Source organism: Mobula hypostoma, chromosome 7 (genome assembly GCF_963921235.1).
Source record: "Mobula hypostoma chromosome 7, sMobHyp1.1, whole genome shotgun sequence".
In the NCBI taxonomy this organism is placed as follows: Eukaryota; Metazoa; Chordata; class Chondrichthyes; order Myliobatiformes; family Myliobatidae; genus Mobula; species Mobula hypostoma.
This window is the reverse complement of record NC_086103.1, coordinates 154,464,539-154,536,627: the sequence shown is the minus strand read 5'-3', so window position 1 is coordinate 154,536,627 and position 72,089 is coordinate 154,464,539. Positions and strand designations below refer to the sequence as shown.

The 72,089-nt window shown below is 41.8% G+C and overlaps 1 long non-coding RNA gene across 1 annotated transcript; it reads left to right on the top strand.

Annotated features, from left to right (window-relative positions):
• Positions 1-26,990: 26,990 nt before the first annotated feature.
• Positions 26,991-57,028, top strand: LOC134349051 (uncharacterized). Its single transcript, XR_010018573.1, has 3 exons — positions 26,991-27,051; positions 41,953-42,045; positions 56,925-57,028. It is a non-coding gene; the product is annotated as an uncharacterized LOC134349051 (long non-coding RNA).
• Positions 57,029-72,089: the final 15,061 nt, after the last annotated feature.

The following is a 72,089-nucleotide window of genomic DNA, read 5'->3' as shown; positions in this document are numbered from 1 at the left end:
ACGGGTCTTGTTTTTCGTCCTGCAGGGTGTCTAGCCACCCTCCTCGCCAGGCAAGCCTGGTGGGGGGAGCCGGTTTAGTCGCCGACTACCTGACCATGCGACAGGTAGTACTGGGTTACATGGTACCACTAGCACTCACCGACGAGTGCCGTACAGTTTGCCTATTGCCACGATAGGTCTACAGCAGACGTGATCACAAGGCCTTGGATTACCTGGACAGTAAAAATACCTATGTCAGGATGCTGTTTATTGACTACAGCTCAGCTTTTAACACAATCATTCAGACAGTTCTGATTGAAGAGCTCCAGAACAATGGGCCTCTGTACCTGCCTCTGCAACTGGATCCTCAACTTCCTTATCAGAAGACCACAATCAGCACAGATCAGAAACAACATCTCCACCTTGCTAAAAATCAATACTGGCGCACCTCAGGGATGTGCGCTTAACCCACTGCTCTACTCTCTCTACACCCATGACTGTGTGGCTAGACACAGATCAAATGTCATCTGTACACTTGCTGATGATACAACCATTGTCAGCAGAATTTCAGGTGGTGTCGAGAGGGCGTACAGGAGTGAGGTATACCAGAGCGGTACGGCAGCAACAACCTCGTGCACAATGTCAGTAAGACCAAAGAGCTGATTGTGGACATCAGAAAGAGTAAGATAAGGGAACACACACCAGTCCTCATAGGGGGATCAGAAGTGGAAAGAGTGAGCAATTTCAAATTCCTGGGCGTCAATATCTCTGAGGATCGAATCTAGATTCAGCATATCGATGCAGCTACAAAGAAGGCATGACAGCGGCTAAATTTCATTTAGAGTTTGAGAAGATTTGCTATGTCACCAAAAACTCTCACAAATTTCTACAGGTATATCATGGAGAGCATTCTAACTGGCTGCATTACTGGCTAGTATTGGGGTCTACTGCACAGGATCGAAGTAAGCTGTGAAGAGTTGTAAACTTAGTCGGCTCCATCACGAACATTAGCCTCCGTAGTATCCAGGACATGTTCAACGAGTGATGCCTCATCAAGGACCCACATCATCCAGGTCATGCCTTGTTCTCATTGCTAGCATCAGGAAGGAGGGGCAGAGTATGAAAGCACACACTCGGCAATTCAGGAAGAGCATCTTCCCCTCTGCCATCAGATTTCTGAATGGACATTGAACACATGAACACTACCTCACTACATCTGCATTTCTATTTTTGCACTTATTTAATTTAACCATATAAAATATACTATATACACTTACGGTAGTTCAGTTTTTTTTCTGTTTTAGTATGTATTGCATTTTACTGCTGCTGCAAAATCAATAAACTTCACAACATATGCCAGTGATAATTAAACTGATTCTGACAATCTAAGGTAGTGCCTTGGTGAGGAACATGTTTTATTGTATTCCTGCTGCTATGCTGTGAGGTATTTTATTTTTTGCAGCTTTTCTGCAAAGCACAGTGTGTTCTGTTAGCTTCATTGACTTCTGCTAAGATAAGGAACCATTTGCTCAGCTTCGAAATATGTGTCAGCCTATCGGGTTCTGTAACATCCTGTCCAGTGGGATTGCATGGAACATTCAAGAAAGAGGTGGCGGGATCGAATTTCTGACAGACCGTGGAGTGGTTTTGGTTATTGTTGGCAGGAGGTACGGAGAAGAGCACATGGGAAAATGCTTGCAGAACCCTGCTTTAAGGAGAGATCCCATTGTAAGAAGGGCTTTATGCAGTCGAATGGTTCCAAGGAGAAAATGTCAATACTCCTGAGTTAGCTTGTTCATTTGAAATGGTCTTCCAGGGAAGTTCAAACTGTGACTGTTTTCTTTCACACAGAACGTGGATTCAGCATGTGAGTAATTAACATGAAGCATCCCGCGTACTCTAGTATGAGCTCCAATGGTTATATGCACATTTAGACTGGTTTAACTATACTGGGCACTTTTTTCTTTTTTTCTGTTATCTGTTTGTTAAAGTTGAAATATCTGTAAACATAGTTCCACTTTAATTTCATGCCAGCGTAAGGTCAGTTATTTCCTGGTGAATGATAACTTTGCAATGGGCAGTATTTGCACAGCCTTCACCCCAATTTCCGTTCCCTCATCGGAACTTTCCAGCTTTCCTGTTTGGTTGAAGTCGAAACAGACTGACCCTAGATGTGTGTTGCCTATTGAAGGTGGCCTCACCATCACCCGCACGATGCTGAGTCATGAGGCTGTCAGCCAGAGTTAGCTACAGAGCCTGGTTTATTACAAACCACGGTAAGAGGGTTACACTGAAATAATAACAGAAAATGCTGTCGGTACTCAGTTAGTTAGGCCTCATTTGTGGAAGTGAAATAGAGAGGATTTTTCTCTAACAGAATGACAGAATGGTGGAAGAACTCAGCATGTCAAGAAGCATCATTAAATGCAAAAAGAGTATGTAGAAAGAGAATGGTGGACAGATGTAACAAAGTAGTGGGACAAGGAAGGGAGAGGTTAGGAATGATGACGAAAGGAAGAAGGGGTGAATTATCTGAAACTAAAAATGGTCATGCCACTGGCTATTAGCTACCCAAGAAAAATATGAAATGGTGCTCTTCCAATTTGCATCTGGCCTTTCCATGGTAATAAGGAAGGTTGAGGATGGCCAAGATGTGAAAGAATGAGTGGTGGTGGTTGTTCATTATGTCTGATGATGACAGGAAACCTGTGCAGGGGGGTTTTTAAAGTGGAAAAGCCATTGCAATGGGGCAGTTCCACTCTCTCAACCTCAGAAGTCAGGGTCCAGTGGTTTGAACAAGCATCACAAACAGAAACGTTGACTGTACTTTTTTCCTCTTTTTTTTCTCTTTCAATCCTTTTTATTGATTTAAAGGAATAAGGATAAATACAAACCAGAGGACAGGTTATCTCAACTACTTATTACAATAATAGCACAAACAAAGAAAGGAATATACACTGTCAAAATCATATATAGTTTTCAGTTAATATAAAGAGAGAAAAGAACCACTTCTCCTCTTAACTGTTCATAGAAAAAAAAGGCTCAAGATTTCTGTTACTGAAAAAAAACCACTAAACTAACCTAAAACAAAAAAAAGGGGACCGGGCAGTCCATTTGGGGGATACAGTTAAAAAAAGGAAAAATCCTTTTGGTCAAATCTAATACTTCACAGAGAAGTACAAAAATTAACTGGAAAAGCAAAAAGAGTTAAGTCATATGAAAATATTGAATAAAAGGTTGCCAAATTTGCTCAAATTTAAAAGATGTATCAAACATCTGACTCCTTATTTTCTCCAACCTTAAACAAGACATAATGGAGGAGAGCCAAAAAAAACAGTAGGTGGATGGGGATCCTTCCAGTACAATAGAATAGCTCTCCTAGCCAATAAAGTTGCAAAAGCTATCATGCGTTGAGCGGAAGCAGGAACGTTTCCTGCTTCTGTTGGAATAATCCCAAAGATTGCCGTAAATGAATTAAGTTGCAGGTCCAGACCTATGACTTTTGATAACGTTCCAAAGACATCTCTCCAAAAATTATTTAACTTTATGCAGGACCAAAACATATGAGTTAAGGTGGCCAGCTCAGTGTTGCATTTATCACAGGTAGGATTTATATTAGAAAAAATATGCGCCAGTTTATCTTTTGACATATGCGCCCTGTGCACTACCTTGAACTGAATCAAGGAGTGACGGGCACAGATAGATGAATTATTAACTAAATGACAAATTTTATTCCATTGATTATCTGAAAGTGACACTTGAAGTTCCAATTCCCAAGCACGTTTAACCTTATCATTAGACATCATTCGTAAATTCAATATTGGTTTATATATGATGGCTGTCAATCCTTTTTGGAATGGTTTAAGCTGAAAGATAATATCTATCATAATTGGTAAATGAGCAAATGGGTAATTCGGTAACAAATCATGCAAAAAATTTCTAACTTGTAAATATCTAAAAAATTGTGCATTAGATAAAGCATATTTATCCACTAGCTGTGAAAAAGACATTAAACAATCCTCTAAAAACAAATCTAGAAAAGTTTTTATTCCGTTAGTTTTCCATGTCAAAAAGGCCTTATCTAAAATTGGTTTAAAAAAAGTTAAAATGGATATTACTAGAAAGAACAAAGTTATTTAAGTCAAAAGACCTACGAAACTGAAACCAATTTTTTAATGTATGTTTAACAATGGGACTAAGATCTTGTCTACCAATCTTAGAAAACAGAAAGGGAAGAGGAGCTCCCAGTAAGGAAGCCAAAGAGAACCCCTTTACCGAGTTCTCCTCCAAGTCCAACCATGAAGGACAGTCCTGCATATCTATACAGTGAATCTAAAAAGTAATATAACGAATATTAATTGCCCAGTAATAGAATCTAACGTTTGGTAAAGCCAAGCCACCATCTTTTTTTAATTTTTGCAGTAAAGGTTTATTCGCCCTAGAGCTTTTATTATTCCAGATATATAACAAGATCATAGAATCTATTCTATCAAAAAACATTTTCGAGACAAAGGATGGAACAGCTTGAAACATGTATAAAAGTTTCGGTAAAATTGTCATTTTTATAGCATTTATTCGATCAATTAACGACATCGTCATAGGCAACCATTTGGAAAGCGTTTGTTGTATATATTCAATTAAAGGAAAAAAATTATATTTATATAAATCTTTAAAATTTTTAGTAATTTTAATACCAAGATAGGTAAAATAATTTTTAGCAATATTAAAAGGTATTTGATCATATTGATCTGAATAATTATTAATAGGAAATAATTCACTTTTATGTCACTTTAATTTGTATCCAGAGAAAGTACTAAATTCTGTAAATATGGATAACATAGAAGGAATAGATTTCCTAGGGTCTGAAATGTAAACTAAATCATCTGCATACAAGGAAACCTTATGTACTTTATCCCCTCTCTTAATACCCTGAACAGAGTTGGAATCCCTAAGAGTGATAGCAAGTGGTTCTAAAGCCAAATTAAATAATAAAGGACTAAGAGGACAACCCTGACGGGTTCCTCTATATAGCCTAAAATAAGGAGATTTTTGATTGTTAGTTATAACCGCAGCCATCGGGGCTTGATAGATCAGTTTGATCCAGGAAATAAATCCCGGACCAAAATTAAATCTCTCCAAAACCTGAAATAAATAAGGCCATTCCACCCTATCAAAGGCTTTCTCTGCATCGAGAGACAATACATTCAGATTCTTTAACTGAAGGAGAATAAATAATATCTAACAATCTTCGAATATTAAAATGTGAATACCTATTTTTAATAAATCCAGTTTGATCATTTGAAATAACAGTAGGCAAAATATTCTCAAGCCTATTAGCCAGAATCTTACAGAGAATTTTAAAGTCAACATTCATTAAGGAAATTGGTCTATAGGAGGCACATTCAGGTAGATCTTTTCTTTTTTTAGGAATCAATGAGATTGATGCCTCATAAAATGCTTTCAGGAGATTCCCAGAGGATATAGAATCAGTGAAAGTTTGACATAGATGTGATGTAAGCATTTCAGTAAAAGTCTCATAAAATTCCACTGTATATCCATCTGGTCCCGGAGCTTTCCCTAGTTGCATAGAGGATATAGCCCGAGCTATTTCCTCTTGTTTAATAGGCGCATCTACTGTGTTAATATCTTGAATAGAAATTTTAGGCATATTTAATTTTTGCAAACATCTATTCATAAAGATAGTATTATCAGAGAATTCAGATTTATAAAGATTAGACTAGAAATCCATAAATATCTTATTAATTTCATGAGAATCTAATGTTTCAGTTCTATCTGGTCTACGTATTTTCAAAATCTGTCTTCTGACCATATTTGCCTTCAACTGACCAGCCAGCAATTTACCTGATTTATCACAAAGTATATAAAATAAAATTGACTTCTGGATTTAAAAAGTTGCTGCTCAATGGGGAAGGTCAAAAGCAGATCATGCTGTGTTTAGAGTTCAACCCTCTCCTTATATAGATCTTCACTAGGTCTTACTGAATACACTTTATCTATCTCTTTAATTTTATTAGTAATCACTAAAAGTTCCACTTCGATTTTCCTTCTTAAACCTGCTGAATATGAAATTATCTGTCCCCTAAGAAAGGATTTCATCGTATCCCAAATAACCAAATTTGATATACCTTCAGTTGTATTAAGTTCAAAAAATAAAGAAATTTGCTCCTTGATAAAACTAACAAAAGTTGGATCTTGTAACAATATGGGATTCAGTCTCCGCTGTGAAATTTTCAAAATATTATCAGAAAGCCTCAAAGTTAATTTCATAGGTGCGTGATCCGACAATGCAATGACGTCGTACGCACAATCGGCAACGGAATACAATAATCGTGTATTGAGAAAAAAACCAATCAATTCTTGAATATTTATGATGTACATGTGAAAAAAAAGAAAAACCTTTATCATTAGGGTGCTTATATCTCCGAATATCAACCAAACTATATTCTAATAGAAAAGAATTAATACAAGTCGCTGCTTTATTAGGAAGCAACGGATTGGTTGATGACCTGTCAGTTGACGGGTTAAGACAGCAGTTAAAGTCACCGCCCATAATCAATTAATATTCATTTAGATTTGGGAGCGTGGAAAATAGCTTCTTAAAAAATTCAGGACTGTCTAAGTTAGGTGCATAAACACACACCAAAGCTAACTTTTGACAACATAGCAAACCAGTGACAATTAAATATCTTACAATCAAATCAGTATCAGTATTAAAACGTACAAAAGGGATTTTAGAGTTAACAAAAATAGATACCCCTCTAATTTTATCTATTGATAAAGAATGATGTAAAGGTCCCTTCCAGAATTTAAAAAAGCGATTTTCATTCTGTCTCCGTACATGAGTTTCTTGCACGAAAATAATATCCGCATCAAGTGTTTTTAATTTCTTAAAAATCTTTTTACGCTTAATAGGATGATTCATGCCGTTCAAATTCCAAGAAATTATATTAATTTTATTAGCATTCATGTTTAAGATTTAATTTTAAATTTTATAAAGAAAACTACTGCACAAGCGCAAACTAGATCAAAAGGAAAAAACAGCACTGACTTGACCAGAAGGGACGACATGATTGATACAAGGTATAACCTCTCAGAACTGCCCAGTTGAGGAAAAAAAAACTACTCTAATAGTCCATCCCTCTCCCCCAAAGACCGAAAAGCCATCCAATATAAGGATAGCATGCTAACCTATGACCCTAACCCCAATCTCCATTTTGCAGCTATATTAACAAAGTTATATGTTTACACCACCAATTGTAGACATAATAAAAAAGATGAACAAATTTCAAATATTGTAATGTTATGTCTAACAATAGTTAAAACGTAGTTGGCGACGGCCATCTTAAATTCATCTAAAGTATATTAATCATGTATTCAGAAAAGGATAAATCCAGGAAAATAACATATTACAACTGACATTTTAAAAACACTTACAAATCATAAAAACATAAATATATATATCAAACCCAGAGCTTTATCAATATTAAGGAAAAGAAGAAAAAAAAATTAAATCAACCAGGTCCTGCGCGGACATCCATAAAATGTTCTTCAAAGCAACTACAGATATATACTAACTATTAACAGATTAAAAAAAAATTAAATCAGCCAAGTCCTGTATGGACATCCATAAAACATAGAACAGACTTTCCTCAAGGCATCTATAAACATCTCCCAGCTCGGGATTGCCTATTCAAGTTGCATGCAACATAGATTTAAACCCCTTAATAAAGTCCCAACCTTCATCTAGAGAGTTAATTTTTTGTGGCTGAGATTCAGGTGGAAAAATTATCAAAACGTGCCGCATAACGGAGCAACGGGCGACATTTTATTTTATATAATTCAACCATCAGTTCCTGGTATTTCCTTCTTTCAGCAAAAATCTCCGGAGCAAAGTCCTCCACTGTACGAATTTCTGTTGCATTGTAGATTAGCTCACCCCTTTTTCTTGCCTCTCGGAGTATAGCTTCTTTGGTTGTAAAATGTGCAAGCATAGTATCAGTGGTCATGGACGTAATTCAGGTGAGGACTTAGAACGTGGGATTCGATGAGTTGTATCGAGTACAGAGTTCGCTTCAAGAATCTCGCTAAAAAGTGAATATAGCATATCTGAAAAGAACTTCAACAGATCACTGGTTTCAGTATTTTCAGGCAAGCCCAGTATACATAAATCCCTTCCGCACATTCTGCTATCTAAATCAATCTTTTTTTTTCTTCGTTCTTGATAATTCCAAAGTAACATCATTAATCTTCTTTTCCATAAATGACGTCTTCAATTCTTGCTCGTTAATAGTTTGCCTGAATAACTCCTGTTCCCTCTCAATTCGATCAGTAGTCTGAGCGTCTGAAATTGAAAATCCAAATTCTTCAAAGACTCTTGAACAGTAGGGATGGATTTTTCAAGCTTTCCGTTAGCATCCGTCAGTTTATCAACCTTAGTGTTAAGTGAACCAAATTCAAGTTTCATATCTTGTATTGAAGAGAGTATTCTTTCTAAAGTAGAAAGTTCCTCCGATTTCTTTGCTTGTTCCGTTTGTTCTGTTTCGGGAAGGGTCTTGTCGCCTCTCAATTCAATACCGGATCGACTTCCTGCTATCATAGTTACATCATAAATCCTTCAACAAAAATATTGAATCTTCAAACTTAAGAAGGATCTATCAGTGGAATGTAAGATATAAAAAGTAGAGCCGCGGTGAAAACGTGTCTCACTCCATTCGCTGCGAAATGGAGTCCTACTTTTTTCCATAGATCCTGCCTGGCCAGCATTTTGTGTGTGTTGATCACAAACTGGGGTCTTCCTCGGTTTCAGTGGATGACCATGACTTTTTCCGTGTCTTGTGGGAATGGGAAGAAGAGTTAAAGTAACTTGTAACTGGAAGCTCAGGATGGCTGTTCTGGTTTCTCCACAAAGTGTTTACCCTTCGCTACCTCATCTGTTTCTATCTACCCTTCATCCTCCAATTCGCATCCCTCACCCTCTCTCTCAATCCTCGACATAGGCCTTTTGACTCCACTGATGCTGTTTGATGCACTGTTCTAGCAATTTGCTGTTATTTTTCACTCCAGATTCCATCATCTGTAACCTCTTTCATCTTCAATAATATTTCTCTATTACATTAACTGTTTCTCTTACCTCAGATGAGCTGCTGCCTATTTTCAGCATGTTCTGCTTCTATTCATAATTTGCAAAATATCATTTGATTTACTCAGTTAGATGAATGCCGCACAATTGACCAGAAACATCAGTCTCGGGGTGCACAAAGTGTGAGTCTACAGAACAAATGCTACCTAACTTCAGAATTGTGTCTGAACTTAGAACGCGTGTTTAAAAGCATCTGTTAGTCTTGCGAGACCATGGATCTGCACCTGGAAAGTCTTCACTCTCCAGGGTGCAGGCCTGGGCAAAGTTGTATGGAAGACTAGCAGTTGCCCATGCTGCAAGTCTCCCCTCTCCACGACACCAGTGTTGTCGAAGGGAAGGGCATTAGGACCCATACAGCTTGGCACCAGTGTCGTTGCAGAGCAATGTGTGATTAAGTGCCTTGCTCAAGGACACAATGCGTTCCCTCGGCTGGGGCTCGAACTCACGACCTTCAGGTCGCTAGTCCAATGCCTTAACCACTTGGCCATGTGCCCATTATAACACGTGTTATAATCTCTAAAAGTAAACCCCAACAATGAAATCCATTATAGAAAAGGCCTTCTTTCATTACCAATTGACCCTACAGAAAATCACTTCCTTATCATTTGCTAAACTTTCCACAGCTACTGAGAATTTGCTGCTGATGCACCAAGAACATTGCACTGTCTGGGCAAAAACCATCTGACCTTTCACCTTTAGTATCCAGATGTATCCTATATGGGAGTAATTAAAACCGTCTTTCTGACAGCAGTACAATCTTGTTTCAATTAAGTTTCATTGGTCTCATTCAGCTCCGCCGTTGCAGGTCCTGAATTCAGCATGAACTGCAAACCCAACAATCATGGCTAAGTTCTATTACAAATGAGCCAGGTACTTCAGTAACATTGCATGGGTCTTCATACATTCAGTACAAATTGGCTCAAAGCTGGTGAAAAGACAAACTTTCACAATCTTTAGTGACTCTACTGCCAAGAAGATACTTTTAGAACAGTGGATATTGCCCTAGCGTAAGAAACATGATAGCCTTGTTGTTTACGGCAAACCCTCACAAATATTGATCCGAATAAAGACCAAATAAAACTGAGTTATGCTGACCAGCACCATCACCCGGCTTTTCTTCAATGCAGAGGCATGTAATCAAGGAGAGAGTAGGTTGTGCACAGCGAGCAGCCAGCAGAACCTCTACACCCCACCTCTGTAGGCTCACGTCATGCCCTCCACCCCTGTCTCTGGCACTGGTCTACCAGCTGTTGGTATTTGGCTTTCAATCCAGTCTTCCCAAGGAACTGTCGGTTCTGTCATGACCACCTGCTTTGAGGTTTCTGACAGAATGACCATGTCAGGCCTCGGGAATGATGATGCAATTTTGAGTTTTAGTTGTCAGTCAGACGCAGTGGTGAGCAAGCCTGCTGCCGATCTGGGCTGGAGTTGTGGCTAGTCTCCAGCTTTGACAAAGGCTATGGGCTTTCTGGGTTGGTGGAGATGCTTGCTGTTGTTAATGGCTGAGGAGATACTTTTTGCCTCAGCCTTCAGCAATTGGTCAAGGCACCAGCAGTAGCAGCCTTCCCCCAGGGCTTTTGGGCAGCTGCTGAGTCTGAGGATGTGTTCCAGGGTCTCTCTGCCAGGGCAGAGAGGACATGATCGTGCTTCATCTTTGTCCCAAGCACAGATTAGGCAGGACATCACGTACAGCCTGAATCATGAACTTGATGTGCTGGGGTACACTCTACTTCAGCTGCCTTAACCAGCACATTCATGGTTAGGAAGAAGAGGATTACTGAGATTGTGCATTCAGTTATAATACCCTGCTCAAGTTGGAGCCAGCCTACTGTGGTCATTCCTGAGGAGACAGTTAATCTGAAGTTCAGTAGTAGTCCAGGATACTTACTTACTGCCTGTTACACCACTGGCATTTAGGGCAGCATTGAAGGTCCTCCAGCTCTTGCGGTGTTCAGGGCTTCCTTCATCACCTCAGTAGATCCCTCTCAATTTTCACTACTGTCAGTCACACAAGTCCCAGGCGGAGACTCAGGAATACCATTGCACTCAGATGTAGAAAAATTCTTCATTGCTTTTTCCAGAACAATTTTGTTTTAACCAGTCAGGTTTGTTAGCCTTGAGCTGAATCCTAGAACCTGGAGGACCGGTGGACCACTCTTAGTCTGGCCTCTACCCTTAGACATGTTTGGCATGGGGGACCCTACCAAGAGCCAAAGCACAAAGCCCTGACTCCAGTCAACATAGCTCTCTGGGTCATTGAGGCACGCAAACCTCCAAACCCAACAACAAGGTTGTGGTCCTCTTGGAGGAGTAATCCAGGATGAGGTCCTTTATCTTCCTCGGAACATGATGTTCGATTCAGTGCAATCTCCACTAGTTTATGTGGTACTGAACCACACGCGTTGTCAAGATCTAGCCATAGTACGACTGGGTCTCCTTTTCCTTCTCGCACTTTCCTGATCACCTGTATGTTCCAGGCACCCTGGGAATCCCACTACCCCCCCCCCATACTGTATAGTCAGGCATCGGACTGATGCAGAGGGTGTACTTTGGCTACCCTACAGTTCATCGTGTTCGGGGCTTTGCTGACTTTCTTCTCTGCTCGGCTGAATCTCTCGATAGCAAAGCTGACAACGATAGTTGACATGGTCTGGGGTCATCTACCAAAATCTCCCTTGGCCACTGCCTCAGTGATACGGACTACATCCTCCTCAAACTGCAGCCACTCCCTCAAATGATTTGTGGAGGCCACTTAACCCATTGGTAATATGGCTCTAGAAGGTTCTGGGCATTGTGGGTGACTCCAGGCTGGTCTCCTCCTGCATCTCCCCAGGAGTAAATCCTGTACACTGAGTCGCTCTCTCCTGCTCCAGGCATTTCATCTTGGCCCAGTATATTTTTAGGCCACGCGCATTCTTGCAGATCTTCCTGCTACTACACCTTTCTCTTGTAGTCAATGATCTGTTTGCAAAGATTGATATTCTTAGGCCCGTTCTGATTAGGTGCTCATCCTCCTAACATTCTCTGGCTCCCTGGAGAGTGTGTCTCTTTACATATGTCCATAACTTGTAGAGTATCTTCCCCTCAGAAGATGCAGGTTGACTTGCTAGCCCTTCCTGCCCTGGTTGTGTCTTTCCGAGCTACCAACTATCTCTCCAGAAGTCGCCAATCTATCCTTTGTTTGTCACCCATACTATTCCTGTGCGTCACTGGCTGAGCCAGGGCTTATGATGCTAGAAACATCTGAGGATGCGTTGGGACACAGCATCAGCAATGTAACCTGGGGTCATGGGGTGTTTCAGGTCTTTCCATATCAAACACTCTCACACCAGGTGACCCAGCCAGGGTTGATCAGGTCCTGGCTTGTGTCCCAGCAGCACTGGTCCACGGGTCACACCTCTTGATCCATAGCCACCTGGAGGCTCGCTCAGCAGCTTCTGTGACAGTCCTGATGGTTCTTCTCTTTGTAGTACCCATAATGCCAAGGTGAGAGCAGGTTCTGCACAGCGAGCAGCCAGCAGAACCACTACACACCTCCATCAGCCCGTATCATGCCTTCCACCTCTGTCACTGGCTCTACCAGTTCCTGGTATTTGGCTTTTAATCTGGCCTTCCCAAGGCACTTTCAGTTCTACCATGACCACCTGCTTTGAGGTTTCTGACAGAATAGCCATGTCTGGCCTCAGGGATGATGAGGTGAAGAAGTCAGGGAACTTTACTTGCTCACTAAGGTTAACTTTTAGATGCCAGTCAGACACTGTGGCGAGCAAGCCTACTGGTGGTCTGGGCTGAGGCTGGCCTCCAGCTTTGACAAAGGCTACGGGCTTTCTGGGCTGGCAGAGGTGCCTCACACCTGATGACCAGGTTCTTGCCCGTTATCGATAGGGGGCACCCTCCCCACAGTCCCAGTTTCTGTTTCACCTTGGCAGTCCGCTCCTGCCAGTTCTTGTTGCATGCCTCGGCTCCTCCGAACCAGATCCCCAACACCTTAACATGATCAGACCTGATGGTGAAGGGGGACACTGGATCGGTCGGGCCAGTTGCCGAAGAGCATCGCTTCGCTCTTCGTGCGGTTGACAATCATTTTTTTATTGTGATAAACACAAAACAGACCGGGCATCATGACCCGGAGACTGAACCCAACTGGTTTCACACCAACAGGGGAGGTGACCATCACACACCCCAGTTACAGTTAGGGTGACCCAGAAATACACAAGCAAATAACTGTTTAGCCCAAGCTAAACTGTAACAATAAATGAACTGGAACTTCGCACCATCATCCCACAAAAGTATTTTAACACAAGAACAATAAACAGTAAACTCCGGCAACCCTAGAGGCCATAACAACGTCCAAAAGACCCGGTGGGCGTTGACACTGCCTACTGTGTGAGGCAAGAGGCCGGGCACCCAGTGTCACTTCCTTCCTTCAGCCTCGCTGGGTTAGTGGTGGCCAAGGCCTGACACGGTGCCAGCCCGTCCCGGTGCAGCATGACTGCCTTCCGCCACTCAGGCAGCCGCACCTGATATACCACATCGAGGATGCGGTTGAGCACCTCTCCCGGCCCCTTCCAGTGGCTTCCCAGCTTCGGGGAGGGCCAGTAGGCCCATACTGGGCGCCCCGCCATGTACTGCTGCATTGGCACCCCAGACTAGCGGCCTTGCCCTTTCTGGGACATGCAGCGTCGCGGCAGTGCACGAACAGCTCCATGTCCTGCCTGTACCCAGGCCAGTAGAAGTGTTCACGCAACATCTTTGCAACTCCGAAATGGCCAGCCCCCAGCAACCCGTACACAGACCGTAGCACGGAGGCGCGGAGCCCCGGGGGGGGGGCACCAGCTACAAGAGATGTCTGTCACCATCAGACAACTCCAGGGTGGAGACCTCTGCCCACTCCGGCCGTCAACGCACACTCAGCCATCCCCTCACCCGGCCCAGCACAGAATCGCTCACCTGTTCGCTGCATAGCTGCTGGTCCATGGTGGGGAGGTCGTCACTGGCTGTCACCTCAGACGCCGTCACCATCGCTTGCTCCTGGTTCAGCCCTGTTGCGTTGGGTCGCTGCACTGCCGTGGGCCGCTGTGAAAGCCGGGGTGGTTGCTGCTCCTCCCGCTGGGACTGCTTCCTGGAGCTGCCCCGCTGGAGAGCCACGGCTTCGGCACCGAGTTAGAGTGTTGCCCCCGACACATCCACACGGGCCGCCCAGCGGGACAGGAGGTCCAGGCCAATGATGCAGGACTCTCGGATGTCGGCGACCCACACCTCGTGCTCCACTGTGTCTCTCCCCATTGCGGTGCGCCGCCTCCTCTTCCCTCGCATCGCCGCACAGTCACCGGTGACCGTAGCCAGTTGGACCGCAATCGTTGTCCGCCCAGGCAGGGATGGCTGGTCCGTGTTGGGGAGAACACCAGGACAGATGATGGTGATGGTTCACCCCGTATCCACCAACGTACGGCATCTGACGCCCTCCACCACCCAGTCCTCGTGGAAGCTTTGCTCTTCACCCAAACGGCCCACACGGAGGGGTCTTCTGGAGGACTCGGGTGGCACTGCCTTTCCCGATGGCTGTTCTGAGCTGTGGCGTGGTGCCGGTGCAGGGCAGTCCCGGGCCAAATGACCTGCCTCACTGCACCAGCAGCAGAGATCGTTTCGTGGCCCACAGCGAGGTTGGCGTGGCGCTGGTTTGACCTGCCTCACGGGCTTTTCCTCGTCAGTTTCCTCCTCCACATCGGTGACACAAGCCCGGGCTCGCTGCGTGCGGCACAATGCTAGAACACCCTTGGGAGGCTAAAATCGCTTCTGCCCTCTCCGCCTTGGCCAGTGCCTCGTCTAGCGATGGTGGCGACGTTAGGCGAACATGCTGCCGAAGGCGCCCCGGCATCAGCGCCTTTACAAAGGCGTGGAGGGCAAGCTCTTCCGGGACCACGGGCACAGTGGCGGAGATCTGCTGCAAGCGCCCCCAGGTTTCCTCCCATTTGACGCCGTCTGCTGCCCAGTTCTTCCCTCATTGTTTCTGCCCACGGCCTCTGCTCGACACGCCACTCCAACGCCACTACGAACGTCCTGTAGTCGCGCTGCTCCACCGGCACTAAGTCGAGGAATGCCCGCAAGGCATCTCCCTCCAGTGACAGGGCAAGGTGTACCGCCGTCTCGATGGGACTCCACCCGTTGTGCCATGCAGCAAGTTTGACTCGCGCCAGGTAAGGCTGGTACCGTCGTATCTGGGGAGCTTCAGTGTGACCCTTGAGGTGCAAATCATTGAGGCCCTTCGATCTTGCTGTTGCTCCGGCGGTGTCTGCCAGGGTGCCCGTCCTTCCATGGCTACGCCGTCTTGGGTTCTCTAGTGCAGGTCGCTACCGAGGTGAGTGATGCGCTCTGCTCTTTCCCCCGGGTTGGGGAGCCTGGGTACGCTTGCTCCGTCAGGGTACAATGCTTGGTTCCCAAGTCCTCCCTCTGGGTCTCATCTTCACGAGCCCTGCCCATGGGTGTAGGGGAGGCGTACTGCTCAGTTCCTTGTCTTATCCCCTGAGTGCTAAGGAACTCTATCCGATGTCTTAGCTCTTCAGTCTCGTCGTCAATCTTGCATCCCACTCCTCACACCAATGCGGCGAGCATTTGGTCCATAATTACGGATGAGGAAGCTTGTTAATTCAACAACTGTTTTATTGTGATAAACACAAAACAGACCGGGCACTATGACTCAGAGACTGAACCTAATCGGTCTCACACCGACAGGGGAGGTGACCATCACACACCCCAGTTACAGTTAGGGTGACCCGCAAATACACAAGCAAATAACTGTATAGCCCAAGTTAAAATGTAACAATAAATGAACTGAAACTTCCCACCATCATCCTACAAAAGCATTTTAACACAAGAACAATAAACAGTACTGGTCATTAGAAATGCAGGGGCAGGCTGTTGGCCATGCCCCTACCCAGAGCGTCACATTGCCCCCACCCAAGGGATCAGCCATCCCTGGCAACCCCAAAAGTCCAAAAGTCCCGGTGGGCGTTGACACTACTGTCTGTTTGTGTGAGGCAATAGGCAGGGCACCCGGAGTGCATGTATTTCACATATAAGACCATAAGACAAAGAGCAGAATTAGGCCATCTGGCCCATTAAGTCTGCTCCGCCATTCAATCATGCCTGCTCCTTTTTTTTAATCTCCCCCTCGACCCCATTTCCTGGCCTTCTCCCCATGTCCAATTAAGAACCTATCAATCTCTGCCTTAAATGACCTGGCCTCCACAGCTGCCTGTGGCAACAAATTCACCACTATTTGGCTGAAGAAATTTCTCCGCATCTCTGTTTTGAAAGGGCGCCCCTCTATCCTGAGGCTGTGCTCTCTTGTCCTTGACTCTCCCACTATGGGAAACATCCTTACCACATCTACTCTGTCTAGGCCTTTCGAAAGATTTCAATGAGACCCCCCCCCCCATCCTCATCCTTCTGAATTCCAGCGAGTACAGACCCAGAGCCATCAAACGTTACTCAGATGAAAACTCTTTCATTCCTGGAATCATCCTTGTGAACCTCCTCTGGACCCTCTCCAATGCCAGCACATCTTTTCTAAGATGATGGGCCCAAAATTGTTCACAATACTCAAGGTGAGGACTCACCAGTGCCTTATAAAGTCTCAGCATCACATCCCTGCTCTTGTATTCTAGATCTCTTGAAATGAATGCTAACATAGCATTTGCCTTCCTCAACACTGACTCAACCTGCAAGTTAATCTTTAGGGTGTTCTGCACAAGGACTCCCAAGTCCCTCTGCATCTCAGATTCCTGGATTTTCTCCCTGTTTATAAAATAGTCCACATGTTTATTTCTACTACCAAAGTGAATGACCATGCATTTTCCAACATTGTATTTCATTTGCCACTTTCTTGCCCATTCTCCTAATCTGTCTAAGTCCTTCTGCATCCTACCTGTCTCCTCAACACTACCTGCCCCTCCAGTAATCTTCATATCATCTGCAAACTTGGCAACAGAGCCATCTATTACATTATCTAAATCATTTATATACAGCATAAAAAGAAGTGGTCCCAACACCAACACCCGCAGAACACCACTCGTCACTGGCAGTCAACCAGAAAAGGATCCTTTTATTCCCACTCACTGCCTCCTACCAATCAGCCAATGCTCTAACCATGTCAGTAACTTTCCTGTAATACCATGAGCTCTTAACTTGGTAAGCATATTCATGTGTGGCACCTTGTCAAAGGCCTTCTGTAAGTCCAAATATACAACACCCACTGCATCCCCCTTATCTATCCTACTTGTAATCTCCTCAAAGAATTCCAACAGGTTTGTCAGGCAGGATTTTCCCTGAAGCAAACTCTGCTGACCTTGTACTATCTTGCCCCATGTCACCAAGTTCTCCATCACCTCATCCTTAACCTCCATTACCTCATATGTTTTTCTTTCTTTCCCTTTTGATTCTTTTTCTCACCTGTCAGAGGAATAACTGAAAGAAGAGTAAAAACAATGCCATTTTGTCCATTTTAACTATTACATGAATGTTCTGTTCAGCTGGATGTCGTTCTTTGTGTATCCAGAATATTGTGTGGTTGTCTCTCGTGATCCGAGGAAGACTACATTGTGCAAGGTGGCAATGTGTTTTTTACGAGGCCGAGTTGCGAGCTCAACATCAACCCGGCACAGATGGAGAGCATGTTCGGGGGCAGCCTGTCACTGGATCAAACTCGGGAACCTCCATTCATGGTATTGGGGGTAGGGTACTGACACGGATAGAAAAGTGGTTGGCAGACAAGGAAACAAAGAATAGGGATTAACGGGTCCTTTTCAGAACGGCAGGCAGTGACTAGTGGGGTACCGCAAGGCTCGGTGCTGGGACCGCAGCTATTTACAATATACATTAATGATTTAGATGAAGGGATTAAAAGTAACATTAGCAAATTTGCAGATGACACAAAGCTGGGTGACAGTGTGAAATGTGAGGAGGATGTTATGAGAATGCAGGGTGACTTGGACAGGTTGGGTGAGTGGGCAGATCCATGTCAGATGCAGTTTAATGTGGATAAATGTGAGGTTATCCACTTTGGTGGCAAGAACAGGAAGGCAGATTACTATCTGAATGGTGTCAAGTTAGGAAAAGGGGAAGTACAACGAGATCTGGGTGTCCCTGTTCATCAGTCACTGAAAGTAAGCATACAGGTACAGCAGGCAGTGAAGAAAGCTAATGGCATGTTGACCTTCATAACAAGGGGAGTTGAGTATAGAAGCAAAGAGGTCCTTCTGCAATTGTACAAGGCCCTGGTGAGACCCCACCTGGAGTATTGTGTGCAGTTTTGGTCTCCAAATTTGAGGAAGGACATTCTTGCTGTGCAGGGAGGGCAGCGTAGGTTCACTGGGTTAATTCCAGGGATGGCAGGAATGTCATATGTTGAAAGATTGGAGCAACTGGGCTTGTATACACTGGAATTTAGAAGAATGAGAGGGGATCTGATTGAAACATATAAGATTATTAAGGGATTGGACACGCTAGAGGCAGGAAACATGTTTCCGATGTTGGGTGAGTCCAGAACCAGAGGCCACAGTTTAAGAATAAGGGGTAGACCATTTAGAACGGAGTTGAGGAAAAACTTTTTCATACAGAGGGTTGTGGATCTGTGGAATGCTCTGCCTAAGAAGGCAGTGGAGGCCAATTCTCTGGATTCTTTCAAGAAAGAGTTAGATAGAGCTCTTAAAGATAGCAGAGTCAAAGGATATGGGGAGAAGGCAGGAACAGGGTACTGATTGTGGATGATCAGCCATGATCACTGAATGGTGATGCTGGCTCAAAGGGCCAAATGGCCTACTCCTGCACCTATTGTCTATTGTCTATTCTCGAGCCCGGCGCTGATCTCACTGCACCACCAGCCGATCTTGTTGCACAATGTAACCAGTGCGTGAAAGATATTAAAGTGGAAAAGCCTTGCACAGAGGCGATCCCTCTCTCTCGGTCTCAGAAGTCAGGATCCAGTGGCACGAAGAATCGTTATGTCTGGCAACTTCCTTGGCTGCATTGGATGGCCGCATCTTCTTAAGTGCTCTGCCGCGCCTGCGCTCTCCACCGTGCGCTGCTGCAACGCCTTCTCAGCCATTGAACCCCCGGGGTTTCCTCCGCCTGATCCACCGAAGCAGTCTTCGTGTGCTGGGATGAGCAAATTCCTATCTCACCAAGGGTTTTAGACCCGTTGGCTACCCTTACCTGGTTTAGCTGGCTTGTCGAAGCTGTTGCCCGGGGTGTGGCCGCTGTCACATGCAAACAGCTACGAGGAGCCACAGGTGAGAGCTGGGCGTTGGTGGGGACCAATAGATGAAGAGCCACTCCAAGGAGTGCGACAAGCCCCCCCCATCTAGAGGTGCTACCCCTCCCATGCACCCCATCCAGAATATTAGGATGGATTTAAATCAACTTATCTGAAGAATTCTAAAAAACGACACTCATTCTTTAAGTAAGAAAAAATGAGTTTCAGATCATCAAAAAATAGAAACTGAAAAACTTCAGCATTTTCACCAGTCCTCCACATGAACTTCCATCAAAAAAATAGAGACCCCACATAGCTAAATATATTGCTCTTTTCTAGGAGTTGCAGAATGACAATTTAATGGGTAAAACTCCCAGTGTCTTCTTATCATTATTAATAGCATTAAAGTAACATAAATTTTTATGCATTTGAGAGCAAAGTCTGTAAATAAGAGCTGTATATTAGTACAGCGAAAAATGAAATGACATTCCATTACTCTAATCCTTCCTGTGACTGAATGAAAAGATTAGGTTGACATTAACATATTGGTCTTATTAAAAATGTATATTTCACAAAACTTCAAAATTGCAGAAATTCCGTTGAATTTTTCTGAAAATGCAATTTTTGCCTGACAGTTTAATTGCTTTTTTATGTCAACCGTAAGCAGATCTAGAACTATTGGCACAATGGAACAATTAGCTTCCTCCAGTACTGAGTGTTGCAATGATTTCATGAATTGTTTTAAAATGAACTTTTTGTTCTAGATTGTCTGTGTTTATCGAATTTCTTAAACCACTCTATCCATCAGATTACACAAGAACATCAATATGAAATGCTTGGTTGCCTCTTAATATGTAGAATGATGTTATTCAGCCCATCGAGTCCATGGTGGTATCTCAGGGGAACTCTATTAATCCCATTTCCCACTATCCTATGCTCTATCACATGATCCACCAATCCTGTAATCAACTATATAATAACTGATTAAACTACCAACCCACACTTTTTTAGGATATGAGAGGAAACAGGGGTGTCACTTTACATATATTCATTGATACACCACTGGGTTCTGAAGCTAAGAATTCCAGAGTTACAGTCCTTTGCAAAGAGAAATTTCTGTTCACCTCTGTTCTAAATCCCAGCAAATTGTATCAAGAATGTACCTCTGGTTCTAAGTTATCCAGCCAGGAAAAATTGCCTCTTTATACCGTTCTGTCAATCTAGCTCAGAGTCTTGAACATATTAATTAGATCGCTCAGGGATTATAGACTTAACTAGTTAAAAATGGGACTGTGTATGATTCCATTCCAATATAATGTTTGAGTTTATAGACCGACTCCCAGTCTCATGTGACCTCACACACTCCAGAGCCAATTCACATCTGGACTCCTGTCTCAATACTTAATTGCCGCATATCAATTCCATTCTTTGTCTAAAGTCCAACATAACTATACATTGCACCATTCTTTCCAAAACTATTCATCTGGAAGTGATTCTAGAAATCAAGGAGTTTGTTTACATTTTCCTTAAAACCAACCACTTTTTTTAGTGACGATTAGACTAGTATGTCACAAACCCACCGAGGTCACTGAATATTATGTTCAATTATATCAATAATGAAGGTAATATGATCAATATAAACAGGGATAGTTTGCTTTATCTTTTAATTAGAAAGTAGGATGAAGTATATATTAAATGTGGTGCATAGAAATTAATTTACATTAGACATTGGTAAGGTCCTTTACAATTTTACTGATGAACACTACCTCACTTATCAAAGTTGCTGGTGAACATAGCAGGCCAGGCAGCATCTCTAGGAAGAGGTACAGTCGACGTTTCAGGCCGAGACCCTTCGTCAGGACTAACTGAAGAAAGGATTAATGAAGTCAACTTTCCACTTTCAAATCTCTTACTAGCTCTTCCTTCAGTTAGTCCTGACGAAGGGTCTCGGCCTGAAATGTCGACTGTACCTCCTCCTAGAGATGCTGCCTGGCCTGCTGCGTTCACCAGCAACTTTGATGTGTGTTGCTTGAATTTCCACCATCTGCAGAATTCCTCGTGTTTGCGTTTTTAAAAAAAACTACCTCACTATATTTGCTCTTTTTTCACTATTTAATTTAATTTATATCTTATTGTAAATTTTTTATTATTGTAATGTACTGCTGCAGCAAAACAGCAAATTTCACAACATATGCCGGTGATATTAAACCTTATTCTGATATTTTGATTCTGATTCAGTCTTTCATGAACTAGCATGTCTACAATCTGCAGAGAATTTGTAAGCTCAGCAAGTATTCTAGTAGTTATGGCAAATCTACAAATGTCATACAAAGGAGATATTCCGCACTGATATTTACAGGTCAGAACCAATTGAATAGATTCTGCTGAACACTACCACGAATTGCTATGATTCACCATTCATCTGGTTTTGAATATGCATTCCAATTTTCTCAGAAGCTTCATTATGTCATGGGCTGGAATGCACTGCAAATGAAATATTGGCATGAAAGATATATATTGGACTCTTGTGGCACTTGAGGTCTTGGTTATCTGGAAAGTACTTTTACACAGCAACAAATAAAGCAACAGAGCAGCCAATGGTCAGGTCAAAGTAAAAACCTTTGGAACTCTGGCATGAATCTGTCGAAATGTCTATAAACTTAACAGATGGAAAGAAAGTATTAGATATTCAGGTTACACAGCGCCAGTTTACTTTCCAGATTGTCCTAAAGTGTTAGGAAACTCTGGAATCATACAGCATATTGTAGGCCCTTCAGCCCAGAACATCTATTCTGACCATTGTGATTCCACCTCTTCTAATCCCATCTGCTGGTACTTGCCCCACTGACATTTTTGGACTTGGCAATTTAGTGTTTGTTCTGATATTCCTTAAAGGTGTGAGAGTACCTGCTTTCATATTCTAACCAGCCTCCAGCTGTAAAACAATTCTTTCCCCTGCCCTTTCCCCTGAACCAAAGCCCTCCAGTTTTAAGAACAGCTTTCCTGACATGGGGAAAAAATCCTACCATCTACCCTATTCATTATTTTGCATTGCCTCTCTCATATTCCTGCACTCCACAGAAAACAAACTCATCACGTCCAATCTCTCCTCATAAATGAAACATTCTGTCTTCAGCTACAACCTGGTCATAGAATTATACAGCATAGAAACAAACCTTTCACCCCAACACATCTGTGCTGACCAAGGTGTGTATCCAAGCTAGTTCAACCTGAATGCATTTGGTCCTTATCCTTCTAAACCTTTTCTATCCATGTGCCTGCCCAAATGTAATTGTAATTGTAATTGTACCCATTGCCTCAGTTTTCTCTGGCAACTCACCACCCTCTCTGTGAAAAATGTTGCCCTTCAGGTGCCTTTTAAATTTTTCTCCTCTCCCCTCTGAGCACTCTCCAATACAACCATAACCTTCCTACAATGTTGCCTAACCAATGCTTTGTAATGGTGTACCATGTTCTAGGCCACAGCTAAGGAGTATAAGAGGAAATAGGAGTATAAGCTAAGGAGTATGAAGAAAAAAGGGGTGAGGAGCAGATTTGAAAGGTGGGGGGAGGTGATAGAGAAACACCAGGCAATAGGTGAAACGGAGGGGGAGGGATGAAGCAAAGAACTAGGAAGTTGATTAGTGAAAGACACAGACGGCCATGGAAGAAAGAAGAACCAGGGAGGGGGGAGGAGCACTGGAGGGAGGTGATGGATGGGCAAAGAGATAACATGAGTGAGGGAAAGGGGATGGGAAATAGTTAAGGGGGGGGGAATGGAGGCATTACTGGAAGTTTGAGAGATCAATGTTCATACCATCAGGTTGGAGGCTACCCAAACAGAATACAAGGTGTTGCTCCTCCAGCCTAAGTGTGGCCTTATCCCGAGGGTGGAGGAGACCATGGGTGGACATATCAGAATGGGAATGGGAAGTGGAATTAAAATTGGTGGCCACTGGAGATCCCGCGTAGATGCTCGGCGAAACAGTCTCCCAAAATACGCTGGGTCTCACCAATATACAAGAGGCCACATTGAGAGCACCGAACACAGTAGATGACCCCAACAGACTCACAGGTGATGTGTCGCCTCACTTGGAAGGACTGTTTACAGCCCTGAGTGGTAATGAGGGAGGAGATGTAGGGGCAGATGAAGCACTTGTTCCGCTTGCAAGGATAAGTGCCAGGAGGGAGATCAGTGGGGAGGGACAAATGGACAAGGGAGTCATGATGGGAGCAATTCCTGCGGAAAGCAGAAAGTGGGTGGGGGGGGGCGAGATGTGTTTGGTGGTGGGATCCAGTTGGAGGTGGCAAAAATTTCAGAGAATTATGTGCTGGACGCGCAGGCTGGTGGGGTGGTAGGCGAGGACAAGAGGAATGCCCATTATGGGCACTTGCCTCGCCACCATCGAGGACATCTTCGAAAGGCTATACCTCGGAAAGATGGCATCCATCATTAAGGACCCCATCACCCAGGACATACCCTCTTCCTGTTATTACCATCAAAGGAGAGGTACAGGAGCCTGAAGACACACTCAACATCTTAGGAACAGCTTCTTCCCCTCTGTCATCAGATTTCTGAACAGACAATGAATCCATTAACACTACCTCATTATTTTCTCACTCTTTATTTATGAACTATTTTATTTATTTATTTGTTTGTTTATTTGTTTATTTATTATCATAAGTTATAGTATATTTTATATGTTGCCCTGTACCACTGTGCAAAACAATACATTTCGCAATATTTGTCAGTGATAATAAACCTGATTCTGTTTCAAATTCTGATTCACCTTAGAATATTCAGTCAAATTGGTGTGTTAGTATTTCCCTACAATAAATCTATGCTATTCTGTCTTTCCAGTTGTAAATTAATCCTGTCCCTCAGATTTTCTTTCCAATAGCTTTTTTACCACCGATATTAGACGTGTTGTCCTGGAATCAATCACCTGGCTTACTTCTGCTGCCCTTCTTGATGAGAAGTATCACAACTGCTGTTTTCTAGTTATCTGGTACCTCACCTCTGGCCAGAAAAATATTAAAAATCTCTGTCAGGACCCTAACAACCTCCTCCCTTGCCTTCCATTGCAGCTGATGATACATCTCATCAGTCGCTGGTAATTTATCGACTGCTGAGACATCTAATACATCCCCATTTTCGGCTATGCACTCTCTGGAATTTCACCAGTAGTGTATACTGGCAAGAAATATTCACTTAAAACTTCATCTTCTGGCTCCATGTATAGATCGGCTCCTTTGATGCCTAGACACCACTCTTTCCTTAGTTACATTCTTGCTTCTAATATTCATATAAAATGCCATGGGATTTTCCTTAGTCTTGTCTACCAGTGATATTTTGTGCCCCCATTCCTTTTTTAAGTAGACCCCTGTGCATTCTTTGGTCCTAAAGGGCCTCCCACGTTTTCAACCCTGCTTCCAGTCTTATGCTTCTATTTGTTCTTTGTTCAATTATCAATGTCTATTGAGCTCCAGAGTTTCATAGACTCCACGCTTACAAAAACACATTGGCCCTGAATACTATCTCACCTTTAAATTAGTCTCACTTGTCTGGTGCAGACTTCCCTGTAGATAGCTGTCCCTATATACCTTTGTTTTGGTCCTGTTTTATGATATTGAAATAAACCTTCTCCCAAGTTAGATCCTCAATTTGGCCTTCATCAGGTCATAAAGAGACATAGGTTGCCAACTTGGGCTTGAACGTCTGGTAAGATGGCGGCACTTGAGAATGCTGAGGCCTCTCGGGGGCCAACCAAAGGTGCTTTTTTTCATAGTAAAATTAGGTTTTTTTTACAATCCAAAGACAATTCTACTCCAAGAACATCAAGTACTACAGGGCTACTCCATCAGTGAGCTGCTCATTGATCGAAGTAGCTGGACTGGTGTTGGCTGCGGAGTCGTTTGGGATATCGGAGGAGCCTGTCGGGATATTGAAGGAGCCCACTGATGTGTCGGAGAAGCTGACCTGGCTGCAGGCCGTGTTGCTGCCCGCTGCTCGGAAGCGTCAAAGTTGGAACAGCATAACCGTGGGAGATTGTGTCAGACAATTCACTTGCAATCGCAAGATACTGTTGGAGAATGATACTGTAAGTTTTGAATTATGTTACTCGCTATTTTTGTATGTTTGCTTGCTACTTTGAACGTTTTGCACCTTAGCCCCAGAGGAAAACTGTCTTGTTCAGCTGATTCTGCGTATGGTTTGTATGATAATTAAATTATTTCATTTCATTTGATTTGAAGACATTGAGGAGAATGGACAAATTTGGGTGTCTTGATGAGTGCTGAGCCGTCCTGATGAAGGTTCTTAGCCTGAAATGTTGACTGTTTATTCCACTCCATAGATGCCACCTGACCTGCTGAGTTCCTCCATCATTTTGTATCTATTACTCTACAATACATACCTACAAGCTGCTTATCAAATTAAATCCATCGTTCTTATAATCCATTCAGTTAACCTACTAGTCTGTCCAGGATCTCTCTCCTATACTTTACCTTTTCAATCAGATTGAGTTGCAAGTTAATTTCCTAAAACTATCTCCCCTCCCCTACCTCTGCACTCCATCTTTGATCCACAAACTCAGCCATGATGCATACTCTAAACTGAAATCTGACCATCTCTTTGCCACCACAGATGCTTCTCGACCTGCACAGTACTACCAGAAGTTTATTTTTAAATCCAAGTTCCACAGACGCTGAAGGTCGTTGGTGACATTGCCCTTCAAGGAATACTATCTCAATACTTGCTCTAGTGACATGGTCACATAGAGTACGTACACCAAATGAAACTGCGCAGAAAAACACAGACCAGCTATCAAGAGGAGATATTCCCAGCTTCACTATTTAATAGTATCCAAGGAGAGAGCTACAACTACTTTGAATGGCAGAACACACATGAGGTACCAATGGACTGCTTTTATTTATTAAATTTTTAATTATTTGTAGGTTTGCTGAGAATCCATTGGGAAATATCGATTTACTTGACTGAAAAGCTGCAAGCATTGTCTGGATTTGCATTGTAATCTGAGGTGAAGGTTAACTTTTATTCCAAAATGTAGTGACCATTGGCATCCAGCAGACCTCAGAGGACAAAGCTCAAGGTTAAGATCTTCCTACAAGAGGAGACCATAGCGAAAAGGCTTCTAGTCAATGAGTCCTTTCAGACTTTCAAATGTGAAATAATGTCGAAGTTATTTCAGCTCTCATTCTTGGGTGACTGCACTTTATTAGCTGCAGAGACCTTGGCCGTCGGTTGGATCATGGCATGGATCCATTGGAACGGGTTACAGTATCATTCTCTGCAGAGAGGATGGACACCACACCTTGTGCAAAGCAATGTGAGAAGTTGGAGCTGAACTTCCTCATGCTTCTTCACAATTCATGCAGGTTTTCAGATACACCGGAAAATGTAAGCATCTTGCAGACAGATCGTGATGGATGCATGCCATTATCTTCCACTGAATCATCCTCTGGATCTGGCCTGTAAACTGCTCTCCTCCATCCACAGTGTGCCTGAAGTAGTGGATTTCAGATTATATGACAGGGTATCAATTTCTTCCATTTCTCTCCTCAGCAACTAGCCCTAGTCAGCTGGAAAATCCTGGATATCTGAAAGTATAGGAAACGGTTGTAGCAAAGGGAAGATCGGGTAAGTCATGCTTGCCTAATTAATTCCATCCAAAGGGAATTTGAAGGATAGGGAGGAGGCAGGATCTCAGAGAAACACTAATGTTGACAGAAAGTACCATACAGTATACGATCTCTGCACCACTGACACGATAAGCTTCACATCTGTCCTCCCAGTCTTGTTGCTGCCAGCCTTCTGCTGTTGCTCGTAGTCGTGTGCCAACCTTGCCTGCAAGAGAAATGACTGATTAACTTGAGCACATCACACCCAGACCTTAACAGCAAAAAATGTAAAATAATTAGTAATTAAGTTCCTAATATCCATTTATCAGTATTAAACTATTTACTCCTCAGTAAATTTAATGGAAATAATTATATTATAAAGAACAGAGCTAATTTTCCTTTTAGTTTAATACATGCATGTTGTAAATCATTCTCATAGTCTCGGAGCTATAAATGTGATTGAACTGTTTGTCTCAGACTTGATGCTATGCCATACTTTTCCTATTCAGGCATATGCACAGCTAAATACTTATTTAAATGGAAATCAAGCTGCATTTTAGCACACGCATTTATGTAAGGGATAAATGTGAGCAATATGTTCCCAGTCATTAGCTTGGATTTTGCCTTTGTTCCACACAGAAAGCAAGTTAAAAAGAAGTGAGTTAAGAACAGTTCTACATTCAACAAGTTTCATTATATGTTTTGCAAACCATTTAGAAAAAAAATAAAAGAAGTTTTACATAATAAGAACAGAAATGCTGGATGCAGCTGAGGAAAGAGAAATCAGTTAATATTTCAAGTTAGAGCCATCATTTGATCAAGGATTTTAATGCTTTCTGAAAGGAACAACAATCAATCCTGTGTGAATCATTATTTTCTGGACACCCTGACAACAGTGCAGGTTGACTCAAGCCCTCTTGATAATTGAGAAGCAAGCCTGAACCCTCCAGCTGGTCCTGCTACTGTCAAAGCCTCAGCACTTTCCAAGCTGTACATTGAAGGTAGAAAATCAAATGACATCAATTGTGCATTCCACACCAAATGAAATCACTATACATGCCTGGCAACCACTGTGAGTGTACTGGCCATATACGCAGAGTCTAAACCCTGCGGGCAGGTGGGCTGGAGTTGTTCGGCAGGGTTTAATCTAATTTGACAGGAGGGTGGGAACCGGAAACTAGGGTGCTGAGGATGGGGTAGTTGGTTTACAAACAGAGGCAATTTGTAACGAGACCCCTAGCAAGGGGAGGGCAATGATAGGATAAAATTGCAGTCAACAGGATGAGTTAAAAGGTGGACAAAATCCAAAAGGGTGAATACAGGACTGAAGGTGCTATATTTCAATGTGCGTTGATGAACTTGTAGCACAGTTACAGATTGGCAGGTATAATGTTGTAGGCATCACTGAATAGTGGCTGAAAGAAAATTATAGCCAGAAGCTTAAGGTCCAAGGATACACATTGTATCGAAAGGACAGGCAGGAAGGTAAATAGATAGATAGATACTTTATTGATCCCAAAGGAAATTACAGTGTCACAGTAGCGTTACAAGTGCACAGATATAGATACTTGGAGGCACATGAGAAAATAGGCCGTAGTCAGCATGGTTTCCCCAAGGGAAAATCTTGCTTGACTAATCTGTTAAAATTCTTTGAAGAAATAACAAACAGGATAGACAAAGGAGAAACGGTTGCTTTTGTATACTTGGATTTTCAGACGGCTTTTGACAAGATGCCACAAATGAGGCTGCTTAACATGTTACGAGTCCATGGTATTACAGGAGAGATTCTAGCATGGATAAAGCTGTAGCTGATTGACAGGAGGCAAAGAGTGGGAATAAAGGGAGCTTTTTCTGGTTGGCTGCCAGTGACTAATGGTGTTCCGCAGCGGTCTGTGTTGTGACTGATTCTTTTTGTGTTATATGTCAGAATTGATGGCTTTGTTGCAAATTTTGCAGGTGATATGAAGATAGGTGGGGAGGGCAGGTAGTTTTGAGGAAGTAGAGAGACTACAAAAGGACTTAGACATATGAGGGAAATGAGTAAAGAAATAGCAGATGGAATACAGTGTCAGTTAGTGTATGATCATGCACCTTGGTAGAAGAAATGAAAGGGTTGATTATGTTCTAAATGAAGAGAAAATACAAAAATCTGAGGTGTAAAGGGACTTGGGAGTTCTTGTGCAGGATTCCCTAAAGGTTAACGTGAAGGTTGAGGAGATGGTGAGGTTGAGGAATGCAAGGGAAATTCCGTTCATGAGTACTGGAATATAAAAGCAAGGAAGAAACATTGAGACTTTATAAAGCACTGGTGAGGCCTCACAGAGTATTAGAAAGGATGTGCTGAAATTGGAGAGGGTACAAAGGAGGTTGACGAAAATAATTCCAGGATTGAATGGCTTGTCATATGAAGAGCGTTTGATGGCTCTGGGCCTGTATTGACTGGTATTCAGAAGAGTGAGGGGTGACCTCATTGAAATCTATCTAATGGTGAAAGACCTTGATAGAGTAGATGTGGAGAGGATGTTTTCTATGGTGGGAGAGTCTAAGACCAGAGGATACAGCCTCAGAATAGAGTGGCGTCCTTTTAGAACAGAGATGAGGAGGAATTTCCTTAGCCAGAGAATGGTGAATCTGTGGAAGCCAGATCTTTATGTATATTTAAGGCAGAGGTTGATAGATTATTGATTGGTCAGGGCATGAAGAGTACGCAGAGAAGGCAGGAGATCGGGCCCGAGAGGAAAAACGGATCAGCCATGATGAAATGGCAGAACAGACTTGATGGGCCATATGGGTCTTATGGCCTAAAGAAATTTGTGCACACAAGATCCTTAGCCGCATATAGCAATTGGTTTCTTGAATAAAATTGGATCTTACAACTCATGAACAATGGATAACATTCTCCAATATGTCCAATTATGTGATTTTCACCAAAGAGACTGAATTTTTAATGGCTGAAACATGACAGAGATGTGCCCCTCGTTGCTAGACCTATGGAAGTTTGGCCTTAAATGGGGTCACACGGTGCCTTATTTAGGTTGAATTCACTTATTCACTCTTAATGAATAATGAAGTACTGATGGCTGGCACAGAGGAGTGCAGACCTTCACTCTTCCATTCATGTACAACACACACCCAGTCACAACCTTCTGATATTCACCTAAACATGTGCAACCCACAGCTGATGCAAGCAGCCCTCACAGACACAAACCTCATCAGCACACCTGCAGGTGCTTTAAACATTACTTAAAGGAAACACCACTGAGCAGGTCCAAGCCTGGAAAATCTGACACTCAGAACCCACCTAAAGTAAAGCCCTTTTAAGACAAGCTGGCTCACAGAACTATGACTATGACTAGGACAACTCTAATTGCCTCCTCCCCACCAGCAGAACATAGAACAGTGCAGAACGCACAGAACAGGCCCTTCGGCCCACAATGTTGTGCAAACCGCTTGACCTACTCTAAGATCAATCGAACCCTTCCCTTCCTCATAACCTTCAATTCTACCGTGATAAGTGTGCCTATCTAAGTGTCTGTTAGATGTCTTTAATGTATCTTCCTCTACCACCACCCCTGGCAGTGTGCTCCATCCACCCACCATTCTCTGTGTAAAAAAGAAACTTACCTCTGACCTTCCTGTACTAAGCCTCACCATTCCCACTGCCCAAATGAAAACATGCAAGTACTCCCGACTCCTGAAATGCCAACCCAAACACCAATGTTCCCTGAACTGTTCCCCCAACAACCAAGTAACCTCTGATCTTCGGCAGCAGTTAACCCTCACCCAAGATCCTCTAACAATCCCCTGGCACAAGCACGCTTCCACTTTTAGCCCAACAACCCCTTGCTGATTTCTATCTGATCCTCTGATCCCATGTCACAACTTCTCTGGGCCTCACTTCTCCAACCCCATACAACCCTTCTGTTTCATGTAGACGTATCAAATTTTACTTCATTCACTTAGCTATGCTAAAAAGTGCGTAAAGGTTAACTCCTTTTACTATTTAACTGCATAAAAAGTTTTAGCCTTTGTACACCTCTAAATATTCCATTGATGGGCCCTCACACCAAATCTTCATTGACCTGGTGCACACAGACAATTAACATATCATTCAGTTTCCAGGCATTGGATTCTGTTTTGCTTTCAACTTCTCAGTAATTTTAAGGAATGCACAAAATGGTAATGCAAGCTATAAATATCAAGCAGCAAAGATAGCAGTTGGAAATTATAATAAATCATTAAAAATTACCTCATGAGGCTCAATGTTAGCGTAAGTAAAGAATGAGGATAGATCGGGGCATGGTAATGAACACTTTCTGAACAATTACCTAGGAGGGAATACATGGCTGCTCAGTTTGGTTGCTGAACATCATTAAAACTGCAAAGGTTCTTCAGAAGAAGACACACGAGAATGTAGATGGAGGAATCTGTTGACAGAAACTCAGATGGAGATGAGAGGGCATACAGGAACGAGATATACCAGCTGCTTGAGTGGTGTCACAGCAACAACCTTACACTCAACATCAACAAGACCGAAGAGCTGATTGTCACCCTCAGAAAGAGTGAGGTGAAGGAACATGAACCAATCCTGTTCGAGAGATCTGAGTGAGCAATTTCAAGTTCCAGGGTGTCAATATCTCTGAGGATCTAACCTGGGCCCAACATAGTGATGCAGCTATAAAGAAGGCAAGTCAGCAGTTATATTTTATCAGGAGTTTGAGGAGATTTAGTTTGTCACCTAAAACATTCAAAAACTTCTACAAATGTTCTATGGAGATCATTCTGACAGGCTACATCGCCGTCTGGTATGGGGTGGGGGGACTACTTCACAGGATCGGGAAAAGCTACAGAAAGCTGTAAAATTAGTCAGCCCCATCATGGGTACTAGCTTCCATAGTACCCATGACATCTTCAAAGAGTAGTGCATCACAAAGGCGGTGTCCATTACTAAGGACTCCCATCATCCAGGGCATTCCCTCTTCTCGTTGTTACTGGGAGGGAGGAGATACAGAAGCCTAAAGGCACACACTCAGCGATTCAGCAACACCTTCTTCCCTTCTGCCATCCGATTCCTAAATGGACATTGAACCCATGAACACTACCTCATTTTTTCATAATTTGTGATTTTGCACTATTCTTAATTTAACTATGTAATATACATATATCTACTTACTGTAATTCATTTACTTATTTTTCTATATTTATCATGTATTACATTGCACTGCTGCGAATTTCATAAATATGCCGGTGATATTAAACCTGAGTCTAATTTTGATAATCTGCTGGAGGAACTCAGTGGGCTGAGCAGCATATATGGGATAAAAAGAATTGTAAACGTTCCTGACCAAAATCCTGCATCTTGACCCACTAAAAGTTCCTTAGAGACGTAGAGCAGTACAGCACAGATACAGGCTCTCTCCCTCATCTAGACAGCGGCAAACTTTGTTACCGCCCAGTCTCACTGGCCCACATTTGGATGGTAGCCTTCCATACCACTCCCATCCACAAACTTCTCTTAAATGTTCTAATGAAACCTGCATCCACAGCTTCTGCTGGCAGCTGCTTCCACACTCACACCATCCTCTGAGTGAAGAAGTTCCCCCTCATGTTCCTCTTAAATATTCCACCTTTCACCCTCAACACACGACCTCTAGTTCTAGTCTCACACAACCTCAGTGGAAAAAGCCCACTTGCATTTACTCTGTCTATATCCACCATAAATCTTCGACAGATTGTTTGCTTCTTCAATAGAATTCTGCTATTTCATCACCTTGTATCATTTATAAATATTCTCCATCAGACACAGAATCAGGTTTAATATCACTTGCATATATCGTGAAATTTGCAACAGTACAATACATAATAATAAAAATGATCTTTTATAGTAAAAGAATGAGTTCAAAGTTCAAAATACATTTATTATCAAGGTATGTATACATGCTTCAACCTTGAATTTCATTTCCCATCATACAGCCATGAAACAAAGGACCCAAAAGAACACATAAAAAAAGACTGTCGAATACCCAATGTGCAGAGAGAAAAAACATATCATGTAAACTGTAACAGCAAGCATATAGCATTCTGAAATGAAGTCCGCAAAGAGAGTCCCATGGGTCAGCGTGGATCAGCACAGAGCCAAGTCATGGAGCAGCGATCTGAATGGGCCTGTCCCTCACCTCAGGCCCCAACATTCTGAACCTTTCAATCTGGCCTCGCACCTAAATTTACGTCAAAACATCGAGCTCAGTCACCCCGATCTGCTCTGGTGCCTGTTTCTCGCCACCTCGATTCGACCTGTAACCAACCGTTCCGACTTGGCCTGCGCTTAAGTCTCCATCCAAACATCGAGTTCGGCCGATTCGGTACGCTCTGGTGCTGGACCGCGGCGCTTCGATTTGGCCTTTGGCAGGATGTTTAAAATGATCGAACCTCATGTCTTCCTCATTCCTGGTGACTGGCCCACCGCCTCACCTTGCCTCGGTTCTGCCACATCGAATTGCCTTCAACTCTAAAGGGAAGTTACAGACTATTACTTGAGGCGATCACTTGCCAGAAAAAGTGTGATTAACGAAATATTTAGTTGTTTTGCATGTTTCATTAGCCACCAGTTGGAAGTCGCTGAGGTTCACCAGCACCATCTTGAACTGGAAATATATAAAATTAAGTAAGTAGTGCAAAAAAAGAGAGAAAGAAAGAAAAGAAAAAAAACTAGAGCGGTAGTGTACATGGATTCATTGTCCATTCAGAAATCTGAAAGCAGTGAGGAAAAACCTGAAATATTGAGGCTCATATACCTACCTCTTGATGTTAGCAGTGAGAAGAAGGCATGTCTTGAGTAATGAGGGACCTTAATGATGGATGCCTTTTTGAGGCATTGCCTCTTGAATATATCCTCAGTGCTGGGGAGGCTACTGACTCTGATGGAGTTGGCTGAGTTTGCATGTTTCTGCAGCTTTTTCTGATCCTGTGCAGTGGTCCCTCCATACAGTCAGTGATGCAACTAGTTAGAATGCTCTCCACAGTACATCTGCAGAAATTTGCCAAAGTCTTGAGTGACATAACAATTCTCAAACTCCGAATGAAATATAGCTGTCGTTGTGCCTTCTTTGTAATTACATCAATATGTTGTCCCTGAATAGATCTTCAGAGATGTTGACACCCAGGAGCTTGGAGCTGGTGACCCTTTCCACTGCTGATTCCTCAACGAGGACCGGTCTGTGTTCCCTCCACTTCTCCTTCCTAAAGTCCCTCAGGAAGGGGTATTTCTTTAATTGCCACACCACTCACTCAGTTGATCTATCCTGTACACCTCCTCGTCACCATCTGAAATTCTGTCAACAATAGTTTGTGTCATCAGCAAATTTCTAGATGGCATTTGGGCTGTGCCTAGCCACATGGTCATGGGTACAGGGAAAGTAGACAAATGGGCTAAGCACACATCCCTGAGGTGCGTCAGTGTTGATTATCAGATATTATTCCCAATCCACACTGACTGTAGTCTCTCAATGAGGAAGTCAAGGATCCAGTTGCAGAGGGAGGTACAGAGGCCCAGGTTTTGGAGCTTGTTGATTTGTACTGAGGGGTATGATGGTGTTGAACACTGAGCTGTAAACAGCATACAGCAGCCTGACATAGATATTGCTATCGTACAGGCCATGTGGAGAGTCAAGAAGATTGCATCCACTGTAGTCCTATTGTGGTGATAGATAAATTGCAGTAGATCCAGGTCCCTGCTTGGGCAGGAGTTGGTTCTAGCCATGACCAACCTCTCAAGCACTTCACCGCAGTAGAGTTGAGTGCAGTTGGGGACTGGCATGATTGTCACCCTTATGAAGCAGGTGGGAACCTCCGACTGCAGTTGTGAGAGATTGAAGATGTCTCTGAACATTCCAGCCAGTTGGTTGGCACAGGTTTTCAGTGCCCCACCCGGTACACCATCAGGGCCTGATGCCTTGCAACGATTCAACCTCTTGAAAGATGTTCTGACGTAAGACAGAGATCTCAGGGCCAAACTACAGATCTCAAATAAAACAGAGTTTCAAGGAGTACTTTTCCCCCTCAGTGCTACAATGGGCTTCCTAAACTCTTCAGTTTTGACTGAACTGCTCTTTTAATAAATATTTTCCAATCCAGAGTGTTTTTTGCTGAATCAGAAAAGCTTTTAAATATGCTACTTAAGATCCCTCTAGCATCTATATTCATTTTCTTTATTACATACATATATGGCTGTTGTCCAGACTGCTTTAGAAGCATTCAATGTTCTTTTAATGACTCCTTCAAGTCTCCACATGCTGCTCCTCTGGCAATGTGCCCTTTTACCCCTTTCTGCAGAGAGTTATAATAAAAGGCAGAAGATAAATGGACATAATTTTATGAAGTGAATGTTAATAAAAGCTTTGGTCTAAATATCCAGGGCTTGGAATTTCCCTGAACTGATTATCATCATCATATGCCTCCACCACATCATGAATGTTGGTTGGAGTGTAAGTAGAGAGGGCTCGTTTCCGTGCCTATAGTTCCAGTGTGGAGTGCACTGTAGACATTAGATACCATTCCAAAATCCCTATAGAGCTAGTCTACAGTCATCCTTTTTCTCTTCACAGTGACAGCTAATAAATCATCTACTCAGCTTGTGAGAAGAGTTCCAATTGTGTCTGCTCAGCACAGCAATAAAACTGAGCAAGATGTTGCATCGGTAATAACAACTGAACACTTCATGCCTCAGCAACCTCAAGGTATGCTGCAAACTGGTCTTCAGCATGTGGGAAAGGCACAGTCTCCCGCTACCATTCACCTTGTGAAATACCATTTTGATTTGGGGAATAATCAATAGGGCTTGAGGTTTCTTTTTAGATTCTCTACTGGCCACGATGACGGCATTCTTGATAAGGCCAGCCTTGATCCTTCATTTCCTTTGATTACAGTAGTTTGTTTTATTGCTTCAAACGGCTTTTCTTGTCAACCATGTTGCTGAAAACAAAGATAGGCCAAAAGACGTCAGAATGGCAGATGTCCTCCCCCTAAAGGAGATTGGTAGTAGAACCGCTGTCTCACAGCGCCTGACATCTGGGTTTGACCCTGACCTTCAGTGCTGCCTGCGTGGAGTTTGCACATTTTCCCTATGATCAGGTGGGTCTCCTTCGATGTCCTAAAGACCTACTGTACATCCACAGTGGTGAAGTGTATTGAGAGGGTGGTGGTGAAACATATCAACTCCTGCCTGAGAAGCAATTTGGATCCACTCCAATTTTCCTACTGGCACAACAGGTCCACAGCAGATGCCATCACATTGGCTCTTTTCTCAACCCTGAAACATCGGGACAGCAAAGATGCATGCATCAAGATGTTCTTTATTGCCTACAGCACAGCATTCAGTACCATCATCCCCTCAAAACTAATCAGTCAGCTTCAAGGCCTTGGCCTCAGGATCTCCTTAGAAACATAGAAAATAGGTGCAGGAGTAGGCCATTCAGCCCTTCGAGCCTGCACCGCCATTCAGTATGATCATGGCTGATCATCCAACTCTGAACCCTGTACCTGCCTTCTCTCCATACCTCCCGATCCCTTTAGCCACAAGGACCATATTTAACTCCCTCTTAAATATAGCCGCCAATGAACTGTGCAATTGGATCCCTGGTTTCCTCATCTACAGACCCCAGTCAGTTCAGATTGACAACATCTCCTCCACAATTTCCATGAGTAGAGGTGAACCACAAGGTTATATGTTTAGCCCCCTGCTCTACTTGCTTTCAACTGCTGACTGTGTGACTAAGCAGAACTCCAATTCTATATTCAAGTTTGTTGACAACACAACAGCCGTTCTTTGAATCAAAGGCAGTGATGAATCAGAATAGGGGAGAGAGGTTGAAAATCTGACTGAGTGGTGCCACAACAACAACCTCTTACTCAGTGTTAGCAAGACTAAGAAGCTCATTATTGACTTCAGGAGAGGGAAACCAGAGGTCCATGAGCCATTCTCATCGGGGGATCAGAGGTGGAGAGGGTCAGCAACTTAAAATGCCTCAGTGTTATTATTCAGAGGACCTGTCCTGGGCCCGGCACGTAAGTGTAATTATGAAGAAAGCATGTCAGCACCACCACTTCCTTAGGAGCTTGCTAAAACTTTGATAAACTTCTATTGATGTGTGGTGGAGAGTATATCGACTGGCTGCATCACAACCTGGTATGGAAACACCAATGCCCTTGAAGGGAAAAGCCTAGTGGATACAGCCCAGTCCATCACTGGCAAACCCCTCCCCTCCCCTCCATTGAGCACATCTAAATAAAACGCTGTCACAGGAAAGCAGCATCCATCATCAGGGACCCACAGCACCTGGGACATGTCCTCTTCTTGCATCTGTCATCAGGAAGAAGGTACAGGAGCTGCCAGACTCACACCACCAGGTTTAGAAACAGTAACTACCCCTCAGCCAGTAGACTCCTGAACCAAAGGGTATAGCTTCACTCAATTTCACTTGCCCCATCCCTGAAATGTCCCCATGACCTATGGACTCACTTTCAAGGACTCTTCAACTCACGTTCTCAATATTTATTGCTAAAAAATTTATATTACTAGTGTTATTTCTTCTTTCTTTTTGTATTTGGACAGTTTATTGTCTTTTGCACATTGGTTGTCCACCCAATTGGAGTGGCCTCTCATTGGTTCTATTATGGTTATTGGATAATTCTCAGGGTTGTTTATGATGACATATATATACTTTGACAATAAGTTTAACTTTGCCCCTAGTGTTTAAGTGATCTAGGGGGGTTGAAGAGAATGTGGGGAGACATTAAAAAATGGAACTAACGTAAAATTAGTGTTCAAATGGTTGATAGTCATTGCAGACTTCGATGAATTGAAGGCTCTGCTTCCATGCCATATCTCTCTATTACTCAAGCTCAGTTCTTACAACAATCCGATGGTCATCATCACTAAGACTTACAGCGTTTATTTTAATTCCATTAATTTATTGTATTAATTTTCCATCATCATATCCCTTAGTTTGTCAAACAGGACCTGTCCTTTCTGAATCCATGCTGCGTCTGTCTAATGGAACCACTCTTTTATAAATGTTTCATTATTTCTTCCTTAATGACAGCTTCAACCATTTTCCCTACTACAGATGTTAAGCTAACTGGCCTATAGTTGCCCATCTTTTGTCTACATCCTTTTTTAAAAAGTGGCGTGACATTTGCTGTCTTCCAATCCGCCCAGACCTGCCCAGAGTCTGGAGAATTTTGATAAATGATTACCAACACGTCTACTATAACCTCCACTGATTCCCTCAGCATCCTGGGATGCATCCCATCAGGACCAGGGGAATATCTACCTTCAGGCTCTCTAATTTGCTATCTCTTTAGTGACAGTGATTTTTTAATCAAGATCCTCACCTCCCATTTCATCCATAACATCATTCTTTGGCATATTAGACGTGTCCTCCACCGTGAAGACCATCACAAAATAGTCGCTCAATGCCTCAGCCATTTCCTTATCACCCAATATCAATTTCCCCTTTTCATCTTCCAAGGGGCCTATGTTGACTTTAGCCACCCCCTTCTGCTTTATATATTTATAAAAACTTTTGCTATGTTTTTATGTTTTGTGCTAATTTACTTTCATACTCTATCTTCCCTTTCCTTATTTCTTGTTTAGTTTTCCAATCCTCCAGTTTCCCACTACTCTTTGAGACTTTGTACACATGAGCTTTTAATTTGATACTACAGTATCTTTTATTTCCTTAGTTATCCAAGGCTGGCTCTCCCCACACTTACTGTCCTTACTTTTGACTGGAATATTCTTTTGTTGAGGGAGATCATCCACTTTGGAAGGAATAATAGAAGAGCAGATTATTATTATTTAAATGGTGGAAGATTGCAGCATGCTGTTGTGCAGAGGGACTTGGGAGTACTTGTGCATGAATCGCAAAAAAGTTAACTTGCAGGTGCAACAGGTTATTAAGAAGGCAAACGGAATGTTGGCCTTCATTGCTAGAGGGATTGAATTCAAGAACAGGGAGGTCATGCTGCAACTGTACAGGGTACTGGTGAGGCCACACCTCGGGTACTGTGTGCAGTTCTAGTCTCCATACTTGAGGAAGGATATACTGGCTTTGGAGGCAGTGCAGAGGAGGTTCACCAGGTTGATTCCAGAGATGAAGGGGTTAGATTATGAGGGGAGATTGACTTGCCTGGGACTATACTCTCTGCAATTCAGAAGAATGAGAGGGGATCTTATAGAAACATACAAAATTTTGAAAGGGATAGATAAGATAGAAGTAGGAAAGTTGTTTCCATTGGTAGGTGAGACTAGAACTAGGGGACATTGCCTCAAGATTCAGGGGAGAAAATTTAGGACGGAGATGAGGAGAGACTGTTTGTTCCAGAGAGTGGTGAATCTGTGGAATTCTCTGCCCAGGGAAGCAGTTGAGGTTTCCTCACTAAATATATTTAAGATACAGTTAGATAGATTTTTACATAGTAAGGGAATTAAGGGTTATGGGGAAAAGGCAGGTAGATGGAGCTGAGTTATGGACAGATCAGCCATGATCTTATTAAATAGCGGGGCAGGCTCAACGGGCTGAATGGCCTACTCCTGCTCCTATTTGTTATGTTCTTAGTGATACACACAATGTCTCCAGCCTCCAGTGGACATTGACTATGGCCTGCAGACATTGGACTTCAACCTCCCCAGCAGACTCGTGAAGATTCGTAGACTTGGCTCCTGCCAACGAGCCTCAACTTCCAACTCGACCTTCAGCCTCAGCCCTCAGCATCGACCCCAGAACATGCTAAAACACAGAACACGAGCTTTCAAACTCCATACTTGCCAATGATGGGACCTCAAACATTAGGTCTCAAATTTCAGTCTTGTCAATTCACGAACCCAGGGGGTCATCAGAACCCAGTGAGACCCACTAACTCTAACAGATATCTTGACTATACCTCTTCCCACCCTGTCACTTGTCTCAGAATGAGGCTTTTCATACTAGAACAACTGAGATGTCTTCCTTCGTCAACGAAAGGGGCTTCCTTTCCTCCAACATCAACACTGCCCTCACCCACATCTCTTCCATATTGCACACATCTGCCCTCACCCCATCTTCCTGCCACCACAACATGGACAAGATTCCTCTTGTTCTCACCTACCACCCCACAAGCCACTACATAATTCTCTTTAATTTCTTGGTGCTGGAATCCCCTTGGTAATTTCATATCCAAGGGGATCCCAGCACCAAGTACATCTTTCCCCCCACCCCCCACTTTCTGCAGGAATCACTCCTGACTCAACTCCGTTGTCCACTTGTTCCGCCCCACTGATCTCCCTCCTGGCACTTATCCTTGCAAGCAGAATAAGTGCTGCATCTGCCCCAACACCTCCTCCCTCACTACCGTTCAGGGCCCCAAACAGTCCTTCCAAGTGAGGTGACACTTCACCTGTGAGTCTACTGGGCTCATTTACTGAGTCAGGTGCTCCTGATGTGGCCTCTGGTATATCAATGAGACCCAACGTAGATTGGGAGACCACTTCATCAAGCACCTTGGCCCCATCCGCCACAAAAAGCAGGATTTCTGGTGGTCAACCATTTCAATTCTACTTTCCTTTCCCATTCTGACATGTCAGTCCATGGCCTCCTCTACTGCCATGATAAGTCTACACTCAGGTTGGAGGAGCAACACCTTATACTCTGGATAGCCTCCAACCCGATGGCATGAACATTGATTTTCTGAACTTCTGGTAATTAACTCCCCCCCCCCCCCACCCCCGGTCTCCTTCACCATTTTCTATTCTTGTTTCCCTCTCACAGCTTCTCTTCTTACCTGTCCATCACCTCCCTCTGATGCTCCTCCCTGTTCCCTTTCTTCCATGGTCTTCTGTCCTCTCCTATCAGATTTCCCCTTCTCCAGCCCTTTATCTCTTCCATCAATCAACTTCCCAATTCCATACTTCACCCCTCCCCCTCTCCCAGTTTCACCTTGTACTTCTTCCACCCCTCCCCGCCCCACCACACTTCTTAAACTGACTTCTAGGTGTTCTTGTACATCAGTCACTGAAAGCAAGCATGCAAGTACTGCAGGCAGTGAAGAAAGCTAATGGCATGCTGGTTTCCTAACAAGGGGAATTGAGTATAAGAGCAAAGAGGTCCTTCTGCAGCTGTTCAGGGCCTTGGTGAGACCACACCTGGAGTATTGTGTGCAGTTTTGGTCTCCAAATTTGAGGAAGGATATTCTTGCTATTGAGGGAGTGCAGCGTAGGTTCACAAGGTTAATTCCCGCGATGGCGGGACTGTCATATGTCGAAAGATTGGAGCGGCTGGGCTTGTATACTCTGGAATTTAGAAGGCTGAGAGAGGATCTTATTGAAACATATAAGATTATTAAGGGAATGGACACGCTGCAGGCAGGAAGCATGTTCCCGCTGATGGGTGAGTCCAGAACCAGAGGCCACAGTTTAAGAATTAGGGGTAGGCCATTTAGAACGGAGTTGAGGAAAAACTTTTTCACCCAGAGAGTGGTGGATATATGGAATGCTCTGCCCCAGAAGGCCGTGGAGGCCAAGTCTCTGGATGCTTTCAAAAAAGAGATGGATAGAGCTCCTAAAGATAGTGGAATCAAAGGTTATGGGGATAAGGCAGAAACTGGATACTGATAGTGGATGATCAGCCATGATCACAGTGAATGGCGGTGCTGGCTCGAAGGGCCGAATGGCCTACTCCTGCACCTATTGTCTATTCTTCCCCTCTTCCTTTCCAGTCCTGATGAAGGATATTGACCTGAAACGTTGACTGTTTATTTCCATCCATACATGTTGTCTGACATGCTGAGCCTCTCCACCACATTGTGTATATTGCTCTAGAGCTCCAACATCTGCAGTACCTCTTGTGTCTATAATTTCCCTCAGTGACTTGTCTTCCTTTTACAGTTTTCATACTGCTGCAATATTTGTCTACTCAAGCAAGCTTTGCAAATGCTGAACTGCAAAATGATAACGAGATGGTGCCGAACAGCGACCTCTGTGAGTTACAGCTCAGATTTAGTTACTAGACTGTAAGACCATAATATATGGGGGCAGAAAACTTGACCTCCACAGCTGCCTGTTGCAATAAATTCCACAGATTCACCACTCCCTAGCAAAAGAAATTCCTCCTTATCTCTGTTCTAAAAGGAAGACTGCCTATTCTGAGACTGTGTCCTCTTGTCTTAGACTCTCCCACCATAGGAAACATCCTCTTCATTTCCATTCTATCAAGACCTTTCACCATTCAATAGGTTTCAATTAGGTCACCCCCTCATTCTTCTGAATTCCAATGAATGCAGGCCTGAGCTATCAAGCACTCTTCATATAACAAGCTATTAAATCCTGGAATCATTTTCCAGAACCTCCTTTGAACACTCCTTGGTTTCAGCATATCCTTTCCAAGATAAGGGGCCCAAAACTGCTCACAGTACTCTATGTGAGTCCTCACCAGTCCTTTAAGAAGTCTCAACATTACATTCTTACTTTTATATTCTAGTCCTCTTGAAATGAATGCTAACATCACATTTGCCTTCCTCGCCACAGACTCAACCTGCTAATTAACCTTTAGGGAATCCTGCACGAAGATGTAATACCATGGGCTCACAGCTTGCTAAGCAGCCTCATGTGTGGCATCTTGTCAAAGGCCTTCTGAAAATCCAAATACACAACATCAGCCGATTCTCCTTTGTCTATCCTGCTTGTTATCTCTTCAAAGAATTCCAACAAATTTGTCAAACAAGATTTTCCCTCGAGGAAACCATGCTGACTATGGCCTACTTTATTATGTGACTCCAAGTACCTTGAGATCTCATCCTTATTAATTGACTCCAACATCTTCCCAACCACTGAGGTCAGACTAATCGGCCTATAGTTTCCTTTCTTCTGTCTCTCTCCCTTCCTAAAGAGTGGAGTGACATTTGCAATTTTCCAGTCTTCTGGAACCATTCCAGAATCTAATGATTCTTGAAAGATCATCACTAAAGTCTCCACAATCTCTTCTGCCACCTCTTCCAGACCTCTGGGGTATACACAATCTGGTCCAGGTGACTTATCTACATTCAGACCTTTCAGATTCCCAAGAACCTTCTCTCTAATTATGGCAATTTCACACACTTCATGACCCCTGACACCTGGAACTTCCATCATACTGCTAGTGTCTTCCACCATGAAGAGTGATGCAAAATACTTATTCAGTTCATCCAACATTTTGTTGACCCTCATTACTACCTCTCCAGCATCATTTTCCAGTGGTCTCATATCCACCCTCACCTTTCTTTTCCACTTCATATATCAGAAGAAACTTCAGTTTGAGGCTGAAGGTTGAATTGGAAGTCCAGAAGTTGATGCCCATTGGCTGGAGCCAAGTCTGCAAATCTCTGCAAGTCCGCTGGGGCAGTCAAAGGCCAATGTTTGCAGGCCTGAGTCAATGTCCTCTGGAGGCAGGAGAATGGAGGGCTGTCCTGGGGTTAAAGGACTATGTACGTTCATGGACTGCAGGGAGGGATGGGGCATGTTTTGCTGTTATTGTTTTGCCAAGCATTGTGAGCATGCTAAGTTGGTGCTGAATGTGTGGTAACACGTACAAGCAGCCCCAGCACACCGACAGGTGTGTTAGTTGTTAAAACAAATGATACATTTCACTATTTGTTTCAATAACCATGTGATAAATAAGCTTGAGTCTTGAATGCTAGGTGCCTTTCCCTGTCAATGGTGACTTATTTATGTAATTACAGTCCCATCAGCTTTTATCTTCAACAAATTAAATCAAATCAAGTTTAATTATCATTCAAACCATATACGGCACAAAACATACACACATATTAAAAATAATGAGAGAGAAGAAAAAACATAGTCATGCAAAAGAATACAATTTTAGTACAAGTTCTGAGCGCCAAGTTCCCCAAATTGTTGGTTCCTGACAGTTGAGCCTTTAATTCCACTGATCCAACACCAGAGGGCAGCACTGATGGGAGAGGCACCACCACCCCCCCCGCCCCACCCCACCACCACCCAGCTGAGCAAGGACACCATGCTATACTGCCTCCCTTCTCACCTGGACTGCAGCAGCAGACAAGTCCACAGTTTGTGGCCTAGCCCTCGCTACAACAGAGGTGACGTTGCAGCCTCGCCTCCTGTCTCCCCACCAAACAAGGGAAAGGGGCCCGCAGTAATCAATGTCCAACAGGGTCTTGCGATCACAACAGAAATGTCCAAGGCAGTCCCTCACGGTTCCTCTGCACACTGCCTCCGCACATCAATTCCAGTGCCTTCGAGTAGCAGGCAGCAGCCCAGGTCAGCTCCTCTGAACCCAATCCAGCTCCTCCCATAACATGACGACCCAAATCTGCCCCCGTAACCCAGTGGTCCAACTCTCCCAACACGGCTCAGCGGTTCTACTCTCCCATAATGAACCAACAGCCAGCCTCCCCCCTCTCTGAACCGCCAGCCAGCTCCTATGACACCCTGACCGGCTAGTCCAAACAATAACAGTCCACTGCTGCGGTAAACCTGCTGCACTCATAGTTACTGGAGTCCAGTATGGTCTTACAATTAAAAAAAAACGAATGTAACAAAGAATAAAGCACCTTTGGTGGGCCTCCGAGAGGCTGCTGCATCTACACACACTGCCATCTTATCAGAAAGCCATGAAGACTATTTGGAGTTTCTTACTTATTGCTTCATGTTCCATCTTTCTTTAGCTCATTACTGATCAGGACATGGAACCATAAATTTATAATATTCATCTCAAAAAGATCAGCTGAAGAATAGTGGGCATATTGTATGTAATAAGCTGAATGGCTACCTACTCCAAGATTCTCAAAGACTTCATGCTTCAGCACAAGATGTGCAGTGGCTCCTTGACAAGAAAATTACCAATTGAATTAAACTCAAACCAGATTTAAATAACCTTCACACATACACCATATATTAAACTGCTTTTAATTCTGAGAGTGAAATAAACACAATTAATTGGTTCCAAATTCAGATCATGTCCATAAGGAAGAAAACAGACTCGCATGACCTGCAAGTTTTTATTCAGATTGTAATAGTTCTTAAATTAACATTCAGCATCACACTTTGCACTTAGAATGTTTTAGCATAAAAACAGATCAGAAAATAGTTCAAAGAAATTAATCAGATGGAAAAAGCAAATCATACAATAAAAATAACGCAAGTTTTGAGTTAATGAGAAACAGGGAACGAGGAAAGTAAAGAATACAAATTAACCGAGGAAACATCTTCCTCCTGAACTAAAACAATTTGAGGAGCCTTTCCACATTCCACAAGTCAGAAACTCAGAAGAAACTGTATTTCTTTGTATAAAGTTTTGCCTACTTTCTACTGATGGCTTCCATAAAAATCTGAAAATGCAAGAAATATACATGAGCATTTCCGGATGCTAAGACTAGTTTTGGTGTTGAACATCCTTTAGCCTCCACAGATGTTGCTTGACCTGCTGAGTTCCCCCGGTTGCTGTTTTTTGCTCCATATTGCATTGATGTTTTCTTAAGTAAATATTGGCCACATACATCTTTTCATTAGAGATGGTAAATGCCAGGTTATGTGATTTTATTAGCGTTTCTTTCTTGCTTCTGTTATTCCAGAAGTCAAACCTACTGGTTGGGCTGAGATGAGTAGAATGTTCAAACCTTTGGCTCTGTGTGCTTAAGAACAGCCATGTCAGCCCAAAAGCACCCAAATCTTGCAAATTTCCGTTGCCATAGCATCGGAATGTTTTCGAATGATCTCATTACCTTTGCCTCTAATGAAAATCAATGGGCCAAATTAATTCGACAAAGTTCAAAGAAAAGAATGTGAAGTCATTTCAAGCAAATCCTTCAAATGCTACTACACAAAAAAAAAACACCCTGAATTTGGCATGAATGAAATAGTAAATATATTCAGAAAGGTTTCAGAGTGGCCTATGTAGGAAATGATAAAACTGAGTTGAAATAGGAAAAGCCATCATCCTCCCTTGAGTGTGAGGGCGTCATAAGGAACTTTGGCAATTTTCTAGGGTAAAGTGTTAAGATCTATATTCTAACTATGATTCATTTGAAATTTAAGATGCAATTCATTTGGAACTTAAGTTCTTGTACTGCAGATAAAAATTAGGAACAGAAGTGCACAATTTACTGTAGCTGCCTTTATTGTACACAATAATACCATAGGGGAGGATTTCCAATTCTATCCTTTAGATTAGCACCAAGATTCCACTGCAATCAACAGAATCAGCATAAAAGATCTTAACATAACCTAGTTATACATCGACTCTCTTAGATTTACTTAATCAAGATTAAATAATTTCCTCAAATCTAGCCACCCCCTCAGATTGACATTATTGTTTCAACTTTGTGCAGGTTTCAGGAGACTCTTAGTTTTAGAGGGAGATGTTAATGAAAGGACTAGAAGAAGAACAAATTGCATTTTCTTTAAGTTCAAAGTATTATCAAAATGCTGAATAGGTGGTCCTGCAAAATACCATTTTAATCCAGAATAAGAATGGTTTCTCAAATTGACTGTGGCCAAATGTGAAGAGTCACACTTTAGGAGATCAAGTATACAAAGATGGGGCACTTAATGGCAAGATCTTTAACACTGTTGATATGCAGAGGGATCTTGTGTTTTGTTTTTGTTTTTCAAACCTTTTTATTATTTTTTTCCAAAATAAACAACACTTACAATGTCTCGAGAAAAAAGAACATTATATAAAGATTAAAATAATTTTGTGATGGAAAAAAAACTCTACTAAGCAAGATAAATGGGAAAAAAGCAAAATCCCATTAGGTATTCAACCCCGGAGCCATGCGTCACACATAAAGCTTCTAAAGATAAACATCAAACCACCAGCAAAAAAGAAAGTACAAAAAAAATTTACAATTAGATCGTGGAGAGTCCATCAACTAACTCAAATGATAATAACGAGCAAATAAACCCCACCTTTTCTCAAAATCAAACATAGGTTCAAAGGTTCGACTTCTAATTTTCTCCAAACTAAGTCATAGCATCACTTGAGAGAATCATTGTGACGAAGTCGGAGCCGTTGTATCCTTCCACTTCAACAAAATGACCCTCCTAGCTATCAGTGTAACAAATGCAATAAAATGCTGGTCAGACACAGAGATACCATGGATATTTAGAGGAATTATTCCAAAAATCACAGTTAATTTGTTAGGTTGTAAATTAATTTTAAGTGCTTTAGAAATTGTCAAAAAAACTGACTTCCAGAACTGTTCCAGTACAGAGCAAGACCAAAACATACGTATCAGTGTAGCTATCTCAGTTTTACATCTATCACAATAACTGTGATAGTATCAATCACATTAGGGAATATTTGAGACAATCTCTCCCTCGTCAAATGATAACGATGTACAATTTTAAATTGCATCAGTGAATGACTAGTACAGATCGAAGAAGAGTTAACCAACTTCAGAATTCGCGAGCAATCTTCTGCCGTAAAAGTCAAATTGAGTTCTTTTTTCCCAATCTTGTTTAATCTTAAATAAAGGATGCTTATCCTATTGTAATAGTAAATTATAAATTCTTCCAATGGAACCTTTCTTCGAAGGGTTCATTCTCATAATAGTATCTAACAGGTCAGCATCCAATATGTAAGGAAAATTACTTAAATATTTTTGTAAGAAATGCCTAAGATGGAGATATTGTAAAAGGTGTGAGTATGAAAGAGAATATTTATCAACTAATTGATCAAAGGACATCAGTCTACCTTCTTTAAATAAATCCAAAAAAGAATTAATACCTTTATTTTACCAAAGTAAAAAAATTGGATCACTCAAAGAAGGCTTAAAAAAGTAGTTTCGATAAATTAAACTTACAAAGCTTAAATTTTTTAAGATTAAAAAAATTGCGGAACTGAAGCCAAGTTTGTAAAGAATGCTTAATCACAGGGTATAAGTTTAAATTAGCAACTTTAACTAATTGTATAGGCAAAGCAGCTCCCAATAATGAAGTTAAATAAAACTGTTTTACAGCTTTCAATTCCAAATCTACCCAGATAGGCCGATCCTTCTTATCAACGGAATATAACCAAAAGGACATGTGACAGACCAGTAATACATTCTTAAATTAGGCAAAGCAAGACCTCCATCCTTTTTCAACTTTTGTAAATGACATTTACTAATTCTTGGTCTTTTATTATTCCAGATAAAAGATAAAATAATAGAATCAATCTGGTCAAAAAACTTCTTAGTCAAAAAAACAGGGATATTCTGAAATAGATATAAAAATTTTGGTAGATTCATCCTTTTGACTATATGGATGCGACCAACAAGTGAAAATATAAGTGGACTCCATCTACTAAATAAATATTTCATAGAGTCTAACAACAGAACAAAATTGGCTTTATAAAGATCCTTATACTTTTTAGTGATTGTGACATCTAAATAACTAAAAGGATCTGTGACTTTGAAAGGAGTATTGTCATACACAGAAATGGATTCATTTATAGGAAACAAATCACTTTTACTAAAATTTATTTTATGTCCTGAAAACTCTCCAAATTCATTAAATAATGTTAACAAGGCAGGACTAGATTCCTCAGGATTTGATATATAAACCAATAAATCATCTGCATAAAGAGACATTTTATGAATGGTCTCATTCACAGAAATTCCATAAATATTTGTAGCTTCACGGAGAGCAATAGCAAGGGGTTCTAATATTAAATTAAATAACAAAGGACTTAATGGACAGCCTTGTCTTGTCCCCCGTGAAAGCTAAGGGAAAAGGTGAACTACAGTTATTAGTAATAACAGTAGCAATCGGAGCTTTATATATCATTCTAATCCAATTATTAAAATTAACACCAAAGCCAAATTTCTCTAAAATATTAAATAGATATTTCCATTCGACTCGATCGAACGCTTTTTCAGCATCCAAAGAGATGATGCATTGTGGAGTTTTAAAAGAGGACGAACGTATAATGTTAAATAGTCTCCGAACATTTGAAAAAGAATAACGACCCTTTATGAAACCTGTCTGATCTTAAAAATAATTTTTCCCAAAATATTCTCCAACCGATTGGCCATTATCTTTGACAGAATCTTAGCATCAACGTTCAATAGTGAAATAGGTCTCTATGAGGCACGATCAGTAGGATCTTTATCCTTTTTAAGAATTAAAGAGATAGAAGCCTCATAAAAAGTAGAAGGTCAATCACCTTTCACAAAAGAGTCCTTAAACATTTCCAACATATATGGAGAAAGCAATTTTCCAAATTTTTTATAAAATTCTACAAGATAACCATCAAGTCCAGGGGCTTTACCAGATTGCATCGAAAAAATAGCTTTATGAATTTCGGCTTCTGTAATTTGGGCATCAAGAGTTTTTTGACCGTCAACAGAGATTTTGGGAAAAGCAATCTTCCGTAAGAAAGCATCAATTTTAGAAGAATCTACTGGACATTGAGATTTATAAAGTTCAGTATAAAAGTCTTGAAAAATCCTATTAATTTCTTCATATTCCCAAGCCAAAGTACCATCTTTCCTATGAATTTTCAATATTTGCCTTTTGACTCTAGCTGTTTTTAATTGAGATGCAAGCAGTTTATTATTTTTATCTCCAAACATATAAAATTGACTTTTTAACTTAAGCAAATAGCCTTCAATAGGATGAGTTAATAATAGGTTATATTGTGATTGAAGTTCCACCCTTTGTTTGAATAAATCTATATTAGGGGAAACTGCATAAATATTATCTAAGTCTTTAATTTGATTTCAAATTTTATCTAATTCTATCTTAGTCTGTTTTTTAAGCTTAGCTGAATAAGAAATGATCTGACCAGGTAAAAATGCTTTAAATGTATCCCATATAATTAATTTAGACGTACCCCTATATCATTAAAAAGAAAAAATTCTTTTATCTGATTTTCAATAAGAATGACAAAGTCAGAATTTTGCAGTAACGTCTGAGACATGCGCCATGGTGGACCTTGTGGTCTAAATCCACAGCTTCCTGAAAGTGGCTAAACAGTATGACAGGGTGGTAAAGAAGGCATATGACATGCCAGCATATATTAGTCGAGGAATTGAGTTCAAGCATCAGGAAGTCATACCACAGACTTATAAAACTCTGGTTAGGTCTCTCCTGAGGTATTTCACTCAGTTCCAGTCATCCCATTATAGGAAGGGTGTGGAGGCTTTAGAAAGAATGCAGAAAAGGTTTACCAGGACGCTGCCTGAATTAGAGGGTTATGTGCAATAAGGAATGGTTCGGCAAACTTTGTTTGTTTTCTCGGGAGCAACAGCAGCTTTGGGGAAATCTGATAGAGGTTTATGAGATTATGAAAGGCATAGAGTAAGCAGCCAAGATCCTTTATCCAGGGCTGAAATGTCTGATATCAGAGGGCATGTGTTCAAGGTGAGAAGGTTTAAGATCAAAAGAGGTGTGTAGGGCATAGTTTTTTAAACAGAGGGCGGTGCAGTACATATGCCTGGAATGCCCTAAAGCATTCACCCCATCAGGGTGGTAGTGGAGGGAAGTACGATAGAGGGATTCAGATTATCTTACATGGGCAGAGGAACATGCAGAAAATGGATTGCTATAGACATTGTGTAGGCAGCAGTGATTAGCTGGGAATTTTATTACCAATTTACTCAGTTTGGAACAACGTTCTGGGCTGGGGGCATGTTCCCGGTCTATGTTAACACATTTATACAGTACAGTGCAAAAGTCTAAGGCCACATATACAACTAGCCTACCTAAGACTTTTGCACATTACTGTATATTATGTCTTTCCAGTTATCAAATAACACTTAATATTACTGAGCTAATACAAAGCTAAGTACTCTTATTTCTGTTTCCCAACCACCTTTTCTATTCTAACCAATATACAGTACTCTGCATATACATATACCTGTGCCTGAGACTTCTTCACAGTACTATATTTACTATAAATTGTTGTATATTCTATAGCAACTGTGACACAAGATGAAGCACTAATGATTATGCAGAGAACATAATAGAGTAAATTAAGCAGGTAAGACAAAGGACCATATTAATTGAAATCCAATGCATAATTTGATAAGCCAATCAAAACACCAAGTCATGCGATCAGGCTAGAGGAGAACAAGTGATAAAATACAATATGAAAATCTGGACGGTTCTCATCTGTATGTATGGTAGATAAGAACACTCATTGACAAGAAGCAGACTAGGCACAAATAGAGCAGCCATTTTGGTCCATCGTACATTCTAGGATGAAAGTGTTTGGCACCTCTGAAGAGGATTGATAATGGTTACCTGGTTACCTAGCCTTATCAAAAGTAGCAATGGTCACAAATGATAGCATGTCATTTACAGTAATTATAGTTTCAGCTCAATGTCCTTTCCTGATCACTAGGAAAAGTTAGAAATCATACATATTTTTTAGTTTTGGAGAAGTGAAGAGAACAAGGACAATATCTGTGGAAGAGTGAAGGCCAAGACAGACTATATGGTAAGCAAAGAAATGATGTTTTGAAGTGTAGTTTGTCACAACTGAATCATGATTGTTTGGTCCAGTACACAGGCAAGGCTATCAGTTAAAGACTAGTTAATCCCCACTGTTCAAAATGTTTTCATGGTATAGAATGACATCAAATAAAAACTCGTAAAAACTACTTACACTTCCTAACATTAGTCAAATGTCCACACGTTGTAATGAGTAACAACTGTCACCTTTCTTACATTAATACTGAAAATAAAGGATGCTTATTTTTCCACAAGTATGCGTAACTGGCTAAGAAATAATAGAGTTCAGTTCTCACTTAGAAAACTGTACAATTTGTTTGTTTTGGACTTTGTTTTTAAGTGTTACAAGATTTATACAGTCTTCTGCATTTGTAAGGTTTTTCTTTGTAACTACCATAACCTAACCAACTCTCACTTTTACTGTCTTACTTAGCAAAGATGGAGCATACTTTTTAAACACTTTGTCAGACCACTCAGGAAATTCTAAATGATATGATTGTAGGAAAGCACACAAGTATTCTCTTGTTATTCATTCATTTGTGAATATGGACAGCACAGGAAACCCCAGCAGTGGTTGTTTGTCCCCAGATTCCCATGAACTAAATGACCTGTAAGACCATTTCAGAGGACAGTTAAGAGTCAATTATGTTGGTGTGGCTTGAGAACAGGTAAGATAATAGACTAGGTTCCATACACATCAGTGAGACAGATGGCTATTTTTTATAATAATCCAATAATATTAACCTTTACTGTTTCCAGATTTTATTACTTGAATTTGTATTCCCAGCAGCCACAGTAAATTCTTCTAGTTAGGCAGTTCCTTGGGGCCAAGGGTAACCTTCCTTCACTCTAGTTCTGTGGTCTCTCAGGTGAGTTTTGAGACCAGTGAAGATTTGCAGACTCTGCCACAGGAGAAGCTTGACAAGGGTTAAGGATTTGCAGACATGGCTTTGAGATTTTTTGCAGTAGATAGCCCAAGTTCATGGAGCATGAAGGAGTGCAGAAATAAGCTTTCTGCTGAATTTGAGTTCTCAATTTCCAAACAAATCTCAGGAGGCCAAAGTCTGTGCTGGTGCACAAAAAAAAATTGTTATCGTTAATGTTTTCTTTTTTGAAATATGACTCACAAGAAATGGAATGAGTTTTCCAGTGTCTCGTTGTACATCTCTATTCTCAGAGGTACGCGCTGCACAGGGTGGGCCTGGCAAAATCCTTGTAAATCTCCCTCGCATTCTCTCTTGCATGACCACGTATTTCCTGTAATGTAGTGAACAGTACGTAAACTGTGTCCTAACTATCATCGCATACAATTGCAGCATAACCCCACAACACTTACATTCTGTGCTTTGGTAAATAAGGAAATCAATCTATTTCCCTTTTTAACCACATTATTATCCTGTCAGTTAGCTTTAAGGATCCTAATCACATATCTAAAGTTCCTCTGTTCCTCCAAACTTCCCTGACTTCTAGTGGCCCAAGTGTGTATTGATGATAGGTATTTTAGGTGAGTATGTGGTACAGCCAGTAGAGTCACTGCCTCACAGCACCAGAGAACCAAGTAGAGAAAGAGAGACAGAGACAGAGAGGGGAACGGAGACAGACACAGAGACAGAGAGAGAGAGACAAAGAGAGGAACGGAGACAGACACACACAGACAGAGACCAGGAGACAGAGACAGAGACAGAGAGAGAGAAAGCGAGAGAGAGAGAGAGAGGGAGAGAGAGAGAGAGAGAATGAATGCCGAAGACTTTTGCACAGTACTGCATTTGTCAATGTGGAGTGGAGTACATGTTTGTAAATCTGGTGGGAGCAAAGGATGTTGGGGATGGTGAGGGTGGAGCACCATGCGAGGGGTGTGGGACAGGTGGCAAAGAAGCAGTGCCAGAGGCAGGGGCTGGTGTGGGTGCAGACACACCCAGCCCTGAGACACCAAGCAAGCTCATTTGATTCCAAACAAGAATTGGTTTATTGATCATCACAAAATGTCTCTTGGGTGCTTCCTGCTCCCTCTGTCTTCCTTCCCCTTTTCCCAACCATAATTTCCCTCTCCCTGCCCACTTCCCACTCTCAAGCCCACAATAGGAACCCATATATATATGCGCCAAAGACTTTTGCATAGTACTATAATTTATCACTTGATGCTCCAAAGCCATTGGGCACAGATGCCTGCACACCCACAATGGAGATGGCTGCTGGAGTTCAGTAGTGAGTTGTGTGGCAATCTACAATAACTGACTATAAGAGAGAGTAGAAACCAACATTTACACGTGTCATATGGAAGCGCTTAACTGAACTCATGGATAAAGGAGAAATGTCCTGTACTTTATGGGTGGGTGGGTGGGTGTGTGTGTGTGTGTGTGTGTGTTGGGGATCGGGGGGGGTGGTGTTGGTGAAAGCATTTCTGTATTCTTTATGGTGCCAAAAAGCCAGGTTCATCCCTGACTTCAGGTCCTGGCTGAGTGGAATTTGCAAAGTGGGTATATTTAAAGCAGAGGTTGATAGGTTCCTGACCATCTGAATTACCTTTGTCTGCAACTGACCCAGCACAAGATGAGGAACTACTGCATGTTCATTCTTCCAGAAACATGGCTCTGGGACAACATCCCATGCACCATCAATCTTCAAGCCATACCACTATTATTTTGTGACTCTATGTGCTGTACCAAGCCCTTAGACAGCAGCCCACCTAGAAGAGGGAAAACTCATTTTAAACCTCTGCTGCCTTGCGGCCATACCCACCCATGAGAAAGGCTTCGGAAGTAACTCCGGAGCCAGGGTCCCTAAGGCAGTTTGATGTTGTTAACAACTTCACTCTAGCAACCTCTGCAATGACACTGGTGCCAAGCTGTATCAGCACTTGCCCTTCCCTTGGACTACAACAGTGACGTGAAAGAGGGGGAACCCACTGCATGGGCAATAGCCGGTTCTTCAAATCTTCCTGCCCAGGGTTGCATCCTGGAGAGGGCACAGTCCACCAGAGGCACAAATCCATGACCCCCAGGGATCAACGGCTGCTTACTATGTGCTGTATCATAACCATGTGTACTGAGTTTTGACCTCAGAGGAACGATGTTCCATTTAGCTGTGTACAAGTGTTTGGTTGAATGGCAATAAAGTTGTTCATAAACTTGATTCGTAAGGATGTCAAAAGTTATGGGATAGAAGGCAAGAGAACATGTTCGAGAGGGATGATGAATCAGCCATCATGGAATGGCGAAGCAAATTTGAAGGGCCAAATAGGCCAATTTTGCTCCTCCAGGAGGGAGGAGAAGATGGCGACGCGACGCAGCGCGCGTGGCCGTTCCGAATGAATATCATATGTGTAACTAGGGGGGCGTGCACAATCCGGATTTGATGGAGACAGCTGTGAGAAGCACGGAGGAACACCTGGAGTAAATTCTGAAATGTCTGCTTTGCCGCTGCTGCTACTTGCGATCGAGAATCTCCGGAGACAAAGGCCCCAAATCCTCAGCTTTGCCTACTGCCTGTTACCAGGGCCACGGTCGAAGCGCTAGGCAGAGATGGTGCTTGGTGCTCGCTGTTGGAGAGCTGGTCAGAGGCTTGGAGTTTTCGGACGGACCCGGAGTCGGACTGTGGTCGGATGCTTCCTGTATGCTGCATCGGCAAGTTGGCGGCGCTAGAGGTTCACCGTCTGCATGAGATGATGGGACTTCCGAGAGACTTTGAGATTTTTACCATGCCATGGTCTGTTCTTATCAAATTACGGTATTGCTTTGCCCTGTTGTAACTACGTGTTATAATTATGTGGTTTTTGTTAGTTTTAAGTGGGTTTGTCATGTGTTTTCGTGATATTCTGAAAAAACATTGTATCGTTTCTTAATGCATGCATTACTAAATGACAATAAAAGAGGACTGCGCGTCCTCATAATCTAATCTAATCTATACCTTATTGTCTTATTCTCTCTGCACTTACTCCAGGTGCTCTAATTGCTTACTACATCCCACAGATGATCTGGATGATGGATTAATAGACCTAGTGTATAAGTGAGCGGCAGGATTGGTCAAAAGTTGTTAGAATGTGGGTGAAAGCAAGTCACTAATGTAGGATTAGTGTAGGTGAGCTATTGATCCTCAGCTGGGATTTAATGATCCCAAAGGCCTGTTTTCATACAACATGTCTCAGTGACTGAAGTGGTACAAGGGAGATTTGTGAAAGGATTGTGATTCAATGGTAGATCCAAATAGGAGAATTGAATAAGCTACATGCTAAGTAGTATTTATCTTGGCATATGGTTATTAATTTCCTGTAAACGTTGCACAGACATGCGTAAGATTTGGAAGCTGGACAAATTCCTGAGACGTGCACTTTAAATTATAGAAAAGCTGTAAAGCAGTTGAGATTATACATGTAAGTTCAAGTTCATGCAAGTTCTCAGCCAAGCTGTTAAACAAAGTAATTTTATATCTTGTCAGCAATTTTGTGAATATCACTTTTTGTTTAAATCAGATAAAGCAATGAGCAAATACTATTCTTATTAATAGATGGATTAGATCGCAATATAGCCAACAGTGGCACAGGATGCCAAGAATAATTGTATTATGATGGTATTCTGGAGCCAACTGGTCAGAAATCAAATTGCACCTATTTTGATTTCTTCCTCTCTTAATTTCCAAGAACAATATTACCCAATTAATGCACTAACATTTTGTGAAGAGACAGGAAAGGATCCAAGGTGACCGAATTCCTTAACATTGAGGTCTGTAGAACTTTAATATCCGCCAGATTAACTGGTTAGCCAATTGTCAGCAGGCAAGGAATCTAAAAATGAAAAAAAGGAAATTTGAAATAAAAACTGAAAATGCTGGAAACACCCAAAACTTCAATCATACACAATCTATGGACAGAGAAACAAAATTCGGGTCAGAGGACCTTTCATCAGAACTGGGTAAGGGAAAAAAGTGAGTTTTAATTTGCAGAGAAGGTGGAGGAGCAATGGACAAATCAAATGAGACATCTCCAACATGTTGAATGCTGTTCTGCTGTGGTGACAAGCTATTTAAGTCATTTAATTGATTGATTAATGAGGCCAGAGAGAGAAAACAGCTGGGCATGCATGTGCCAGCAGACTGAGCAGTATCAATGGAGAGAGAGAAAACTGAGGGAGGAATAAACATCTGGATAGCCTACATTATAACTAACCAGGTCTGATATAAAAGGAGGAGCAAATTATCCAGAATTGTAGAATTCAGCTTGAGTCATGAAAGATGCAAGATGCACAGATGGAAGAGAAGCTGGTTTTCAAAATTACATTAGTCCTCAGTGCAACAGTACAAGAAGTGATAAACAGATCAGTCAGAGTTCAAAAGTTCAAAGTTCAAAACAAATTTACTATCAAAGTGCATGTATGTCACTATGTACAACCCTGAAATTTGTTTCCTCGCAGGCATACCCAGTAAATCCAAGAAAAAATTGAATCAATGAAAGACGGCACCCAACAGGACGGACAAACAACCAATGTGCAAAGGACAACAAACTGCACAAAGAGAGAAAAGAGTAATAGTGAATAAATAAATAAGCTATAAATATTGAGAACATGAAAACTCCTTGAAAATGAGTTGTGGGAACAGTTCAATGATGGGACAAGTGAAAGTGAATGAAATTATCACCTCTGGTACAAGAGCCTGTTGGTTGAGAGGTAAGGTTGCCAACTGTCCCGTATTAGCCGGGACATCCTGTATATTGGGTTAAATTAGTTTGTCCCATACGGGATCGCCCTTGTCCTGCATTTCCCCCACCAAGGTAGAGCGTTCCTATGAAACCTTTTGTGCCGAAATGGTGTAAAGCGAAGAAGCAATTACCATTAATTTATATGGGAAAATTTTTTGAGTGTTCCCAGACCCAAAAAATAACCTACCAAATCATACCAAATAACACATAAAATCTAAAATAACTTAGTAAAAGCAGGAATTATATGATAAATACACAGCCTATATAAAGTAGAAATAATGTATGTACAGTGTAGTTGGGAAGATTAAGCCAAAACCAATTTGTAGAAAAAAAATCAGTACATACACGCATGCGCACCCAGGTGCCCACGCAAGGTTTCATGGTAATGGTAGTCTTTCTCGGGGTAAACACAAGTGTCCCATATTTGACTGCTATTTTTGTCCCTTATTTGGGAGTGAGAAAGTTGGCAACCCTATTGGGTGGTAATAACTGATTCTGAACCTGGTTTGTGGGCCCGCAGGCTCCTGTGCCTACCTTGATGCCAGCCGCAAGAAGAGAGCACAGCCTGGGTGATAGAGGTCCTGTAACAGGACTCCAGGTACATATGCTCAATGTTGGGGAGAGCTTTATCTGTGATGGACTGGACCATATTCACTATTTCTTGTCCATTCAAGGACAATGATATTTGTGTGTGTATTTAAGGCGGATGGTGATGGATTCTTGATAAGTCACTGCGTTAAAGGTTATGGGGAAACGGCTGAAGAATGAGGTTGAGAGGGAAATGAGTCAGCCATGGTCAAATTGCAAAGCGGACTTGATGGGCTGAATCACCTAATTCTGCTCCCATGCCTTATGGTCTTATGTTTCCATACCAGGCTGTTATGCAACAAGTCAATAAAATCTCCATCGTACATCTAAAGAAGTTCATCGAACTTTTAGATAACATGGCCTAACAATGTTGCCTAACAAACCAACATTGCCTTATCATTCAGCTGTTGTTGCAGTGAGAATACGGAGTTCAACGTCTTCCCCATTATATTCTCATAATTAGTCCACAGTTTTCCCTCTGCATTCTACATACGTTCAGTGTCAGACACCAAAGTCCAGTTTAATTTCATTCTTTATTTGTACTGTAAGTGTGCGATTGTGTTGAGCGTTCTGCTGTTCAACTCTGTCGCTTCCTGTCGCTTCATGGTGGAATATTCCATTTCTTTGGTAATGGAGATGTGTAAATGTGTATACATTGTTGGTATACTGTATTTAAGGTAGATAATTCTGTTTATATTGTAAGATGATTGTAACTACATTATGAGATGCATGTGTACTCTTAAATTAACTTTGTTGGTAACTAAAGATGATCTGTCCTGGTGTCTAATTAAAGGAGGTCATCGCCCTCAATATGAGAGAGAGATAGTGGCTGCCAGGAGTTCACACTGGACAAGAATAGGTACCAAGATATTATTGCGTTTTCTTGTAGATATCATTTAGTAAATATTGGCAAATTTCTTTTAATTCTTTTCACTAATTTTCACAGATTTTTGTGAGTTTGTTTTTTGACACACCAAGTAAACACCCTTGCACTAAAGCGCTAAGCAACCCCAGCCATTTTTTTTTGGTCATAACACACGTTTTTAACAAGATGCTCCGCAGTGCAGTCACCCAATCTGTTTGGTTTCTCGAGTGCAGAGGAGACTGTATCATAAGCACTGAAATCAGTCCCACAAGATTGGGAAATGAGCCAAGGAATTATTGCTTTATCTGGAAGGTCAATCTGACTTCCTGGACAGCAGTTTTTGCATCTCCAGTGAATGCAGCAGAAAGAGGCATAAGAATTTCCTTGGAGATGGAGGTTACTGCAAAGGTTAATTTGTTGAATGTGGAGGCTTGTGGGTTGGATGGTGAGGACCAGTGAGAATCAGTCATTGCTCTATCCAGAAGAAGAGAGGAGAGTAGGGTTGCAGGAAATGAGATGCTGTTCAAGCACTGTCAACTGTGGTATAGGGTAGCGCCAGTTAATATCTGAGATATCCCACTATGCAATTAATCATTCTCAGTGCGTATACAACAAAAACAGTAGAATTGAAGAAAAGATTGGAGTTCATGCTCCAGGAGTTAAAACGATGTGGGAGTTTGTGGTCTTGCTGTGGCCCACCCCTGAGAGAAACAACTACAGCCAGAAAAGAAGGGAAGAATCAGAGAGAGGTCATTTGAAACTGAGAGCACAGCAGAAATTGTCAGAAAAAATACTGACGTTTTCCAATTCCAAAGCACCATAAACTTGTTAATGTACCATGAGAAGAGTTAAGGGAGGGGTTCTGCATCGGACTGCAATAACAACTAATGAAGGAGAGGCACAGGATTGCCCATCCATGTTCCCGTAACCAAAAAGATGATCAGAAGAAAGAATGTTAAGTTAAATGTGGGAGTGAATGCAACCAAGTTAATGTGTGCATTGGTGAAAAGGAAATAGTTGGGTCTCTGTTTATCAAAGAAGCGGTGGGCTATCAGACCACCCTGTTGAGGTATTTTATGCCCGTGGCAAAGATCAGATGGGTGGAACCAGGAGACTGGACAATGTCAAAGTGGCAAAGTACATTGAGACATTAGTGATGTCAATGGGAAGTAACTAGATTAGGAGAAAAAGGGCGGGGTCAAGCTAAGAAGAAATAGTTTCAGGGGAGGCTAAAACATGGATTGTCTTGCTTGTGGATCTTGTGCAGTGGGTAGAAATGGAGTGTGCAGTTTTGAGAGACTATAAATGAGAGTAAGAGTTCGGCACGGACTAGAAGAGCCGAGATTGCCTGTTTCCATGCTGTAATTGTTATATGGTTATATGGTTATAAGGCTGGAGGGTATGGAGGGAAATCTGCCCATGAAATGAGATCCATGACTATCTAGAAGAAAATAGTTTAAGTTTCAATGAGAAGAGCATGGTCCAGGAGAAGGAGAAGTCGGAGTCTGAGACAAAGCAATTCAATGTGTGGAACGCAACACAAGCAAAATACTGGATGAATTCAACATGCCAAGCAGTACTTAATGAAGACTCTCGACCTGAAATGGCCGCTGTTTACTTTTGTCCTAGATGCTGCCTGGCCTGCTGAGTTCCTCCAGCATTTTGCGTGTGACACTGTGGAGCTAGCAATGGGGGACAAAGAAATGGTGGATGAACTTAATAACTATTTTGTATCAGTATTCACTGCAGAACACATGAGCAATATGCCAGAAATTCGAGAGTGTCAGGGGGCAGAAGTGAGTGCAGTTGCTATAACCAGGGAGAAGGTGCTTGGGAAGCTGAAGAGCTTGAAGATAGATAAGTCACCTGGATCAGATGGACAACACCCCAGGGTTTTGAAAGAGGTGGCTGAAGAGATTGCGCAGGTATTGGTAATGATTTTTCAAAAATCACCAGATTCTGGAATGGTTCTGGAGGACTGGAAAATTGCAAATGTCACTCCACTTTTTAAGAAGGGAGGGACGCAGAAGAAAGGAAATTATAGGCCAGTTAGTCTGGCCTCAGTGGTTGGGAAGATGTTGAAATCCATTATGAGGTTTCAGAGTACTTGGAGGCAGATGATAAAAGAGGCTAAAGTCAGCATAGCTTCCTTTAGGGGAAATCTTGCTTGACAACCCTTTTCGAATTCTTTGAGGAAAAAACCAGGCAGGTTAGACAAAGGAGAGTCAGTGGATATTGTTTACTTGGATTCTCAAAAGGCTTTGATAAGATGCCACACATGAGGCTGCTTAACAAACTAGCCCATGGTATTACAGGAAAGATGCTATCATGGATAGAAGACTGGCTCACTGACCGGAGCAAAAAGTGGGAAGAAAGGGAGCCTTTTCTGGTTTGCCGCCAGTGAGTAGTGGTATTCTCCAGGGGTCAGTGTTGGGACCGCTTCTTTTCACATTATATGTCAAGGATTTGGATGACAGAATTGATGGCATTGTGGCCATGGTTGCATATGATACAAAAATAGTCGGAGAGTCCGGTACTATTGAGGAAAAAGGGAATTATACAGATTAGGAGAATAGGCAATGATGTGGAAGATGGTATATAGTGTAGGGAAGTGTATGGTCATGTACTTTGGAAGCATGAATAAAGGCATCGACTATTTCCTAAATGGAGAAATTTCAGAAATCGGATATGCAAAGGGACTTGGAAGCCCTTGTGTAGGAATTTCCTAAAGGTTAACTTGCAACTTGAGCCAGTGGCAAGGAAGGCAAATACAAAGTTAGCATTTGTTTCAAGAAGATTAGAATATAAAAGAAAGGATGTAATGGTGAGGTTTTATAAGGCATTGGTCAGACAGCATTGAGTACTGTGAGTAGTTTTTATGCTCTTATCTAAGAAAAAATGTGCAAATATTGGGAGAGAGTCTAGAGGAGGTTCACAAGAATTATTCCGAGAATGAAAGGGTTAACATAAGAGAAGCAAGTAGAGGCTCTGAACCTGTACTTGCTGGAGTTTAGAAAAATAAGTGGGGATCTCATTAAAACCTATCGAATATTGAAAGACCTACACAGAGTGAATGCAGAGAGGATGTTTCCTGGGGTAGTCTAGGACCAGAGGGCACAGCCTCAGAAGGGAGGGATATCCATTTAGACAGAGATGAGGAGGAATTTCTTTAGCCAGAGGGAGTAGTGAAACTGTGGCAGTCATACCAGTAGGCAGCTGTAGAGGCCAAATCATTGTGTATATTTAAGCAGAGGTTGAAAGTTTCTTGATTAATCAGGACGTCAAAGGTTTTGGGGAGAAGGCAGGAAAGTGGGGATGACTGAGATAATAAATTAGCCATATTGGAATATCAGAGCAGACTCAATGGACTGAATGACCTAATTCAGCTCCTGTACTGTATTTTATGATCTTATGAAGTTGTGAATATTTTTACCTATAAACAATTTCACTAATTTGACTTGCCAAATAGTCTAAGTCTGCTCGTGTCTTATGACCTTATGATTAAAGTGGGGGGAAAAACATAAATATTGGTTTGTTGAAACAAAAAAAATTTAAAATTCTGATTTGTCTGCAATTGGCATTCATTTTTATCAATTTTCCACATACTAACATTTCCATCCTATGACAGCATTCACACAGTTGTGGTAATACTCCATAAAGTGGGCCATACAATGTTTTGCATGATGTCATTATTTTTCATTACTTTTTTTCATTACTTATTTGTATTTGAATTTTACTAACTTAATTTTCCTTAAACATCCTGTTAGATGTGTGAGTTATGAATGAAGAAAAAATATCACTTAGCACTATAGTGCAAGGGTTTTTATGAAGTGCATCAAAAATCAAACTCACAAAAATTAGCAAAAAATAGTGAAAAGAAAACTGCCAATATTTACAAAAAGATATTTACCATAAAAACATAATAATAATTCCATAATGTTTTAGTCCAGTGTGAACCCCTGGCAGACCTCCTCCCTCTCTCCTCAAGTTTCTTGCTGTGGGACCACAATCTCACTCTTCTCCGAGGTGAACTCACCCTTTTGCGACGGGCCATCCCACCACTGCCACCATGCATTACGATACATGTGCTAGGACTGAGAAAACTGATGACTGGAGTCGCTTAGTACTTCCATGCACGGGTGTTTATTAAGTTCGTCAAAATTCAAACTTAACAAAAAATTAGCGAAAATAGTGAAAAGAAAACTGCCAATATTTATAAAAAGATATCTACCAGAAAACACAATTATATCTGCATACTATGTCCGGTGAGAACTCCTGGCAGCTCGCTCTCTCTCTCCCCTACTGAGAGCGACCCAACCCACCTTTTTAAGCACCAGGACATATGATTTTTAATTGTCCACAAAGTTAACTTAAAACTGCACATGAATCTGAATATGATGCACCCCGCAATGTAGTTACAATCATATTTCAAAATAAACAATAGTGTCTACCTTAACTACAGTATACAAACAACAGATTTACACAGCCCCATTACTATAGAAATGGAATATTCTGCCAAGTAGGGCAGGAAAGGCACCAGACAGCCAACCCTTTTTTGGAATATACTGGGGAAGACATTGAAGTGCGCACACTCAGCAGAATGATAGGGTAATGTTTGTGTGTGTAAATGCACATGTGTAAGGAGTGAATTTACCAAGCACTGTCCTTCACACGTTCATTGAATTATGAATCACTAAATCTCCGTCCACCAGCTGCAGTTAGTCATAGAGCAATACAGCACAGGTAGAGGCCATTCAGCCCAACAAGTCCATGCCAGTCTTGGTGTCCTCCTAGCTAGTCCCAATTTCCTTTGAGAGCTCCATATCCTGCTAAGCTCTATCCTTCCACGTACCTATCTAGGTGCTTCTTAAATGATAATGATGTCCCTGCCTCCACTGGCAGCTTGTTTTATATACTTAGACGTTGCCTCCCTCTCAGATCTTTCTTATATCTCTCTCCACTCACCTTAAATCTATGAATTATCAATTTGCCGCTCGGTCAATCCTGACAAACGACCGAGTTGCCTCCCGGATGCCAGGGTCCAGGATATTTCAGATTGAGTCCTCAGCACTCTTAAATGGGAGGGTGAACAGCCTGAAATCGTGGTCCTTGTAGATACCAATGACATGGGTAGGAGAAGTGACAAGCTTCTGCACAGGGAGTTCAGGGAGTTAGGTGCTAAGTTAGGGCAGGACTTCTGGGGTTGCGATCTTTGGATTGTTACCCGTGCCATGTGCTAGTGAGGCTAGAACTCAGAAGATTATGCAGTTTAATACGTGACAAAGGAGTTGGTATAGGAGGGAAGGCATAAGATTTTTGGATCATTGGGCTCTCTTCCGGGGAAGGTGGGACCTGTACAGAAGGGATGGTTTGCATCTGAACTGGAGTGGGACTAATATCCTAGCAGGAAGGTTTGTTAATGCTACACAGTGGGATTTAAACTAGAGTGGCTAACAATAGAAGTCAAAGCCAACATAAAAGCCGAAGAAAGAGCATATAATTGAACAAAAATTAGTGGGAAGTTAGAGGATTGGGAAGCTTTTAAAAACCAACAGAAGGCAACTAAAAAAGTAATTAAGAAGGTAAAGATGGAATCCAAAAGTAAGCTAGTCAATAATATTAAAGAGGATACCAAAAGTTTCATCAGATACGTAAAATATATAAGTGAAACGAGAGTGGATATCGGATGCTAGAAGACAACGCTGGAGAGGTAGAAATGGGGGATAATGAAATAGTGGATGAACTTAATAAATATTTTGCAAGAAGCAACAAGCAGGGTGGACAAAGAAGAGACAGTGGATGACATTTACTTGGATTTTCAGAAGGCATTTGATAAAGTGCCACACATGAGGCTGCTTAACAAGTTAAAATCCTATGGCGTTATAAGAAAGATACTGGCTTGGAAAGTAGAATGGCTGATGGGACTGGAGGCAGAAAATAGGAATAAAAGGGGCCTTTGCTGTTTGGATGCTGGTGACTAGTGGTGTTCCTTGGGGTCAATATTGGGACTGCTACTTTTCACATTGTTTGTCAATGATTTGGATAATGGACTTGATGCTTTGTGGCAGTTTGTGGATGATACGAAGATAGGTGGAGGAGTAGGTAGTGCTGAGGAAGCAATGTGATTACAGCAAGACTTATACAAATCGGAAGAATGGGCAACAAAGTGGCAGATGAAATACAGTGTTGGGAAATGTATGATAATGCATTTTGGAAAAAGGAACAATAATGCAGACTATTATCTAAATGAGGAGAAAATTCAGACATCAGAGATGCAGAGGGACTTAGGAGTCCTCACGCAAGACTCCCAGAAGGTTAATTTACAGGTTGAGTCTGCGCTAAAGAAGGTAAATGCAATGTTGGCATTTATTTCAAGGGGAATAGAATATAACAGCAAGGAGATAATGCTGAGCTTTTTTCAGACACAAGTCAGGCTGCAGTTGGAGTATTGTCAACAGTTTTGGGCCCATATCTCAAAATGGATGTGTTGTCATTGGAAAGAGTCAAGAGGAGGCTCATGAGGATGTTTCCAGGAATGAAGGGGTTAACATATGAGGAGCGTTTGGCAACTTTGAGCCTGTGCTCACTGGAATTTAGAAGAATGCACCGAATGGTGAAAGGACTAGATAGGGTGAATGTGGAGAGGATGTTTCCTATGGTGGGTTTATCCAGAACTAGAGGATACAGTCTCAAAATTGAGGGTGACTCTTTAGAACAGAGCTAAGGAGGAATTTTTTTAGCCAGAGAGTAGCAAATCTGTGGAATTCTCTGTCACAGACTGCAGTGGAGGCGAAATCCTTGGGTATATTTAAGGCGGAAGTTGATAGTTTCCTGATCGGTCAGAGCGTCAAAGGATGTGGTGAGAAACCAGGTGTATTGGATTGAGTGGGATCCCGGATTAGCCATGATGGAATGCCGGAGTGGGTTCGATGGGCTGAATGGCCTAATTCTACTCCCATGTCTTATGGTCTTATCAGTCTTCACTGTGAAAGACACTAGCAGTATGGTAGAAGTTCCAGGTGCCAGGGGTCATGAAGTGTGTGAAGTTACCATAACTAGAGAGAAGGTTCTTGGGAAACTGAAGGTCTGAAGGTAGTTAAATCACCTGGACCGTATGGTGTACACTCCAGTGCTCTGAAATACATGGCTGAAGAATTGTGGATGCATTAGTAATGATCTTCCAAGAATCTCTAGATTCTGAAATGGTTCTGGAAGACTGGAAAATTGCAAATGTCACTCCACTGTACAAGAAGGGAGGGAGGCAGAAGAAAGGAAACTACAGGCCAGTTAGTCTATCCTCAGTGGTTGGGAAGATGTTGAAGTTGACTATTAAGGATGAGCTCTCAAGTACTTGGAAGTACAGGATAAAATAAGCCATAATCAGCATGGTTAGCTCAAGGGAAATCTTGTTTGACAAATCTGTTGGAATTCTTTGAAGAGATAACCAGCAGGATAGACAAAGGAGAATTGGTTGATATTGTGTACTGTACTTGGATTTTCAGAAGATTTTGACAAGGTGCCACACATGAGGCTGCTTAACAAGCTATGAGCCCATGGTATTACAGGAACAATTCTAGCATGGATAAAGCAGTGGCTGATTGGCGGGAGGAAAAGACTGGGAATAAAGGGAGCATATTCTGACTGCCAGTGACTAGCGGTGTTCCACAGGAGCTTGTGTTGGGACCGATTCTTTTTAAGTTATATGTCAGTGATTTGGATGATGGAATTGGTGGTTCGGTTGCAAAGTTTGCAGACAATATGAAGATAGGTGGAGGGACAGGTAGTTTTGAGAAAGTAGGGAGACTACAGAAGGACTTAGACAGATTAGGAGAATGGGCAAAGAAATGGCAAACAGAATACGTGTCAGGAAGTGTATGATCATGTACTTTGGTAGAAGAATTGAAAGAATTGACTATTTTCTAAATGGAGAGGAGATACAAAAAACTGAGGTGCAAAGGGACTTGGGAGTACTTGTGCAGGATGCCCTAAAGGTTAATTTACAGTTTGAGTCTGTGGTGAGGAAGGTAAATGTGATGTTATCATCCATCTCAAGAGGATTAGAATATAAAAGCAAGGATGTAATGTTGAGACTTTATAAAGCACTGGAGAGGCCTCATTTGGAGTATTGTGAGCAGCTTTAGACCGCTTGTCTCTGAAAGGATGTGTTGAAGCTGGAGCGGATTCAAAGGAGGTTTGCCATAGGAAGTGTGTTTGACGGTTCTAAGCCTGTATTCATTGGAATTCAGAAGAATGAGGGGTGACCTCATTGAATCCTACTGAATGGCGAAACACCTTGATAGAGTAGATGTGGAGGGGATGTTTCCTCTGGTGGGAGAGTGTAAGACTAGAGGACACAGCCTCAGAATAGAGGGCTATCCTTTTAGAAAGGAGATGACGAGGATTTTTTTTGCCAGACAGTGGTGAATCTGTGGAATTGTTTGCCACAAGTATCAGTGGAGGTCAAGTCTTTATGTATACTTAAGGTAGAGGTTGTCAGATTCCTCATTGGTCAGGGTATGAAGAGAATGGGGAGATTGGAGCTGAGCGGGAAATTGGATTGACCTTGATGAAATAGCAGAGCAGACTCAATAGGCAAAATGGCCTAATTCTGCTCCTATATCTTATGATCTTATGGTCTAAAACTGGCCTGGACTCCTCTGCAGGTGGAAGGTGGGTGCATTCTGTGATACTACGTCTGAGTGGAGTGGAACAGGTCACTTAAACTTGTATTTCAAACTCAAGTGAAAATGTGGCCGGAATGCTTTTGAATAATCCAAATCACAGGTAGGCTTTGATAACGTAAAGAAAATAATTGTCAAATTATAAATGAATTATTACGAAAGAAAACAGCCGGCCAGGACGTGGCATGTGTTTTAATGTTACATGTACCTGTAATTGTTGGGGCAGGATTCCAGTTAGATTTCAAAATCTACAACCACGAGAGAAATGTACTAATAATCAGTAGATCGTTACCACAAAATTTGCTGCTATTCATTGATGAATGGCTGATACTTTTTACTATAGACTTAATAGCTTTAAGAATCCTTGCATACAGAATGCCTCAACCTTTTTAACCATTTAAGATAAGTCCCCTTGCCGCAGCTCCTCCCTCCACTTCTCGCTAGATTTCTGGTAGCTGTGTTCGGATACCAAAGGCTTATGAAAACTGGGAAGACAGACCATTAACATAAGAAAGCACAAATGATCGATGCATTTGCAAGATCTGAAATGCGAAATGGTAGTTCCCACTTGTGTAACACATGAAAACTCTTCTGATGATTTTCCTTAGCTATCCTTCCAGACTCATCTGGATGAATTAGCCATTCATTCCCTCTTGTAGAATCAATTTGGATTGGGCTTCTGATTTGCGAGATTTTCGTGCTCTCATTTCCCAGACATCCCAGGGAAATGCCAGCATGGCCCAAGGAAGGATAAGAATTGCTATGTGTTTAAATCATAACTATTATTTTCTGAAAATAATGATTTATATTTCACTTTACAATAGCTTGGGTTAAACTTAACACATTTATCTTTGGCAAATTATATGACAATAAGATTAAATACTGATTACTTTCACAAATGTTGTCATATAACAAACTCTTTTGTGCAGTTAAGCTACAGACAAAAGCAGTTATCATCTTTTTAAACTTAGAAATAGACGCAACTGCTCCAGATTAGAATACCTTGAGCTGGACTTCTCCTTTGGACTGGTAATGGGGCACAGCATGCCTTCAGACCCACTTCAAACACAAGCCATTTGGGTGTATATAAAGAAGACGTTGATAGGTTTTTGATTAGTTAAGGTGTCAATCGTTATGGGGAGAAGGCAGGAGAATGGGGTTGAGAGGGCTAATAAATCAGCCCATGATGGAATGGCAAAGCAGACTAGATGGGCCAAATGGCCTAATTCTGTTTGTGGCCACATTTCTTAGGATCAGAAGTTACTGGAGTACAACAGGAAGTAACAAGGAGGAAAAAGTGGATGCTATAATCATATCAACTGGGGGCAAAAATACAAATAAGGAATTTACCAATTAACTCTATTAAAGCCTTTGTGGGTAAGGTGATATCATAAACCACATGGGGAAAAGGAATGAATGGTTGTTAATATTTGAAATGCATTCCATATGGAAACTAACAAGTCTAATAAAGTTATTTTAAGAGTTGGAAAAAAAATCAATATTTCCCATTCTATTTTTTTAACAGGATTTCCATTCCTTGAATTTGGAGTGGTTTAAGAGGTTTGAAAAATATTCAAGGAGGGGAGACAAAAAGACCAGACAACATTACATCTGTCAGTGAGGAAATACTGGAATAAATTATAAGGGAAGTACTGCCACACATTTAGAAAACAGGCAGTGCCAACATGGTGTTTCAGGAAAACATGTTTGACACGTTTGTTATCGAAATTTGACAATGTAACAGCCAGGATGGAGAAAAGGAAACTGGTCTATGCAGGGTACTTAGATATTTAGAAGGTGTATGGTAGCGTGTCACACTAAAGTTCCGTGCACAAGATTATGGCACCCAGGTTTCAGTGTAATGCTGTATGCATACAGAAAAGAGTAAGTTGGAAAAAATATGTATTTTATAAGCTGGTATTCAGTGCTCTTGGGATCAGTGCTCAACTGATTACATTTGTAATATTGGCTTGGATGAAGGAACTAAATGCACTGTAGTTCAAAGTAAATTTAGTATCAAAGTACGTATACTATATGTCAACGTCACTCAATTTTAAGATTAATTTTCTTACAGAAATTCATAGTAGAACAGAGATATACAATAGAATCAATGAAAAAAATACACACAAAATATACCCAATGTCTAAAAACAAGATAAACGGTGTAGATAGGCAAATAGACAGATAAACAAACAGTGCTGACAACATGAGTTAAAGAGTCTTTGAAAGTGAATCCATAGGTTGTGGAATCGGTTCGGGGTTGGTGTGAGTGAAGTTATCCACGCTGGTTCAGGAGCCTGCTGGTTGAAGACTAATACTGTAACTGTTCCAGAAATTGATGGTAAGGGACGTAAGGTTCCTTTTCCCCCCTTCCCAATGGCAGCAGCGAGAAGAGAGCATGGCCTAAGATGGTTGCTGCTTTCTTGTGACAATGCTCTTTACAGATGTGTTCACTGGTGGCAAGGGCTTTGCCTGTGATGGGCTACGCTGTGTCCACCACATTCTGAAGGCTTTTCCATTCATGGGTAATAATGTTTCTATACCAGGTCATGATGCAACCAGTCACTGCACATTTATAGAAGTTTGCCATGGTTTTAAATAACATGCCAAATCTGCACAAACTTCTAAGACAGCCGAGATGCTGTCATGCCTTCTTTCGGATGGCACATACATGCTGGTACGAGGACGAATTCTCTAATATGATAACGTCAAAGAATTTAAAGTTACTGACCCTCTGCTCCACTGATCCTCTCATGAGAAATGGTTCATTGCCCTTGAGTTCCTTCTCCCTGTAGTCAATAATTAGCTCCTTGGTTTTGCTGACAATGAATGAGAAGTTGTTGTTACGGTAGTACTCCGCCAGCTTTTCAATCTCCCTCCTATACGCCCATTCATTGCCACCTTTGATTCAGCCTACGACAGTGATGTCATCTGCAAACTTAGATATAGCACTGGAGCTGTGCTTAGCCACACAGTCATAAGTGTAAACTGAATAGGAGAGGAGACTGAGCACAGTGCCTTGTGGTACACTTGCGCTGATGATGATTGTGGAGGAGACGGTGTTGCCAATCCGCACTGTTTGGAGTCTTCATCGAGGATCTAATTGCACAAGGAGGTATCAAAGCCTAAGTCTTGAAGTTTTACACAAGGAAGTTTCAACATCCAGGTCCAATGAAAATTGCTTACTAAATATAATCAAAATAGTTGCTAATACCAAGATAGGAGGGTTAGCAAATTTCAAGGAGGACACAAAATGCCTGAAAAGGGATAGAAATACACTCAGTGGCCACTTTATTATGTCCATCCGTACGCCTGCTCATTAATACAAATAGCTAATCATTCGATCATGTGACACCAACTCAATATATAAAAGCATGCAGACATGGTCAAGAGGTTCAGTTGTTGTTCAGACCAAGCATCAGAATGGAGAACAAATGTGATCTGAGTGACTTGGACTGTGGAATGATTGTTGGTGCCAGACAGGGTAGTTTGAGTATCTCAGAAACTGCTGATCTCCTGGGATTTTCAAATGCAACGGTCTCTAGATTTTACAGAGGATGATGCAAGAAACAAAAAAAAATCTAGTTAGTGGCAGATCGGTGGGTGAAAATACCTTGTTAACGAGAGGGGACAGAGGAGAATGGCCAGACTAGTTCAAACTGACAGGAAGGCGACAGTAACTCAAATAACGACATGTTACCACAGTGGTGTGTAGAAGAGCATCTCTGAATGCACAACACCTTGAACCTTGCAGTAGGTGGGCTACAGCAGCAGAAGATCACAAGCATATACTCAGTGGCCTCATTAATAAGTATAGGAGGTACCTAATAAAGTGACAACTGAGAGTAAGTTGGAATCAAGTAGGTAGATGGAGTATAATGTGGTGAAATATCAGGTTATCTGCTTTGGAAGATGGAAAGAAAAGCAAATCATCATTTAAATGGAATCAGAATCAGGATTAATATCACTGGCAAATGTCTTGAAATTTGCTAACAGCAGCAGCACAATAGAATACATGGTAAATATAGAACAAAAAATAAGTAAGCTAATTACAGTAAGTATATATATGTACAAACGTGTACACTAAATGGTTAAATTAAAAATAGTACAAAAACAGAAATAATATTCTTTTTTAAATGGGGGTAGTGCTTATGGGTTCAATGTCCACTTGGGAATCGGATGGCAGCTATTGTGCTGAGTTTAAGACTGCACTCTTCTGTGGTATAAAGGAATGTGGGAGTTCCTCGTATGTGACACATGGAAAGTCAGCATGCAGGTATAGCAAATAATCAAGAAGTTCAATGGAAAGTTGACTTTACTGCAAGGGGTATGGACAATAAGATAGGGAAGTTATCTAACTTTACAGGACTACTGGTGGATTTATTGCAAATCCCAATACATACTTGAATTAAATGACCTGCCACATATTTTCACTGAGCAGATTAAACTTAATTTACTTTAGTTTAAGCAATTGCTTACTGAATGAAAATCGTGCTGTGGGCTAGCTTAGTGCTCTGCTTGAAAGTTCCATAAACAACATAAATCTGCTATTACAATGTTCAAAAAATAGCATTTTGAGTTTCCCTGAATAAATTGTGCTCTATCGGTTTCTGCACTGTTATTTCAAGTCCTTATAGCTGCTAGTTTGTAACTTAGCTGATGCATGCGTGAAAGTCAGCCAGTAAAAGGATATACCACTCCCTACCAGCAGCACTCTGTCAGCAACTAGAGTATTGCTGAATAAAGAG